The sequence below is a fragment of the Lacerta agilis genome, chromosome 18 (assembly GCF_009819535.1).
Source record: "Lacerta agilis isolate rLacAgi1 chromosome 18, rLacAgi1.pri, whole genome shotgun sequence".
NCBI classification, from domain to species: domain Eukaryota; kingdom Metazoa; phylum Chordata; class Lepidosauria; order Squamata; family Lacertidae; genus Lacerta; species Lacerta agilis.
The window spans coordinates 8,135,697-8,205,934 of NC_046329.1; the positions used below are offsets into that span (position 1 = coordinate 8,135,697).

At 50.3% G+C, this 70,238-nt stretch overlaps 2 protein-coding genes across 3 annotated transcripts in view; one reads left to right on the forward strand and one right to left on the reverse strand.

Annotated features, from left to right (window-relative positions):
- Positions 1-828: 828 nt before the first annotated feature.
- STK11 (serine/threonine kinase 11) lies at positions 829-48,039 on the forward strand. Of its 2 annotated transcripts, none has more exons than XM_033136569.1 (9): positions 829-2,634; positions 11,454-11,537; positions 12,890-12,979; positions 13,348-13,480; positions 15,075-15,211; positions 23,511-23,638; positions 29,538-29,595; positions 35,421-35,623; positions 41,377-41,618. In XM_033136569.1, exons 1-9 carry the CDS (start codon positions 2,351-2,353, stop codon positions 41,565-41,567), a joined length of 1,308 nt encoding a protein of 435 aa, XP_032992460.1. In that variant the 5' UTR covers positions 829-2,350; the 3' UTR covers positions 41,568-41,618. The 2 variants fall into 2 exon arrangements, with proteins under 2 accessions (XP_032992460.1, XP_032992459.1); XM_033136568.1 differs by lacking the exon at positions 41,377-41,618 and adding an exon at positions 47,793-48,039 and having other exon boundaries at positions 831-2,634.
- A 9,194-nt stretch (positions 48,040-57,233) lies between these two features.
- Positions 57,234-70,238, reverse strand: part of LOC117039621 (voltage-dependent calcium channel beta subunit-associated regulatory protein-like) — a 16,444-nt gene continuing 3,439 nt past the window's right edge. Inside the window, exons 3-10 of the mRNA XM_033136797.1 lie at positions 70,105-70,238; positions 68,998-69,059; positions 66,976-67,141; positions 64,902-65,073; positions 63,496-63,624; positions 62,198-62,399; positions 60,665-60,848; positions 57,234-58,760 (exon numbers count right to left, since the gene is read on the reverse strand). The exon at positions 70,105-70,238 is cut by the window's right edge and continues 12 nt beyond it. Coding sequence (XP_032992688.1) covers positions 57,638-58,760; positions 60,665-60,848; positions 62,198-62,399; positions 63,496-63,624; positions 64,902-65,073; positions 66,976-67,141; positions 68,998-69,059; positions 70,105-70,238 — 2,172 coding nt within the window. The 3' untranslated portion in view covers positions 57,234-57,637. The remainder of the gene's footprint in view (positions 58,761-60,664; positions 60,849-62,197; positions 62,400-63,495; positions 63,625-64,901; positions 65,074-66,975; positions 67,142-68,997; positions 69,060-70,104) is intronic.

Genomic DNA, 70,238 nt, shown 5'->3' on the forward strand with positions numbered 1-70,238 from the left:
TAGGGAGGGCAAATCTACTGATAGGAGTTCTGTTAATTGACTCCTCTGGCAATTCAGTGCCCTTCTTCCCCTCTCCCCCCCCTTAAGGAGGAAAGTTTATTCCCCAGCTTCTATTAGTGAAAGTCCATTAGTTAACCCCCATTCCCAACCCTTTCTTTTGGGGGGGGGGTGCCAATTAGTGACATTTATTTTCCCCTACCTCGTTCTTAAAAGGGGGAGATTGGGGAAGAAGTTGTAGGGAACTCTTGTTGACAGCAAGTGACCCTTCTTGAGGAAAGATCCTTCTCCCCCACACTAATTTTTAAGTTGAATCCCATGAGGAGTTGAACCCCCTTTTTCATTTGGGAGGAATGATGCTGAGTTAAAAGGATACTTGCCTCTTCCTTGTGGACGGGTTAGTGATTCCTCCAGTTAGAAACTGTGAAAGGGAATTAAGTCAAAGAGTATTACATTAAGCAGAGGTGTCTCCGTTAATCAACTTCCCTCTTCCCCCTCCCCTTTTTTCCAATTTAGAAACTTCTGAGAAGGGAAGACCCTTACCTCTTCTTCCCTTGTGGTGGTGTTATTTTTTCGCTTCTGTTGCCCCTTCTGTTAGGGTCAGATTTTCTCTTCCTCACCCTACTTCCCTTTGCAGAGAGCTATCGCCCTTTAAGTAGCCCTCATTAATTGCTACCATTTGGGGGAAGTGTTGTAGCTGCCTCCTGCCCCCAATCCCAATTGGCACTTGTTTTCCTTTTAGCTCTTAAGTTCTCTCTGGCTGAGAAGGGACCAGGTACTTTCTGTCCCTTAACATTCCCCCCCCCCCTCTGGGGTGAATGCATGGGAGATTAGGCATCTCCCATACTACAGATTTCCCTTCCGCCCCTCTTCCTGTAGAGGGAGGAAGCTCCACATAAGGACTCACTAATTTTGTGGGTGCCAATCTTGTCAAGAGGAAGATACTTGGGGATTATTGAAGCTTTTCAAAAGAAAGAAGATTCCCATTAGGGATTTGGGAGGAAAGGGCCAACTTTCTCTCCCCCCCTCCCAAAGTTAATATTCTCCCCACCTATTTGACAGGCATCTTGATCTCTTGTGGGAACGGTACAATTACCTGTCAAGGGGAAATCTCCCAATTCCTTTTTTTCCCTTTCTTTTCCCTACACATGTGCCAAGGATAACTTTCTCTTGACTCTCTGGGCTTGTGAACATCACATTGCATTTCCTTATTTAGATCTGAAGGCCACATAAACAGAACTGTGTGCATGTCCGTTCAGAAAGGGACTTAATTACTCTCAGCAAGATCGGTCAGGAGTCTGGCACTAATGGGATCCATCTGTTCTGAGTGATGCCTTCAAAAGCCCGGAGTTGCTGCAGTATAGCTTGAAGGTAGAGGGGGTTCCCCAAGAGCAGTATGATTAGAGGCTTCCCCCCTTTTTTCAAGACAGTTGCTTAAGCTGGAGGAATTGTGTAAGCTTAAACTTGCCTCAGGAGAGCTTGCACAAGCACCATCCCCTCCTCTCTCTTTTTTTGTGGGTGCTTAGTTCTGAGAGACTTGAATAGGGTTTGCGCTGCCTGCCTGCCTGCCTACCTTAATACCTGAAGCAGTGGGGTGACACATCATGTGTCAGGTAGACCCCAAGTGGTTGAAGGATGCCCTTGGTAGTACCTACTAGACACGGAAGGCCTCGAACCTTTGTCAAGGGTGGAAGAGAAGCAGTTGAAATCAGTATTGAAAATTCCTCCTTTAAAAAGACTTGGTTCCAGCTTCCGAACGGCTGAGAGGGCTCTCATCGGAGGTCGTATCTGGGTGGTGAGAGTGGTCAAAGCCGAGGGGTGTGTTTGGGCGCCTTGATTCTTCACCTCACGGTTTGGGAACAGGAGCTGCCATGCCTTGCTAGCAATGGAACACCCTCTGAGAGACTAGCTTTCTGTTTCCAAACGCAGGAAGTATTCTTGAAGATGACTTAAGTCCTCAAGGAAGGGGGGAAATACCTTGGACTTCCTCAGGAGAAAGTTGACTGTAAATCAACTTTGTTGCTTTCCCCCATCCTCCACACATTGTTTAAGAGAAGCTATATAAGTATTGGAACGAGGTGCTGGATCTCTGTAGGGCCCTCCTGGGCTCGAGAGAAAAGTTCTCATAGGCTTTCATTTTTCATTTGTAAATTAAAACGTTTGTACAATCTTTTTGGGAATTCGCTATTTACCTCCGCTGAACGTCCTTCTTCCCCACCCACCCTACCCCCAAAAAATTGGGAGTAAAAAGGGAGCATCCGATACACCAGGAAAGTGGATTTTTAAACTTTGGCACGCACACTTGTCGTCGTCGTCATAGAACGCAAAGAGGCTTGGGTCATTTTGATTCACGATGGAGGACTCCCAGCAGTTGGGGATGTTTGTCGAAAGCGAACTGATCTCGGTGGGCATGGATACTTTCATCCACCGCATAGACTCTACGGAAGTGATCTACCAGCCCCGCCGGAAAAGGGCAAAGCTCATAGGCAAGTACCTAATGGGGGACCTGCTTGGGGAAGGATCCTATGGCAAGGTCAAGGAGATGCTGGACTCCGAAACCCTCTGTAGGAGAGCAGTCAAGATCCTGAAGAAGAAGAAGCTGCGGAGGATCCCCAACGGGGAGGCCAATGTGAAAAAGTGAGTGTTGGGGGTTTGGGGGGGTGAGGGTGGGCCCATACCTACAAAAACTGAGTGTAGTTGTGTCTTCATAGCACGTTACTTCAGAATAAAGTAAAGGACCCCTGGATGGTTAAGTCCAGTCAAAGGCAACTGGGGTTGCAACGCTCATCTCGCTTCCAGGCTGAGGGAGCCGGCGTTTGTCTACAGACAGCTTTCCAGGTCATGTGACCAGCATGACTAAACTGCTTCTGGTGCAGTGGGACACCATGATGGAAACCAGAGCGCACGGGAATGCCAGGGATGCGGGTGGCACTGTGGTGCAAACCGCTGAGCCTCTTGGGCTTGCCGATCGGAAAGTCGGCAGTTCGAATCCCTGCAACAGAGTGAGCTCCCGGTGCTCTGTCCCAGCTCCTGCCAACCTAGCAGTTTGAAAGCACGCCAGTGCAAGTAGATAAATAGGTACCACTGTGGCGGGAAGGTAAAAGGCATTTCTGTGTGCTCTGGTTTCCGTCACGGTGTTCCATTGCGCCAGAAGCAGTTTAGTCCTGCTGGCCACGTGACCCGGAAAGCTGTCTGTTGAAAAACGCCAGCTCCCTTGGCTTGAAAAGTGAGATGGGCGCTGCAACCCCAGAATCCCTTTGGACTTTCCATGGGTCGTTTACCTTTTACCTTTACTGAAGAATTCCCACAAGACGTAGTGATGGCCGCCAACTTGGGTGTCTTTGAAAGAGTATTAGACCAGTGTTTTTCAACCTTTTTTGGGCAAAGGCACACTTGTTCCATGAAAAAAATCACGAGGCACACCACCATTAGAAAATGTTAAAAAATTTAACTCTGTGCCTATATTGACTATATATAAAGTAATTTCCCATGGCACACCAGGCAACATCTCGCGGCACACTAGTGTGCCGCGGAACAGTGGTTGAAAAACACTGTATTAGACAAATTGAAGGAGGAGGATGCTGTCAATGGGTTTTGTCCGCTGGCTGTGTTTTGCCTTCTCCATTGGGGGGAATTTTCCATTGCTGGAACTCTGAAGTGGGGAGAGTTGCTCTCGTGCTTGTGTCGGGCTTATGGGCTTATGCACCTTCACTGAGTAGCTTTCAGCAAAGACTGATGGGGCACCTCTTTACCCTGGCCTTTGACACCTCAGGTGTCCTTTTCCAGGATGCACCCTGTGCTTGTACCTGCAGTCTGTTCTGCCTGTATTTAATACTGGTTTTAAAATTGTTGTAACCTGCCCTGGGACCTGCTAGCGAACAAGCCCTGCCACGTCCTTGCCAGCCTAGGAAAACAGTGCAGTGCTGTTGAGGCTTGCCTGGGCCGAGCACTTTGCAGCCAGTAGAGACAACCCATGTTTCCTCAAGCCCCTGTGGCCCTTCAGACATTGCTAGCAATGCTAGAAACTCAGGTAAGGTAAACCCCTGACCATCAGGTCCAGTCGTGTCCGACTCTGGGGACACGGCGCTCATCTCACTCTATAGGCCGAGGGAGCCAGCGTTTGTCCGCAGATAGCTTCCGGGTCATGTGGCCAGCATGACAAACCTGCTTCTGGCGAACCAGAGCAGCGCACGGAAATGCCATTTACCTTCCCCCTGGAGCAGTCCCTATTTATCTACTTGCACTTTGACGTGCTTTTGAACTGCTAGGTGGGCAGGAGCTGGGACCGAGCAACGGGAGCTCACCCTGTGGCAGGGATTCGAACCGCCGACCTTCTGATCAGTAAGCCCTAGGCTCTGTGGTTTAACCCACAGCGCCACCTGGGTCCCAAGAAACTCAGGCATATAAGCTAATTGTCAAACGGGACCTTAAACCTGGGTTGCGGTCGCCACAATGGAATGTCTAGGCACCTTTTCTTTTCTTTTTGCTGTGGAATCTTATTTTTTATTATTCATTTCATTTCAGTAACGCTTTATATTTTAAAGAAAAACACCACAAACATGTTAAAACATGTTAAAAAAATCCAGACTAAAACAAATGCAAGCTTCAGGGGAAATATTTCAGATACTTCTGAAAGTGACATTTTTTCTCGGCTTATGTTCGGGTTCTGAAAGCGGCAAACCCGGAAGTATTTTTCCGGGTTTCACCGCTCACGCATGCGCAGAAGCACGCACCGCGCACATGCACAGAACAGGCACCTCCGGTTGCGGAAACCTTGGGATCCAACCGGAGCTCCGGAATGGATCCCGTCCGTAACCGGAGGTACCACTTTATTTATTTGCCTACTTAATTTTTAGATCTGCCCCATAGCAGAATGACTCGAGGAAGCCATTGGGGTGTAGTAGAGCAGGGGTAGGCAACCTAAGGCCCAGGGGCCGGATCTGGCCCAATTGCCTTCTCAATCCGGCTCCTGGATGGTCTGGGAATCAGCATGTTTTTACATGAGTAGAATGTGTCCTTTTATTTAAAATGCATCTCTGGGTTATTTGTGGGGCCTGCCTGGTATTTTTACATGAGTAGAATTTGTGCTTTTATTTAAAATGCATCTCTGGGTTATTTGTGGGGCATAGGAATTTGTTCAATTTTTTCCCCAAAATATAGTCTGGCCCACCACATGGTCTGAGGGACAGTGGACCGGCCCTCTGCTGAAAAAGTTTGCTGACCCCTGGTCTACATCCATCGAGGGGAGACGCCACCCCTAAAAGGCCTCTGCGCACCTTCTTGACAGACCAAGCCTTATGAGGAACAGTGGAGGGAGTTGGGGAGGTTTTTTGAGCTGTGACTCTTGCAGTGCAGGGGGTTGGACTAGATGACCCTCGGGGGTCCCTTCTATCTCTACAATTCTACAGTTCTAAAGTCCTATTGCTTGCCATCTTCACTTGTGGGGGAAAGCTCTTTGGAGGCCGGTGAGATGTGCTTACAGGCAGGTACACCGAGCAGGGAGATTTCAGCTGCTGTTCTAAATAGACCTGCCTTCCCCCAACTTCTAGATCAGGGGTTGGCAAAGTTTACCTTTCCTGAGCCGGTTCACTCCCGTGGAGATCACTCCGTGTGCCGGATCGCATCTGCGCATGCACAGACGCGATTTCCGGTGCCGCAGATGCGAGTCCCCGCTCCGCCCTGTGCCGGTTTAGCACAGCGCGCTGGGACTCACTGAGCAAGTAGCTTGGTTCGGGGGCGGCTCGTGGGCCGTTTAAACAACCCCCGCGTGCTGCTTGTGGCCCATGGGCCGCAGGTTGCCGACCCCTGTTCTACATCTTAAACTTCCATGGGTGCCAGCCAACATTTTGGACCACAACACCAGCCTGATTTAAAACGTCTAGAGGGGCTCAGGTTGTGGGAGGCTGCTATTTGTTGTTGCTTAGTCGTTTAGTTGTGTCCGACTCTTCGTGACCCCATGGACCAGAGCACGCCAGGCCCTCCTGTCTTCCGCTGCCTCCCACAGTTTGGTCAGACTCATGTTGGTAGCTTCGAGAACACTGTCCCACCATCTCATCCTCTGTCGTCCCCTTCTCCTTGTGCCCTCCATCTTTCCCAACAACATCAGGGTCTTTTCCAGGGAATCTTCCCTTCTCATGAGGTGGCCAAAGTATTGGAGCCTCAACTTCAGGATCTGCCCTTCCAGTGAGCACTCAGGGCTCATTTCTTTAAGCCTGCTGGCAGCTCCCTGAAGCCTCCCTAAAGGCAATGCTGCCTGTCTTCATTTTCCTTCCTTTATGTGCCCCTGCAGTTCTCCCAGGCCTTTTAAATGTGAGGGTACACCTTATCAATAGCCCCCCCCCAACAAAAACCCAGGTACAGTGGTACCTCAGGTTACAGACGCTTCAGGTTACAGACTCCGCTAACCCAGAAATAGGACCTCGGGTTCAGAACTTTGCTTCAGGATAAGAACAGAAATCGTGCGGCGGCAGCCGGAGGCTCCATTAGATAAAGCGGTACCTCTGGTTAAGAACAGTTTCAGGTTAAGAACGGACCTCCGGAACAAATTAAGTTCTTAACCCGAGGTACCACTGTATTGGTATCTGAAAATAGTGCCAACCCCTGCCCCCCAAAACAAGCTGGTCGCCTCTTTAAAAAGCCAGCATCTACCCAGCTTGTTCCGGCATCTGCTGATCATCAGCCCTGTGGGGTTTTTCTGCCTCTTTAGGCAATCTTGGAAGGCAGAGGACGAGACGGTTGGACAGTGTTCTCGAAGCTACTAACATGAGTTTGGCCAAACTGCGAGAGGCAGTGAAGGATAGGCGTGCCTGGCGTGCTCTCTGGTCCATGGGGTCACGAAGAGTCGGACACGACTGAACAACAACAACAATTCTGTGTCTTATCCTAGGCCCCCTTTTACAGGGTGCATTTAAAACTGTGCCTTGTCACTTTAAACAGTCCTGGGAGCTGTGGTTTGTTAAAGATGCTGAGTATTGTTTGCAGACCCCTATCCACCTCACCGAGCTACAATTTCCAGAGTGGTTTAGCAGTCAGTCCCTCTTCCCAGGGAGCTCTTGGGAATGTGCACTTATGACTTTACTGTGTGTGTGTGTGTTTGTGTGTGTGCGTGTGTTTTTGCAGTGGCCCAAACTTAATGGCTCTCCCATGGTGAACAAGATCTCCTCCAGGCCGCTGTTAAGGAAGCTTTTGCAATCTGGAAAGGGTTCCCACCCCCACCCCACCCCCCATCATTCCTGGGATAGCTCAGTCCAGTAGAGCGCAAGACTTAAATTCAAGGTTGTGGGTCCGAGCCCCACATGGGGCAAAGTTTCTTGCATTGCAGGAGGCTGAACTAGATTACGCTCGTGGTCCCTTCCAGCTCTACAATTCTGTGATTTTGCAGCATGGCTTAGCAGTAATGAGATAACATACATACGGGTGTGGAAATTCTCCCGGGGGTGTGGAAATTACTGTGGGCTCATTTGGATGGCCTACCATATTGGTTTTAGTCGGTTAATCAAGATGGATTGGGTTTAACAACAACAACAGATTTGTTGGGTTGTTTTTGTTGTTCAGTCATGTCCGGCTCTTCGTAACGCCATGGACCAGAGCACGCCCAGCACCCCTATCCTCCACTGCCTCCCGCAGTTTGGCCAAACTCATGTTAGTAGCTTCAAGAACACTGTCCAACCATCTCATCCTCTGTCGTCCCCTTCTCCTTGTGCCCTCCATCTTTCCCAACATCAGGGTCTTTTCCAGGGAGTCTTCTCTTCTCATGAGGTGGCCAAAGTACTGGAGCCTCAACTTCAGGATCTGCCCTTCCAGTGAGCACTCAGGGCTGATTTCTTTAAGGATTGATAAGTTTGATCTTCTTGCAGTCCATGGGACTCTCAAGAGTCTCCTCCAGCACCATAATTCAAAAGCATCAATTCTTGGGCGATCAGTCTTCTTTATAGTCCAGCTCTCACTTCCATACATCACTACTGGGAAAACCATAGCTTTAACTATACGGACCTTTGTCGGCAAGGTGATGTCTCTGCTTTTTAAGATGCTGGGTAGGTGCCCTTAACTGGCCCACAAGGGTTATGTTTTTAAAGTGATGTACCATAGTGGGAATGGCCGTACACTGATCATAGAATTGTAGAGCTGGAAGAGACACCAAGGGTCATCTAGTCCAACCCTCCGATGGTCCCGGATTCAAGCCCTGACATCTCATGCCCTGTTTCACCCCCTCCTAGGGTGGTTTTGCCTGGAAATGAGTCCTTGAACGTCAACCATGTCTCTTGCTTGCTTGGATGGATGGCATGTGTGTAGCAACTAGCCTATTGTACAAAGGTAAACATATTGCCCCGCCCACTTTTGTCCCTGGCCCCTCCCACTGCCACTCTGTGGCCTCTGGGAGGAAATGTGGCCCTCAGAGTGAAAAGTTATCTGCTTTGAGTTCCCGAGCAATAGAGCAGCCAGTCCCTCTCTGGTTCTCTGGAAGAAGTTTGTTGATCGTGCCAGGGGAGGTTTATTTTTCTCTTTTCCCCTCCTCTCTCTCCCACCGCCGCTGCTTTTCGCTTGCTGATTTGGCCATCTGGCTGCCTTTGGCTACCGGCCAGATTCCGACATCCTGCCTTGTCATGGTGACGGTAAACAGAGGGGGAGATCCTTGCGTGAACCTGTCGGCCATGCGCAAGGGACTTCTTGTCCTTTTAAAGAACTCAGTTGCTAGGGCGATGCTGGCCGGAGCTTTGAAGCTGGGCCCAGAGAGGAAGTCCTGAGGAAAGGGTCTGGGAGGCAGACAGTCCGTATGGAAGCCTCGGCCCAGCCTTAACCCACCTGGGGCTCTACAGATGTTTCAGCAGGGATCTGATTTTCGGTTGCAGTGGGTTCTTCCCCCTGGGCTACAAAGCCAGTGTTAGAAACGGAGATATATATATACATTAGGCAAATCACCAAATGGCCCCTCAAGCCTCGGTTATGGTCGCCACAACAGAATGTCTAGTCACCTTTCTTTAAATGAGATATTATTATTATTATTAATTTCATTTTTATACCACTTTTCAGTTTAAAGGAGAGGGGAATCTCAGAGTGGTTTACAACATATTCACTATCAAATAAAACAATCCAGGAAAAAAATGAATTCAAGCTTCAAGGAAAATATTTCAGACAATTGGCTTTCCCCCTATTTATTTACCTACTTAATTTATAGAGCTGCCCCATCAAAGAAGTACAGTCGTACGTTGAACGGAATCCATTCCGGAAGTCCATTTGACTTCCAAAACATTCAGGAACCAAGGCGTGGCTTCTGATTGGCTGCAGGGGCTAGCAGCTAGACCCAAGCTATCTGTCCAAGCTGCAGCCACACAGAGATGGCAGCAGTGAGCGGCTACAGCTTCCTTTATGTCAGAGGTGGGCAACTCCCAAGAGACTGCGATGTACTCAGAGTTAAAAACTGGCAGTGATCTACCCCCATTTTTTAGGGGTTCTGGTCAAAGTTGTTGAGTAGGGGTTGGCAAGGTTTACCGGCCATGGGTTGGATCACTTCCACTGAGATCGCATACCCAGACACCAAAATCGCGTCTGCGCAGAAGCAGTTTTCGGCATCTGGACATGCGCAGACACGATTTCCAGCATCGCTCAGTGAGTCCCCGCACCTTGCTGTGTCACTTTAGCGCAGCACGCAGGGGGCTCACCAAGCGGGTGGCTCAGTTCAGGGGCGGCTCGTGGTCCGGTGAAACGGTCTTCGCAGGCCGCATCCGGCCCATGGGCCGCACGTTGCCGACCCCTGTTCTTGAGCTTCTTTGGGGAGAGCCAGTGATCTACCACAGACGTCCAGTGATCTACCAGTAGATCACAATTTACCTGTTGCTTTATATGATGTCCTGCACTTTGGACTGTCAGAATACTGCAGCTGTCCACAACATCTACCCTGGGAGTGAGCCAGGAAGTGGACAGGGCCTTGCTCTAAGGGGTGGGGGGTGGGGTGGGCAGACATGGCCCAAAACCGCAGGAAGGAACAGTCTGTCCCCTTGCACGAGTGCAGTATCCTCTGCTTGGCAGCCAGAGCCTCCTTATGGGCTGCCTTTCTCTCTCTCTCCCTTCCTGCTGCCAATCAGCTGTTCCCTTTCCCCAACGCTTGACACAGAGCTGAGTCGCTCTTCCTGTTTTCGAGCTTTTGGGTGTGAGAATGAAGCAACAGAGGTTGCCAAGAACTGGTAGCCTGAACCGCAGAGGGAGGCCGGGCGCAGGGTGGGAGGGAGGGGACGGTTTCTCTAGAAATCAAATCGCCCATTTGCTTCGCGAGTTTAGCCTTGCAAGTGGTTTGCAAAACAATTTGCGCAACAAGACAGTGCTGGCCAGGATTCTCCCAACATGCCGTTCCTGCAAAGAAGGGGGAGCTTGAGGCCACGGTGAAGGACTTGCAAGCGGTAAAGCTCGCAGCATAGGGAGCTGCTTCATACCACGTTAGGTCAGCGGTCCCATCCGTCTAGCTCAGTATTGTCTGGGTGTCAGGCAGGGGATTATCTTTCCCAGCCCGATCTTACATTCCTGAGTTTCGAACACCACCCGCCCAAGTGAGCTAAACCTGTCGTCCTGCTCCTTGCCTTATACCAGGGGTCCTCAGACTTTTTCAGCAGGGGGCCGGTCCACTGTCCCTCAGACCTTGTGGGGGGCCGGACTATATTGGGGGGGGGGAATGAACAAGGGGCAATGAGCGGTTCGCGAAAGGGCTTTGGAGAGGGGCTTCTTTAAATGGTGGCCGCTCAGTCAACCACAGCTCCTGTGGGGCTGGCAGCAGCGGTGGCACATGAAAGGGCTCTGGAGAGGGGCTGGCACCAACAAAGCCCAGCCCCCTTCCTCCTCTAGGCAGGGCGGGGAGAAGCCAGGAGGAGGGAGGAAGGAGGAGGAGGCGCCGCCATGTGAGGGAGAGGGGAAGAATGTGCACGTGCTGGCGACCCACGCAGCGATTCCCGGACCGTCCGCGGTCCAGATTTAGAAGGCAGTTGGGCCTAGTTTGCCGACCCGCACCTTATACTCTCCCCCCCCCCCACTCTGCCGCTGAAGTGTCCATATTCCAAGATGCCTCTGCTTGTATCCTGTAGTCTCCGGAAGAAGTCAAATACGCCGCCAGCTCCCTCTGCCACCAACTGCTGCAGAGCTCTCTTCCCATCACTTAGCAATAGGGCACCATAACGAGGTTGCCGGTTCATTTCCGGGCCTGATTCAAGGTTCTCGCGTTAGTGTTTAACTAGGTTCGCCACTGTGAGAACAGAACGCTGGCTCTTCTGGTGTTCTTAGAGATGGGTGGGTACAGAGAGCAACCTGCGGCAGTGCCTCTGAGCCTCCATTCTCAGCCCACACAGCTAAAGGAACAGAATTCATTCCTAGAGCGAAGGGAGCATCCTCCCTTGACTCCCTCTGCAAAGAGGAGGTTGCTTTGGCCACCTGCATATATATATATATATATTTCTCTCTCTCTCTCCTTCCAGGGAAATCCAGCTCCTGCGGCGGCTGCGGCACAAGAACGTCATCCAGCTGGTTGACGTCTTGTACAACGAAGAGAAGCAGAAGATATATCCTTTCTCCCCTGTCTGGGGCGTGTACGGCTTCAGGCTTCGTCCGTTTCCCCCTCTCTCGCGAGCCTCATGGATTCTAAGCCTCTTTTGCCTTGGTACCCAAGGAGCAAATTCACCCATTTCATGGTGTGGGTTCATTCCTTGGCATCTTCAGTTAAAAGAATTGGGTGGCAGTTGACGGGAGACACCTTTCGCTACCTAAAACTCCTGCCCATCAGAGCAGGGTAGACCAGGAGCCCTGGTCTTACGCCCTGCTGCTCCCTCTGTTAAATCCTTGGCCTGGCTAGTGTTCGAAATTCACCAGGCGCATTTTGCGGCTGGCGTGGGTCCAATTGTGACCACGTGGAGATCTCTGGGTGCCAGGTTGGCAAGTGACATCTCCATCTGTCTGGCCCCACCAGCTTTCATAAGCAGGGAAGCAGAAGAGCTTAATTCCATGCATTTATCTCCCATCTTTTTCTCCAAGGTTCACCCTCCCTACAACGAACCTGCGAGGTAGGTTAAGAGCAGGCATGGCCAGACTTGGCCCTCCAGTTGCTTTGGGACAACAACTCCCATCATCCCTGACCACTGGTCCTGTTAGCTAGGGATGATGGGAGTTGTGGTCCCAAAACAGCCGGAGAGCCAAGTTTGGCCATCACTGTTTAAGAGGCTGCGACTTAACTCCAAGGTCACCCTGTGAGCTTCATGACGGAGTGGGGATTCGAACCCTGATCTCCCTGATCCTCATCCGACACTAACCACTGTACCCCACTGGCTTCCTAGAGCACTTCTGCTATGGGGCAGCTCTATGTAGGCAGATAAATAAGTGGGGGGGGGGGGAAGCAACATGTCCCTTAGAGAAGGATCTGAAATATTTTCTTGGACGCTTGAATTTCTATCGTTCTGGGGTTTTTTTACGTTTCAATGCGTCGTAAACCACTTTGAGATTCCCCCCCCCCCTTTTAAAATACGAAGTGGTATAGAAGTGAAATGAACAATAATAATAATAAACTTCATTTTGGGGAGTTGGAGGGAGAATGGCGACTGATCGTTCCGTTGTGGCGACCTAGGTTTCAGGCGCCATTAGACGATTAGCTTATACAGTGGTACCTTGGGTCACAGACGCTTCAGGTTACAGACTCCGCTAACCCGGAAACAGTACCTCAGGTTAAGAACTTTGCTTCAGCATGAGAACAGCGGCAGGGCGTCGCAGCGGCAGGGCATCAGCGGCAGGCCCCGTTAGCTAAAGTGGTACAGGTTAAGAACGGACCTCCAGAACGAATTAAGTTCTTAACCCAAGGTACCACTGTATTTCTGATTTTTTTCCAACCCTGCCCGGCTGCCGCTTCCTTAGCTCTTCCTCTCACGTATATGGTGATGGAATACTGCGTGTGTGGGATGCAGGAGATGTTGGACAGCGTCCCCGACAAAAAGTTCCCCGTCTTTCAAGCGCATGGGTAAGTTAAGCAAGGCAGGTGCCATTTCTTGTGCCTCCCCACCATAGCTGTCAAGTTCTCCCTTATTCTAAGGGAAATTCCATTATGCCGAATAGGCTTCCTCGTGAGAAAAGGTAAAACCTGACAGCTATGCTCCCCACCCACCCTGTCTGAGCAGTCCTGGCTTTGGTGCTAGTGGAAACTGGATAATAATAATAATAATAATAATAAATAAATTTATTATTTATACCCCGCACGTCTGGCTGGGTTTTCCCAGCCACTCTGGGCGGCTCCCAACAGAACAATTAAAAACACAATAAAACATCAAACATTAAAAACTTCCCCAAACAGGGCTGCCTTCAGGTGTCTTCTCCCCTCTCCACACGCAGGTACTTCTGCCAGCTTATTGATGGCTTAGAATACCTGCACAGCCAAGGGATTGTCCACAAGGATATCAAACCAGGAAACCTCCTGCTCACGACCAACGGGACGCTGAAGATTTCGGATCTGGGCGTGGCAGAGGTACGTTTTCGAGCTCCCGTGTTTAGGCATGCGTTTTGTTTGCCTACGAATCTCCCTCTGTATTGTTGAGTGTGGCTGCCCCTCTTCCGTGGGTCAACCGCTATCCACACTTCTGGAAAAGCTTCTTGAAACAACGACGTCTTAATTCAGTTAATGAAGACATTAAACAAAAAACAAAAGGTCCTGCTCCCTGGTTACTGTGGAGCAGGCCTCTGGTATTTTTGGTACCCAAAGGAGGAAATCTCCTACAGAGTATAGTGACTTATGGGGTATATAAGAGGTAAGGCCTATCTCTCAAGGGCCCCCATACATGTTTGTGGCTGTAGAGGTGAAATCCACTAAATTAATAGAATTTTAGAGTTGGAAGGGACCCCAAAGGTCGTCCAACCCAACCCCCTGCAATGCAGGAATCTTTTCGCCCAATGTGGGACTTGAACCCACAACCCTGAGATTAAGAGTCCTGTGCTCTACCGACTGAGCTGTCCCAGCTGTCCGACTGAGCTATCCAAGCCTTTGGAATGGGATTGGATAAAACTCATTCAATGGCTGCAAGTTACGGCAGTTTCATGCCACCTCCAGGTTCAGTGGCACCACAAATGCCACTGGTTGGGGCACAGCCGTGAGCGAAGCCTGTTTGTTTTACTTGGCATCTGTTTGAAAGCTTTTTTTAAAAAAACGAAAGCATTTGTTAAGAAAGACATGAAACAGTCCAAACAACAAATGATGGGAGCCGGTCGCTGGGTACAAAGCAAAATGCAGTCATGGCATGTGTAAGGCGGGGGGAAAATAGAAGATTGGAGTTGGAAGGAACCCTAAGGATCATCCAGTCCAACCCCCTGAAATGCAGGAATCTCAGCTAAAGCATCCATGACAGGTGGCCATCCAACCTCTGCCTAGAAACCTCCAAGGAAGGAGAGTCCACCACCTCCCGAGGGGAGTCTGTTCTACTGCCAAGCAGCTCATAAAAGAGGAGGTTTTTACTGGAAACCGCTAACATCACCCTAGCTTCTGCCCAGTTTCTCCGTGCCAGGCATAATTTTAAACACTTCTACCATGCCGCAACCCCCTTGCCTTTTCTCTAAACTGAGAAGTTCCAAACCCTGCAGCCTTTCCTAATAAGGGATTGCCCCCCCCTCGCTGTTTGGTTGCCCTTTTCTGAAACTTTTCCCAACTCCACATTATCCTGTAGGCAACACGGTGTTCCAGATGTGGTTGGCATCGTAGGTGCAGCCTTCAGAGATGCCTGCTCAAGACCGGCTCTCAAGTCGTCTGATGGGAGTCCATCTCTCATTTATTCCACGCTCTCTGTGAAGTGCAGCTCCCAGCCAATCGATGGGACTGTGCTAGGAGCTGCCGCGGCGTTACAATCTCCTGTAAAATAACACTGGAACAGCTGCTCACGTCCCCTGCTAATTGGAAGTGCCCTGCTTCCAAAACCCCAGGACCCACCTTGGGTTTGGTCCATGGGAGACTGGAGGGCGTTCCTCTGTTTCTTCAGAATGTGGGAGCAGATAAGGGGGGGGGGTTCTTTGTTTTCCATCTGAAGTCCTTTCGACCTGGGATTCACCCCCCCCCTCTCCTCTCCCTCCCGCAGGCATTGCACCCGTTCGCAGAGGACGACATGTGCCGAACGAGCCAGGGGTCGCCGGCTTTTCAGCCCCCGGAAATCGCCAACGGCCTGGACACCTTCTCCGGCTTCAAAGTGGACATCTGGTCGGCAGGCGTCACGCTGTAAGCACAAAACCGGCAAGCGACACTCGCAAATTCACGGCGGCCTCGGCCTCTGCAGGCGGCATCCCTGGGCGGGTGCCAAGCCCCCCGCCCCACTGCCTTGGACCCTCTTTCTCGGATGAGCTCTGGGCTTTTTAATTCCATACTGTGCCCCAGCACTCATTGGGAATGCACGGCTACAGCTTCCCCCTCCTTCTCCAGCCTCCTAAGCCGGCCTTCCCCACCCATGAATTCTGTATTCGAAGTGGGGGTGGCTACACCTTTCAGAGAAGGACGAGGGGTACCATCTCATTTATTTGTTCCATTCCTATACCACCCTTTATTCTCCTTCAAGGAGCTCACCTCCTTGTGTGCATGGGTTTCTCCCCGTCCTCTGTTAATCCCCACAATGCCCCTTTAAGGTGTGGGAATGTTGAGGGATGTGGGAGAGGATATATTGTTTTAGATATCCTATCCCAACTTGCGTTTACAAGCTCGATAATATCAGCAGAGCTAACATTCCCTTTTTACTTCATATGCGCAGCAGATAGTTTGCATAGACTCGCTAGAGTCTTAAAAATATTGTCCTGGTGTCTTCCCCTTTTTATCCCTCTTTCAATAAGACACTTCACAGTGTTTGGTAAAGTGTATAACGTTTACTTACAAGTAATCATCATCTAGTCACATAAGGATCCTAGAGGCAGGCTTAAAAGTTACTAAATAACATACATATGGTGACTTTCTCCTTTTGAGAGAAAGTCCCTCTTTATACTTTTGGCCTAGTGCCAACGGTGCATTTTAATAATGCTACTTTTAAACTGTCTTAGAGATTAACACAACTGACCAGCGACATGGAGACTCGGCATATACACTACAGTTGGAAGCTCCCAACTGTAGAGTTCACCCCCAACTGTAGAGTTCCATATAAGGAAGTTGGGTTTGACTGCCCCTGTCCTTTTACATCCCACATACCCCTTCTCAGGCAAATTCAACTTTATTCAACCACCCAGAGTCCCAGCTTGACTCGTAGATTCTGGAAACTCTCTCTAGGCAAGGGTTTTGTCAGGATGTCCGCAGCCATCTCATTGGTGCAGCAGTACGACAGTTCCACAAGTCCATCCTGAACTGCCTGACGTATATAATGGTACCTCACACCTATATGTTTTGTCCTGGCAAGGAACTTTTCACTTTGTGTCAGTTTTATGCAACTCTGATTGTCCTCCAGCAAACTGACAGCTTGCTTTCTCACCAAACCAAAGTCCTTGATGAGTTCATCGAGCCAGGCAATCTCTCGGCACGCTTCCGATGCAGAAATATATTCAGCTTCTGTGGAAGATAATGCTACACAGTTCTGTTTATAACTGCCCCATACAACAGGTCCATCCCCAAACATAAAAACATAACCACTTGTTGATTTATAGTCAGCATTATCCCCAGCCCAATCAGCATCAGTGTACCCAATTAACTTAGGATTTCTGACAGCTGGTAGCCTTAATTTACAGTTCACTGTACCCTTCAGATAACGCACCACCCTCTTCACACCAGCCCAATCATGCTCAGTGGGAGAACTCACTTTCCTGCTAAGAATCCCCACTGCATTGGCTATGTCAGGTCTACATGTGGTAACTAAATACAAAAGTTTACCAATTACCGACCTATATTCACTGTTATCTGGCAACAGCTTCGAATCCTGCTGATTCTTCAGAAAGTCTGTGGCCATGGGCGTTGCAACTGGGTTTGCGTCTTGCATCTGCATGCATTCAATCAGTTCATTTATTTTCTGTCGCTGGCTGAGAAGGAACGATCCGTCTTCCTCTCTTTCCACCTGGATTCCTAGGTAGTACTTGACATCTCCTAGTTCTTTGACTCCCACCTCTTTGCTGAGGTGTTTCACAATCTGCACATATTCTCTGTTATTTGATGTCGCGATAATCAAGTCATCAACAAAAGCCAAAATATATGAGAATTGTCCATTACCTGACTTACTGTACAAGCATTTGTCAGCGTTTCCTTGCTTGTAGCCAAGTTGCGTTAACATTTTGTGCAATTTCTGGTTCCAGGCTCTAGCAGCCTGTCTCAAACCATACAGTCCCTTCTGCAACTTGCACACTAAATGTTCCTCATGTGGTTTCACAAAACCTTTGGGTTGTCTCATATAAATTTCCTCGGAAATCTGTCCATGCAAAAATGCAGTGGCAATATCGATGTGCTTTACATTCAGCTGCTTGGATGCTGCAATGCTTAAAAGCATTCTCACACTACTGTATCTTACAGTTGGTGCAAACGTTTCATCATAATCTTCACCATATTTCTGTGAAAATCCTTGTGCCACAAGTCTAGCTTTGTAGCGTTGAACTTCCCCTTCTGACCCCTTCTTAATCTTGAAAACCCATTTACAGCCAATGGCTTTCTTACCCGGAGGTAGTTCCGTGAGGGTCCAAGTCTTGTTTTGATGCAATGCATCCATTTCGTCCTGCGTGGCTTTCCTCCAGAGATTAGCTTCCTTAGGTGGCATTTTCTGTATCTCTTCCCATGTGGAAGGTTCCTGTGGAGATGCCGACCCTGCAAAATAGGACAGCCGTGGTGCTGGAACACCCCTGTTGGTTCTGGATGAGCGTCTGATCTCTGGTTCTGGAACCGCATCAACATCCTCATCCTCCTCCAATGGTGGCATGTCTAAGTCGTCCTCTTCATCTCTGAAGCCAGTAGGAATTTGATCCTCTGCGTGTTCTGGTGCATTCCCTGTAGGAGGTGCTATGACATTAGAACGCAGATTAGCACTTCTTGGGGTTTCAGAAGGAAAATCAATAAGTTCTTGAGTCCATTCTGACTCCTTGGAACAGTCAATAACTGTATTCTTTGTGTTAACCATCGCATGCTCATCAAAATAAATTGCATGGTGCGCACTCGTTTTACCACTTTGTAAGTCCATTACTCTGTAGCCTTTCCCTCCAGATGCATATCCAACAAAGACACCTGCTTGTGCTCTGGAGTCTAGCTTCTGTCTGTGTTCTTTGGGCACGTGATAGTAGCACAGACTTCCAAACACACGTATGTGTGACAAATTAGGCACTTTGCCATGCCAAAGTTCAAATGGTGTGCGCTCTGCTCCTTTTGTTGGCAATCTATTCTGCAAATAAACTGCTGTGTCAGCTGCATTTCCCCACAGCTTCTGTGGCAAGGATGCTTCCTTTAGCATGCACCTTGTCATTTCCATAATGGATCTAAATTTTCTCTCTGCAATGGAGTTCTGCTGTGGCGTGAAAGCAATTGTGGTTACGTGTACAATTCCTTCCTTGGCCATGAGAGTCTGCATTTCACATGAGCAGTACTCACCTCCATTGTCAGTCATCAACACAGCTGGAGCGCGTTGGAACTTGTTTCTGACCATGGCAATGTATTCTTTGAACATTTCCACTGTTTCACTTTTCTCTCTGATGAAATATGCAACACAATATCTTGAAAAATCATCAATAAAAATTAGAATATACTTGTTGTTGCCAAGTGATGGAACATTAATTGGACCACATAGATCCGAATATATGATATCAAGCACTTTAGTGCTTCTTTGTTCTGCACAACGTGGAAAAGAAGGTTTCACAGCCTTCTCAGTAATGCAGCTTATGCATTTTGTCAGAGCCTCTTTGCTTTCTTTTACCTGTAAACCTCTTACAAGATCACCTTTTTGTAGGTTCATAATGGTGGTGGTGTCTCTGTGTCCTAGTCTCCTATGCCATAGTTGCATATCAGCTTCATCTTTCTGGCTAGAATGCGCGACGTTTGCAGACTGGGTCTCTGAAATATCAATCTCATAAACACCATTAATTAATTTTGCTTGAATATACAGTTCACCATCTTTAGTCACATTACACTCTCCATTTCCAAATGTGATTTGGAAACCTTTCTTGTCCAAACTGGACACACTGAGTAAATTGCAACTTAGTTCTGGAACGTACAAAACTTTAAGCACTTTGGTCTTAACAGGTTCATTGTTTATATTGAATTTCAAGTCCATGGAACCTGCACCTTTTGCTTTAATAACTCTGCCATCTGCTATCTCTATTTCAGATTCTTCATCTTCATTTATCTCATTAAAATTTTCTCTTTTAAATGAATAATGTGAACTGGCTCCTGAATCTAAAATCCACATATTACGTTTATTTTCACGGTTATGAACAGCTAAATTCCTTTCTTGAAGTAGCATGGTGCGTTCAAATTTCCCCTTCTTTTGCCATTTTGGCTGAGAGGTTTGGGAATTCTTTGCTTTAGGAGGAGCTTTACAGTTCCTAGAAATATGGCCTTCCTTGTTGCAATTGTAGCAAATTATTTTCTTGGGCATTTCTCTGGACTTTGTAAATTGCCTGGACGCATAATTACTGTCCTTGCTTCTGGCATTTCTTACTGGAGACTCTGCTCTCTCTCTACACTCTTCTCTTAAATGACTGGTCAAGTCTTTGAAAGTTAGACCTTCTCTATGGTCCATTAGACTGACAAATGGATCAAAACACGGTCCTAGGGATGCTAGCAAAAATGATACCTTTGTTTCTTCATCAAAAGGCTTAGGAGTGAGGTCAATCTTTTGAATAATCTCAGTAAATTTGCTGATGTGCGCTGTGAATTCTCCTTTAGAATTCATTCTCAATCTGGTTAATTTATACATCAAGCTTCTGTAGGAGTTCCTGGAAGATTCTCCATACATGCGTTCAATGTCTTTTAGGATCTGAGATGCATCATCTTTACTATTTATTAATGATAGATGCTCATTGCGAAGTGCACATAGAATTATATGCCTAGCTTCACTGTTCTTGCGCTTCCAAACTGCTATCTTGGCTAAATCCTCTCTACTTGTGCCAGTAGGCATGGGATCTTCAACAGCCTCCAAAACATGCTTTGCATCTAGATATGCTATTAAGCGCTGCTTCCAGTGCATAAAATTATTCTCACTCAGCACAATCATCCCTAGTTTTGTATCACTATCAAAATTTGCACTAGCCATCTTAAAATCCAAAATTTTTGAAAAATGTTCAAAAATCTCAAAATGCAAAAATCTCTAAACAAATCTTCACTGCCTTGGATTACTGTGAACACTGAGGGAGGGGAGGGGTAGTTAATTCCCCTTTTCAGCACAATGGATGCTTTAGGCCTTGTGCTCACCAGGAAAATCCACTCAACTCAAAATTGCAATCCGATGCAATCCTTTAAAAATACACATAAATATGCAATTCTGGGCCCGCTAACCCTTTGTGGGAATGTTGAGGGATGTGGGAGAGGATATATTGTTTTAGATATCCTATCCCAACTTGCGTTTACAAGCTCGATAATATCAGCAGAGCTAACATTCCCTTTTTACTTCATATGCGCAGCAGATAGTTTGCATAGACTCGCTAGAGTCTTAAAAATATTGTCCTGGTGTCTTCCCCTTTTTATCCCTCTTTCAATAAGACACTTCACAGTGTTTGGTAAAGTGTATAACGTTTACTTACAAGTAATCATCATCTAGTCACATAAGGATCCTAGAGGCAGGCTTAAAAGTTACTAAATAACATACATATGGTGACTTTCTCCTTTTGAGAGAAAGTCCCTCTTTATACTTTTGGCCTAGTGCCAACGGTGCATTTTAATAATGCTACTTTTAAACTGTCTTAGAGATTAACACAACTGACCAGCGACATGGAGACTCGGCATATACACTACAGTTGGAAGCTCCCAACTGTAGAGTTCACCCCCAACTGTAGAGTTCCATATAAGGAAGTTGGGTTTGACTGCCCCTGTCCTTTTACATCCCACATAAGGTAGGTTAGGCTGAGAGAGACCCTCCCCAAGGCCGCCTGATGAGCTTTGTAGTCGAAAGTGGGGATTTAGGTTAGATTACTGCCATGTGTTGTAAATGGCTCAGGACCGTAATACCTCCAGGACCGCCTCTTCCCCATATGAACTGACCTGGACCCTCAGATCATCACCGGAGGCCCTTCTTTGTGTCCTTCCTCTGCAAGAGGTCTAGAGGGAGGCAGCGCAGGAACGCGCCTTTTCTGCAGCGGTTCTGTTTGCAGAATGCTCTCCTCGGGGAAGTTTGCCTGGCGCCTTCATTTTCTTCCTTCCTTCCTTCTTTCCTTTTTGGATTTTACAAATTAATGTTTCCATTCACAATCATTGATAAAAAAAAATCAAACGAACAAGATTCTTCCGAATCTTTAGGGTTCCCTCCACCCCTCCATGGGTTCTTTGTTTAACCTTTTCTGCTTCACATCGTACTTCGCTCCAATTTTCCAGTTCTCCATTATATCCAAAGTCTCTGTTCCCTTACAAGAGTTGTTTTAAACCTGCTAAAGAGTTTTAAATGTTTACAGTGGTCTTCCAAATATAATATAAATTTATCCCAATCTTCATTAAAGTTTTGGTCTTCCTGATTTCTTACTTTTCCCGGTCTTTCTTGCCATCTCTGCATAGTGCAGCAATTTACTCTTGCCATTCCTTTAGGTGCCAGGCGAAGATGTTCCTTTTGAATGTGTCACGGGAGGGGAGCGGGTTATTGGTTTGCTGTTGTTCTTATTATGTATTATGTCCTTTTTAATATTGTAATTTTATGGTGTGAACTGCCCTGAGATCTACGGATGAGAGGGCAAGTAAACACAGTTTAATAATAATAATAATAATAATAGGGATGCGGGTGGCACTGTTGATTAAACCACAGAGCTTAGGGCTTGCTGATCAGAAGGTCATGATCAGAAGGTGAGCTCCCGTTGCTCGGTCCCTGCTCCTGCCAACCTAGCAGTTCGAAAGCACGTCAAAGTGCAAGTAGATAAATAGGTACCGCTCCGGCGGAAAGGTAAGCGGCGTTTCCGTGCGCTGCTCTGGTTCGCCAGAAGCGGCTTAGTCATGCTGGCCACATGACCCGGAAGCTGTACGCCGGCTCCCTCGGCCAGTAAAGCAAGATGAGATCCACAACCTCAGAGTCGTTCATGACTGGACCTAATGGTCAGGGGTCCCTTTACCTTTAATAATAATAATAATTAATAATAATAATAATTAATTTGAGCCCTGGTCTCTGCCAGGTCCTAGCCCAACACTCCTAACCACTATGCCACACTGCCACTCACCACAGCTTGCCCCCTCCAAAGACCTCAGGGTCCTGTTTGGAGACGCTGCTCTGACCATAACCACCAGGGCGGTTCTTGAATAGCTCGTGTAGGCTGGGCCTTTTTAAAATCTCTTTCTGCATTAAAGATTGGGATTGCGGGTGATGAGATAGCAGCTAGTGAACCCTGGTTCAAGAGTAGACTTTCCTTGCTTGCAGTCACGCAAACCCAACAAGCAAAGATTAAAGTTGCGCATTGTAGGAAATGCATAACTTGGCCAGAAAAGTTTCTCGTTCTACTCTAGCTAGTCTGGAGAAGAGCAAAGCAGCTGTGCTTGCTCCATCTTGAGATCCCAAGAGTGAGTTAGCAGAGGAGAAGGAAACTGTAAGAACAGGTTGGAATCTCGGACCTATCAGTGTTGGTAACAGGGAGGTAGAGAGGTACAGGAGTGGTCTGGGAATTTGTAGCTCCCTAACTATCTTAGGGATGCCAGTGGCGCTGTGGTTTAAACCACTGTGCCGCTTGGGCTTGCCAATTGGAAGGTCGGCGGTTCAAATCCCCATGACGGGGTGAGCTCCTGTTGCTCGGTCCAAGCTCCTGCCAACCTGGCAGTTTGAAAGCACATAGTGCAAGTAGATAAATAGGTACCGCTGTGGCGGGGAAGGTAAACGGCGTTTCCGTGTGCTGCTCTGGCTTCGCTAGAAGCGGCTTAGTCATGCGGAAAAACTGTCTGCGGAAGCAGACAAACGCCGGCTCCCTCGGCCTGTAAAGCGAGATGAGCGCTGCAACCCCAGAGTCGTTCGCAACTGAACCTAACAGTCAGGGTTCCCTTTACTTTTACCTTTAACTATCTTAACCCCTATGCAAACTCTTCTGCAGACTGAGTTGCACCCCAACACGGAGGAGTTTGGCCGTGTGCATTTGTACTTTATTTCAAATTCTCCCCCCCGCCCAAAAAAAATAAAATCCCTCTTTCATCGTTAAGCCACCTAGGGAACTTCTCGCATTACGGGGTTGATGTATAAATACCGCCAACAAACGGATAAGCGAAATGAAGGGGGCTGGTGGGGTTGGCAAGCTGGGAGTTGGGGCAGAAAGGGTCCCGCTTCCCCCTCTCCTCAACCCCCCCCCCCCAGCCACTTCAAGGAAGGTTGTGATGTGCGAGGGAGCCACAGCGGGAAACTGAGCCACCTCTCTGCAAATCCACCCCGCTGCTCACACCTGTGCCCTTCGTCTGTTTGCAGATACAACATTACGACCGGCCTTTATCCCTTCGAGGGCGATAATATTTATAAGTTATTTGAAAACATTGGGAAAGGGGAGTACACGATTCCCGAGGACTGCGGCCCTTTGCTTTCAGATCTGCTTAGAGGTGAGTGTCTGTTATTATTATTACAGTGGTACCTTGGTTCTCAAACTTAATCCGTTCCAGGAGGTCCGTTCCAAAACCAAGGCGCGCGTTCCCATAGAAAGTAATGCAAAACGGATCAATCCGTTCCAGACTTTTAAAAGCAACCCCTTAAATAGCAATCTAACAGGAATTTTACTATCTAACGAGAACATTGCTCCATAAAATGAAAACAGTAATCATTGTACTGTACTATAAAATAAATAAAACAGTATCCACAGCCAAGTGGAGATTTCAACGCTGGCCTCTCCCGGGACCTTGTAGTCTGACGCTCTCTAGGCCAGGGGTCAGCAACCTTTTTCAGCCGTGGGCCGGTCCACCGTCCCTCAGACCATGTGGTGGGCCGGACTATATTTTGGGGGAGTAAATGAACAAATTCCTTTGCCCCACAAATAACCCAGAGGTGCATTTTAAATAAAAGCACACATTCTGCTCATGTAAAAACACCAGGCAGGCCCCACAAATAACCCAGAGGTGCATTTTAACTAAAAGGACACGTTCTATTCATGTAAAAACATGCTGATTCCCGGACCGTCCGTGGGCCGGATTGAGAAGGCGATTGGGCCGCATCCGGCCCCCGGGCCTTAGTTTGGGGACCCCTGCTCTAGGCTTTGGACCTCGACTTGCGGTCCACCGATTTCCCCTCCGCCCTTCCCTCGCAACCTAATAGGACAACCGTAGAAATGGAAAACTGAGACATCAGTTGCAGGTACAAGCAAAACAAATGTCAACCAGCCCAGCTCTTGCAGACCCAGGCATCCAATGAAACATTTTCTGCCCCACATCCACGGGCAAGGTTAGCAAGGAGACTGAGGGGGGACCTCCTCCTTTTTATTGTCCCCCCCAAAAAAACAAACAAGCCAGGACGCTCTACTGCCTTTTGTTGGTGGCGATAAAGCGTTCTAAGAGCACTCGGAAACACTCCATTCCTTATCTAACAGCCATTATGGTACAGCTCAGTAAATATTTAACGGTGGGGGCCTTTTAAGTGAATTCATTCCCAGCAGCTTTCGAAAGAGACTCTCTCTAACAAGGCAAATGTATTTCAATGCTTCTTGGGAAACGGACCTGCTGAATCGTTGCAAGGGGTCTCCCTGGAAACAGCAGGGGAGCAGATCTTGGGCTGAGCTTCCTAACGGCTCGGCGGTGGAGCAAGCTGGCCCATGAAGGAGATGCCCCCCTCTTACTGGAGGCCTTTCCTGCAGGTGCTGCTGGCCGACCAGTGGCTGGGGACGCTGCCTTTGCAAGACTCTTGCGGGGTCAGCCTGGATGACCTCCAGGATCCTTTTCCAGCTCTAAAATTCTACAGAAGAGCGGGGGGTGGGGCGCAGGGGGAAGGCAGCAGGGCAGAGGGACAGCTTCTGGCAGAAGCAAAGCAGGCCTCCTGGGCCTCCCTCACAGCCTTGATGAGCACTAGAAACTTGGCAGCTTTAAATAGAGAGAGAGGAGGAAAGCAGCTCGGTTCATTGGAGAATTCAGAGCGCAAGTGAGAGATAGGCATGCATCCTGATTGGTAGGGAGGAACTAGTAGGGAATCTCTTATTTAGCTGCCACAGCTCAGCCGGTAGAGCTCAAGACTCTTGATCTCAGGGTCGTGGGTTCGAGCCCCACTTTGGGCAAAAGATTCTTGCATTGCAGGCCAGCCAACTTTTTCAGCAGGGTGCCGGTCCACTGTTCCTCAGACCTTGTGGGGGGCCAGACTATATTTTGAGGGGGGGGGAGCACGAATTCCTATGCCCCACAAATAACCCAGAGATGCATTTTAAATAAAGGGACACATTCTGCTCATGTAAAAATACACTGATTCCCGGGCCGCCCGCGGGCCAGATTTAGAAGGCGATTGGGCCGGATCTGGCCCCCGGGGGCCTTAGTTTGCCTCCCCATGGGCTAGAGGACCCTCGTGATCCCTTCCAACTCTACAATTCTATGAATACAGTGGTACCTCGGGGTTAAGAACTTAATTCGTTCCGGAGGTCCGTTCTTAACCTGAAACTGTTCTTAACCTGAAGCACCACTTTAGCTAATGGGGCCTCCCGCTGCCGCTGCGCTGCCAGAGCACGATTTCTGTTCTTACCCTGAAGCAAAGTTCTTAACCTGAAGCGTTAATTTCTGGGTTAGCGGAGTCTGTAACCTGAAGCATCTGTAACCCGAGGTACCACTGTACACTGTTGGGTTTCCCCCCTGCTGCTTCAGAAGGCTGCAGTTCCTGAGAGGCTCCTGCAGGCAGCACTGCATGCACAGGTTATTTTTCTGTGTTTCGGAAATCTCCGTGCTTCAAACGAGACTTGCAGTCATTTGCTTCATTCCTGCCTCTCCCCCTCCCCGTGTGCCTGATTAACCTCCTTTCCCCTTGCAGCCAATGCCATCTGCACGGCTATTTTGATTTTGCTTCTTCTTTTTTGCGACTGTTATCACTCTGGTACAAGGCTCCCGTGCCTCTTCTGAGTGCTGTTACATAAGGCCCGGCTCGGAACTGTTCTCCAAGCAGCTGGTCCTGTTTCTCCCGCGACGGACTTTGCTTTTATTCTCGGATTTGCACCCCTCCTCGTCTGAAGGGCCGCAGCGGCATGTTGAAACACACACACGCAGCGCATTTGCAAGGGCCTGCGTCTCTGCCCCCCCCACCTCACCCCCAACACTCCTGACGGGATGAAATGCGTGCCAAAATAGATTTAAAAGAGGCCCGTAAACCGAGCTGGCTTTCTCTCCATTAAAAGCCAGCCCAGACAAGAACGGCTTTGCTCCCCGAGCGTTGGGTGTGTCTCCAGAGCAAGTTCCCACCAATTTGGGGGGTGGGCCAGCTTGCAAATCCTCCGCGTTGGGTGGTACCATCAACCACACGATTCCTCCACAAGAACGCCTTCCGTGGCTTGGTTTAATCCTCATCATCACCACCATTCCTAAATGGAGCATTGTGGAAAAAACAGCTTTTTACGGTTCCAGTAAAAAGGAGCTAAAGACCATGTTCACTGTTCCCTCCCTCCCTTTATGCTCACAACAATCCTACGAGGTGGGTCAGATTGAGAGATATTGACTGGCCCAAGATCGCCCAGCGAGCTTTGTAGCTGTGGGGGGGTTTCAACCTGGCAGACTCCGTTCCCCCCTCCCCCTTTGGACTCTTTAAGCTCCCAGGACTGTACGATGTGGCAGTTTTTAAAAAAAAAAAAACTCAAGAGGCGAGACTCTGTGCGAGACCCTGCTCTGACTTTGCAGCAGGAGCGAGCAAGCAGGAAACCCCGCCAGGCAAGTTGGTGTTAACTCTATGAGCAGAAGCAGGAGTGTGCCTAGCGAACACAACAGTTCGTTTCCCGCAGGAGTTGCCCCCCACCCCACCCCCAAGCAGTTGTGGAGATTTCCCACGGAGACCCGAGAACGGGCAGCGAAGCTGATTCTTAATTCGAGGAAACAGAATGCAAACAGGGTATCTGAAGAAGTGTGCGTGCACACGAAAGCTCATACCAAATGCAAACTTAGTTGGTCACTAAGGTGCTACTGGAAGGAATTTTTTTATTTCGTTTCAACTATGGCAGACCAACACGGCTACCTACCTGTAAAGGGAAACCTACGGCAAGAGAGGACCTCCCCCCGCCCCGCCGCCGTAAAAGCAGTTGATAAAACTGACGATCTGGGCCTCCCACTTCCCCCTAAGTCTCTTCCCCATCCTTTCCCTGCAGTCTTAAACTCTGTTGGGGCTGCGCTGTCTGTGCTCTTTGTTTTGCTACTTGCAAAAGTCTCTGAGCCGTTGGAGACAAGCAGCCTGTCCCACATCTGCAGCGCTTTCTGTCTCTCCTTCCTCTCTCTCACTCATAACCTGTTGCTTGTTCGACATCTGACCATTCTGCCCTCCCTTCTTCCTCTGACCCTGTAGCGTGTGGTCAGTGAATTAGGGGACTAGGCTAGTCGCCTAAATGTTCCCTGTAAATTAGGGTAAAGATGCAGGTGGTGCTGTGGGTTAAACCACAGAGCCTAGGGCTTGTTGATCAGAAGGTCAGCTGTTCGAATCCCCGCAATGACGGGGTGAGCTCCCGTCGCTCGGTCCCTGCTCCTGCCAACCTAGCAGTTTGAAAGCACGTCAAAGTGCAAGTAGATAAATAGGTACTGCTCCGGTGGGAAGGTAAATGGTGTTTCCGTGTGCTGCTCCAGTTTCACCAGAAGCGGCTCAGTCCTGCTTGCCACATGACCCAGAAGCTGTACGGCGGCTCCCTCTGCCAGTAAAGCGAGATGAGCGCCTCAACCCCAGAGTCGTCCACGACTGGACCTAATGGTCAGGGGTCCCTTTACCTTTACCTAAATTAGGGTATTAAAGTATTAAAGCCTGGTGCCTCATTCCCAAAGCCCGCGGAGCTTCTGCCCAGCTTAGGGAGGGAGCCACGGGGCTCTGACGGTTCCAGGAGCTCTCCTGCCACTTTCCCAAAGCATCCTTCCAGAGGCCTGGTCCGCGCATCTCGAAAGTCTGGGGAGGTTCTGCTCACATGCGTGATGCTGACCACCTCTGGCCCTGACGGTTCCTCTGCAAAGAAATTTCACCACATGCTACTGCTTTGGCCTGTCTTCTGTGTCCCTACCATCACTCCCGTGGCTCGGAGCCTTCCTTTTCTAAAGCTTCTCGTGGGGGGGGGGGTTCTGGCTGGAGGGCCCCACCACCACCATTTCTTCTCGTCCAGCCAGTCCCTGACACCTGGCCGCAGTGAGAACAGGGTTGGCCTGATCCTGCAGGCTATTCCGCTGTCATTACCAGTGAGACAGCAGGGCTCCCCGTCGGAGCAGGGAGGATGTCGAAAGAGAGAGCGTTACGGCATTGCGTTTCGATTTGCTTCAGGCACCCCGACGCGCTTTTAGGTTTCTAAGTTTGCAGCCGGCAGGGTCTCGGGAGCTTGCTTTGTACAACTGGAGGGCATCACCGCATGGCACCGCATTTCATGCCGGGGCGGCTCCTTGCCGGCTTCTCCCAGTCCGGACCAGGGCCCTCCCCTCGCTTGGGCCTGGAGCCAGAGGGAGGAAGCCGCAGAGAGCGTTTCTCTCTCTCTCTCTCTCTTCTCTCTCTCTCTCTCCCAAGGCCCTCGGGCAGTGCAAACAGCAGCGCAGCGTTACAAGGTGTGTTGAGCGGAGGCCGAGAAAGATCAAAAGCGCTCCTCCCCGGCCAAATTGGCCCGTGGGAAGGTGCCGACGCCACATTGGCAAGACCTGTCCGCGTTGTGATTCTCTCACCCCCCACCCAACATTATGTTTTCGAAAAACAAAAATGGGCCTGTTTTGTGTGCCGGTTTATTAGGAGATGGAGGTGCATACGCGTTAGAAAAACAGCGAAGCAAGACCCCGCTGTCTCCTAGAAAACCCTTCCGAGTTTTACAGAGCACTTCAGACTGAGCAAAGAGCCAGCGTGGGGCCCTCCAGTTCTTTCTGGACTACTGATCCCTCTGTCCCTAGCCGTAGGCTGGGGCAGATGGGAGTTGGAGTCAGAGCTGTCAACCTTCATTTTTTTTTTTTTTTTTGCATTGGGAAACAGCACTGGAATAAGGGAATTTCCTGCAAAAAAAGGGGAAGTTGACAGCTATGGTTGGAGTCCAGCAGCACCCCAGAGGGTGTCCGGTTGGCTGCCTCCGGAGGGGCCCTTCCTCTCTCTTGCCCCCGCAGAGAGCATGAAAATTGCTCCCTAAATTAATGTGTTTTGTGTTTTCGTACCATGATTTTATGTTGTGAACCGCCCTGGGATCTACAGGTGTTGGGTAATAATAATAATAATAATAATAATAATAATAATAATAATGGACGACGACCACAACTCTGAACCCCTTTTTCACCAGCTGCCTGGTACTTGACACCTAACTTAAATGTTTCTCTCTGCCTCCCCTTTCTTTTCCAGGAATGCTTGAATACGAACCAGCCAAGAGATTTTCAATACAACAGATAAGACACCACAAGTGAGTGCTTGAGGTTTCTTCTTCTTCTTCTTCTTCTTCTTCTTCTTCTTCTTCTGCTTCTTCTTCTTCTGCTTCCTTCTATCTGACTGTGATGGGGTTTTTTTGTGGCGGTGGTGGTTGGGCACGAACCACTTCTTCGCTGCTTTGCTCAGAGGCAGCAGGAAGAAAGGATAAAAGGAGAGTCGAGAGGGGAGCAGCGCTGGGTAATTTACAACCCTTTTTAAAAAAAAGTAAGAAAAGCATCCCATTTGGTTCTTTAAAAAGCCTTCGGGGAAGCTTTCAAAGCTCGCTCGCGGATCGATAAAAAGTATGCAGTTGCTTCGGAGGAAAGGCTGTGTTGCCCTAGTAAAAGCCACAGCAGGTATGGAATTCCCCAATAAAACTGTCGGTGGGTGGTATCCTGTGTACTAATAGAGAACTCGATGTCCTGAGTGTGGATCCTCACCCGAAAAAAATGGAAGAATGGGCAAGCATGGGAGGCTCTCTGCCCCCCCAAAGGTTTGCAGAAGGGCTATATATATAGAGAGAGAGGGGGGGGGGAGGGGATTCCAAAAGGCGAAGTTCCCTTTTTGTTCCATCCTTCCCCTCCAGAAGCGAAGTCCGCATTCTGTGCCCACGGAGCATGCCCAGTACAACTGTCAGAACAGAGCATGCTCTGGAGGTGTGGAATGCTGGCTCAGCTGCTGGAGCGGGGAGCATGCAGAGCCAAGAGGAAGGGGTGGAATGGAACGTGGGATCCCTTAGAGGAGGCCACACGAGCTCCCAGCCCGGCAACACCGTCGTCGCGGCTGTGCTGCATTTGTAAAGTTTGGAGACCCTCCGGGACTGAACGCTACAGCGTAATCATATGCTGGGTGGGGGTGTCTGCTCGCCTCAGAATTTTGGAGCTATCCCAATACATCATGTCCCTCTATACCTATCCTCCCTCTCCACTGCTGGGCACCGATTCGCTTTCACCAAAGCGAGGTTTAATGCTTTTCCTTCTTAATGTCCTGAGACATAGATTTTCCAAGGGCTTAGTTTCCACCTTCTGTGATTGTGATAAAAAAAGTCGACGGAATCTCTCCATCATATAGTCTTTATCTGTCCCCTGCATAGTGAGGCTCGGGCAAAATTACTAAGACCAATAACTCAGAAACTTAGAGGTGCACCAGCTGAGTCACACCTTGCCTCACTCCTGCAAGACAATGATTCCTATACAACATTGCAGGTGGCAAGGTTTTTAAACTCTGTCATATCTCAAAAAAGGCGCTGTGGCCAACTACACGGCCACTAATACTTTTGTTTTCTGCTCCTTGGTTGCAATTTTAAAACTTGTATTTGTGCTGTGGTTTGATTCCTCATGACTCTAGGGTCTATGGTTTGCTGTAATTTTATGTCATATATTTCATATTTTATGTTTTTATGGGCTTATAGCCGCAAAAAAAATTGAAATCTGAACCTGGGACCTTGCGAAGCAGGGGCCTCTGCCCTCTGAGCTCTAACCCCTTCCCCTGAGAATAAGTAAGGTTCTAGTCCTCATGGTTAAATAGAAAGGCACTAGCTGGCAGAGGTTCTTCAGGGTCTCAGGCAAGGCACATTCCCAGCCCAACCTAGATTGAACCTGTGTTAGGAAAGATTCCCTGCCTGGGAGCTGCTGCCGGTCGGTGTAGGCAGATGCACCTCATGGTCAGACTTCGACTCAGGCAGCTCCTCGTCTTCCTATAGGCCTCTGCCAAGCCCACAAGGAAACTGCCTCATGCCAGGTGGATTGCTTGTCCAGCCAGCCTCAGATTCTGCACTGCCACCGCCTCCTCCCTCCTTGATCCCTTTTTCTTCTTCCTCCCTCTGATCCGGAGGTGCCCTGGGGGTGGGGGTCGAACCTGTTGTAGCCTTTGTCCGCACGCATGCATCTTGCAAGGTAGAACCATACATAGAGTTGGAAGAGACCAAGAGGGTCACCACTACATTGGCTCCCCGTGCGTTTCCGAGCACAATTCAAAAGTGTTGATGCTGACCTTTAAAGCCCTAAACGGCCTCGGCCCTGTATGCCTGAAGGAGCGTCTCCACCCCCATCGTTCTGCCCAGACACTGAGGTCCAGCGCCAAGGGTTCCCTCCCTGCGAGAAGCAAAGCTACAGGGAACCAGGCAGAGGGCCTTCTCGGTGGTGGCGCCCGCCCTGTGGAACGCCCTCCCACCAGATGTCAAAGAGATAAACAACTACCTGACATTTAGAAGACATCTGAAGGCTGCCCTATTTAGGGAAGTTTTTAATGTGTGACATTTTAATGTTTTTTTAAATCTTTGTTGGAAGCCGCCCAGAGTGGCTGGGGAAACCCAGCCAGATGGGCGGGGTACAAATGAATTATTGTTATTGTTATTATTACATGCAATTCAGGAACCTTTGCCCAACATGGGGCTCGAACCCCCACTGCCCTAAGATTTGAGAGTCTCTGCTGACTGAGCTCAAGAGCCAGTGTGGTGTAGTGGTTAAGAGCGGTAGACTCGTAATCTGGTGAACCGGGTTCGTGTCTCCGCTCCTCCACATGCAGCTGCTGGGTGACCTTGGGCTAGTCACACTTCTCTGAAGTCTCTCAGCCCCACTCACCTCACAGAGGGTTTGTTGTGGGGGAGGAAGGGAAAAGGAGAATGTGAGCCACTTTGAGACTCCTTCGGGTAGTGATAAAGCGGGATACCAAATCCTAACTCCTCTTCTTCTCCTATGCAGAGAGGTTGCCCTGACCAGACCCCTTTGCAGGTTTCCAAGGTGCCTGTTTGCACCCACGCCCACAGTCTCTGCTGGTTTTGGCTGCTTCCACCCCCCCCCCTTCCCTCCACCCTCGTGGTGCTTTGTCAGCTCTTTCATGTCAAGCTAACCCAGCTGAAAGCGAAGGGCCGTCCCCAGAGACCCAGCTGCAAAGAGGCCGTTGGCTGCCTGGTGCAGAGATCAAGCGCTGGCATGCTGAAGCTGCGCGTTCCCTCCTTACTGGGCCCTTCCAACCTTCTCCCGGGGCTTTCACCGTTACTATTTTAGACTCTCTCCTGTCACGGAGAGATGGGGCTCAGCCCTTCCGTTCCTAGGGGCTCATCTTGCCCCCAAAACGAGGGCTGCAGAGATTCCACCGCAACAGCCCGAGCTTTCCCACCCACTGTTCGCCCCTGTTTACAGCTCTGTTCTTTATTCATAGAATCGCAGGTGTAGATTTCGGAAAGGGGCCACAAACACACAGACACCCCTCTGGCAAAACCAGCCAAGGTGGGTGCAAAACAGGGCAGGCAGTGGCTCAGGGAGGGTTCTCCCCCAGCCTTACCTGGAGAGATCAGGGATTGAACCCGAGTCCATCAGGGGTTTGGACCCTCGTTGTCCCTTACAATCCTACGATTTTGTGATCTGTGTGCAAAGCAACAGCCATTGCCACTATAGCACATCCCTTTTTTAAAAAAAGGGAAAAAAACTTCATAGACTAATTAAGCGCACTGTTTTAGCAGGGACGCGGGTGGCGCCGTGGTCTAAACCACCGAGCCTCTTGGGCTTGCTGATCAGAAGGTCGGCGGTTCGAATCCCCGCAATGACGGGGTGAGCTCCCTTTCTTAGTCCCTGCTCCTGCCAACCTAGCAGTTCGGAAGCATGTCAAAGTGCAAGTAGATAAATAGGTACCGCTCTGGCGGGAAGGTAAACGGCGTTTCCGTGCGCTGCTCTGGTTCGCCAGAAGCGGCTTTGTCATGCTGGCCACATGACCCGGAAGCTGTACACCGGCTCCCTCGGCCAGTAAAGCGAGATGAGCGCCGCAACCCCAGAGTCGTTCGCGACTGGACCTAACGGTCAGGGGTCCCTTTATCTTTAACTACCCAGGTTACACGGGGCAAGACCCAGGGGGTAGTTTTTGCCACCCATTCCTCCCTTTTTTATTAATACAGAACTGGGGGGGGGTCTGATATTAACCCCCCCAACATACACACAAAATAAATAAATCCCATAAGGAGGGACATCCTGCTTTCAGTTTAGCTTGCACATGCAAACAACATGGAACCACCCCCCTCCCAAATAAATTGTTTCTGTGGTTCCATTCCCCCCCTCCATTCCCCAGAAAATGCAGGAGAGAACCTTCCTTTGTTTCCCCTTCACTTCCTCACTCTGAATTTCAATCGCAATCCTTCTCCCCCCCCCCTTTCCCTTCTCATCCTCACCATAGATGCATATGCTAATGTTTGAATATAATCTCCCAGAGGGGGCTGCAATCAATATCCCTCTGCAGGGTTCGAACCTATTTTATTTTTTTTACTCCTGTGTTAAGTAGGGCACGCGCAGGTGGGGGAAAGAGAAGGGAATTAAAATAGAGCAAAGCACGTCTAATGTTTGCCGTTCTGTTGCATTCCCAGTCTGCTTTGTGGGAAGCTGCGGTCTGGCTTGAGTCAGACCATTGGCCCAACTGCTGTAGGATTATCCGAGCCAGCTGCCTGGATAACTGTCCAGGTCTTCAGATTGGAGACCTTTTCTTGGGCAAAATGTGTGTGCCACCACCGATCTGTGCTCTCTCCCCTAAACGTAAAGGAAGGCTCTAGTCCTCATGGTCTGGGATACTGCCATGGACCAGTTGCATATTGGTGGCGGGATGACGAAGAAGGAGCAGACTGGAAGGAGGAAGGCTTGGAAGCAGGCGAGGAAGGTGGCAGGGTTTCCCAGCTCAGGTTCTCGATCTGGGAAAATTGTCCTCTCATTAGCTTGGACGGAGAGCTCTTTGTGTGCCTAGGGACGACCTCACACGGCTTTTAATTTAGCCGCAAAGGCTAGAGTAGCAAATATGGCTCCACCTGTTTTTAAAGAATTGCCTCTGTCCCCCCACGCCACTGCCAGGTTGGCCCTTGGAAGATTGCCCGTAAGGAAATGTGCCCCCAACACGCTGGGATGGAAAAGCTTCCCTGCCCAGCATCTCAGGGTCGTGGGTTCGAGCCCGACGTTGGGCAAAAGGTTCCTCGATTGTAGGGGGTTGGGCTAGATGACCCCCCGGGGTCCCTTCCAGCTCTACAATTCTAAGATTCACCCAGAGACCAGCCACTAAATCCAGATGAGAGCCATCTTCCAAGGCTGTCTAATGAAAAAGGGAACAAACTTGTTTCCTCCAGCTCCGGAGGGCAGGACTTGGGTCAGATCACTGGTCCATTTAGTTCAGCACTGAGTTTGTAAGACTGATGTTGACAGACTGGAACGTGTGCAGAGGAGGGCAACCCAGAAGATCAAGGGTCTGGGATCCAAGCCTGATGAGCAACAGTTGAAGGAGCTGGGTAGGTTTAGCCTGGAAAAGAGGAGATAGGATATCTCAGGGGTGCCCAAACTTTTTTCAAAAAGGGCCAGATTTGATGATGTGAACATGCGTGAGGGCTGACCAAAGTTGTTGAGCTTTTTTGGGGATTGAAGTTGTTGAGCTTTTTGGGGGATTTTACTGCCACAGGGGCCGGATTAAAATGACCGGCGGGCCGGATTAGGCCCCCGAAATGGACTTTGGACATGCCTGCAATATCTGAAGGGTTGTCCCATGGAAGAGGGAACAAGCTTGTTTTCTCCTCTTGCTCCGGAGGGTAGGACTCGAAACCATGGCTTCGAGTTACAAGGAAGGAGATTCTGACTCTGTCAGAAAGTTCTTCCCGATGTTGACCGTGGAAGGTGGTGGACTCTCCTTCCTTGGAGGTTTCTAAGCAGAGGTCGGGTGGCCATCTTTGGTTTGAGGTTCCTGCATTGCAGGGGGGTTGGACTGGATGACCCCTGGGGGTCCCTCTGTGGGTCCGAGGGTTCCTGTCCCCGAGGACCCACCGTCTCCACTTGCTTTCCCCCCCACCTTTCCCTGTAGCTGGTTTCGGAAAAAGCACGCGCAGGCCGACCCTCTGGTCCCCATCCCGCCCAGCCCGGAGACGAAGGACCAATGGAGGAGTATGACAGTGGTGCCTTACCTGGAGGACCTGCACGGCTACAACGAAGACGAGGATGACGACGACTTGAAAGATGACTACTTGGAGGACGAGATCATCTACACTCAGGACTTCACCGTGCCAGGTAAGGGAGCCGGAGGCGGCAGGGGATGGTTACCGTTGGTCTTGGGGGGGGCTAGCCAAGTTTACAGCTTCCGGCAGGGCCGGATTTAGGTTTGATGAGGCCCTAAGCTACTGGAGGTAATGGGGCCCTTTCTATGTCCAGCTGTCCTTTGTCAACAACAAATTGTCACTGGGGTTTTTTTGTGTTGAATGTATGCCATATGGTAATTTATGGACCCCATAGGTATCTAAAGCCATTTGCACATGCAGAATGTAAGCACCCTATACAGTGGTACCTCTGGTTGCGAACACGATCCGTTCCAGGGTGCCGTTCGCACCCCGAAAAGTCTGCAACCAGAGCGGCGCTTCTGCGCATGTGCGAAGCGCACAGAATGCTTCTATGCATTCTTAACCCAAAAAAACGCAACATGAAGCGTTCGCAAGAAGAGGTATGACTGTATATAGAAAGGAGCAAAGCAGTGATATTTTAGGGAGCAGGCGGGGCCCATGACTTAGATCAGGCATGTCCAACAGGTAGATTGTTATCTACCAGTAGGTCACTGGATGTCTGTGGTAGATCACCGGTAGATCAGTGGCTGCCCCCAAAGAAGCTAAAAAAACTTTGGCTCCCCTAAAAAAGCTCAACATCTTTGCCCTGCACCCCTAAAATGACCTGAATCACAAAAAAATAGGGCTTTCCTTCCTAAAAAGAAAAGCTCAATGTCGCTTTCCTCTTCCCCAAAGAGGCTCAACGACTTTTACATGAACCCCCCCCCCAAAAAAAGGAGGTAGATCACTGCCAGTTTTTAACTCTGTGAGTAGATCACAGTCTTTTGGAAGTTGGCCACCCCTGACTTAGATCATAGGAGCCTACACAACATAAAACACTGTTGCTGTATGTAGGTTTTATTTTATTTGTTTCCCCCCCCTTATATCAGGCACCCCCAAACTGCCGCCCTCCAGATGTTTTGGCCTACAACTCCCATGATCCCAGTGGTCAGGGATGATGGGAATTGTAGTCCCAAAACATCTGGAGGGCCAAAGTTCGGGGGTGCCTGCCTTATACCTTGGAAATGTACATCCAGGTTCCCACCCCCCCTTTACATTTGCCCCCCACCCCACCCCCAAGGTATAGCTTGTTTAGCTTACACATAAATCCAGCACTGGCTTCGGGGAGGGGTGCCCTACAAGCTAAGAAAGAAGAGCTCATTTTGAATGCTTGGCTATGTTGTTAAGATGGATTGCTTCGTTCTTTACTATGCATTTTGCGTTTTTTACATTGCGATTTTGTATTGCGGACCACCCCCAGGATGTACGGGTGTTGGGCGGTATACGAATTGAAATAATAGCAATCGTAATATTGTGCAGATCGCGGTGGAGTTCATAACCAGGGGAACGGCTTCCCTGCGGGTGTGCTGGGGGGGGGGCGGCAGGGGAGGAGAAATTACTCGCCTTCGTTGCGTCCCTGAAATCAGCTGGAAAGGGGGTGGCTTGCGTCTCCAAAGTTTTCAGTGATCGTGCAACTAGCAGCTACAGTCGCAGTCGGAATTATTCAGCCGCCCGTTGCAAATCAGGTTTGTTATCAGAATTTGCAATGAGCAAATGAAAGTTGCCTTTTCAGCTGAATTTGGGGGAAACGATTTGAAGCATCCGTTGCGTTGAGCTGTTTCGATTGCTTTTGTTTGATTTGCTCCTTGCAAGCGGCTGAAATCCGCCCAAATCTACACTTCCGACTTGGGTTGCCATACGCCCGGATTTTCCCAGACATACGCGCGATTTCTGCCCTGTTTACGAGGGCCGAATACCAGCTATGTCTGGGAAATTTTGGACATCTGTCAGCCCTAGGTTCAGGAGCCTAATTAAACGTAGGGCCAGGAAGGGTCGACTGAAAATGGTCAAAATGTGTTGCGTTCGCAAGAGCAGGGTGGGTCGTGAAAACACCTCTCTGGCGTCTAAGGATGGAGAGGAGCATCTTACAAGAAGCCTCCGCCAGGTCTGTCAGTGTTTCTCAAGCTTGGGTCTCAGCTGTCATTGGACTACAACTCCCATCGCCCCTGACCACTGGCTCTGCTAGCTAGGGATGATGGGGTTTGTAGTCGGATGTGAGGAGTCCTGGGATAGCTCTGAATGTGGAGAAATGACTGGATCTATATGATATAAATATGGTAAAGGGACTTACAGATCTTTATATATATATGTATTGGGGTTTTTTTCAATGTTCTGTAGGCCGGTTTGACTCCTGCAGTATTTTATCTCAAAAAGGGTCAACAAAAATAATTTTAAAAAATAATAATGGGGTGAATTGAACAAGATTTTGGTTAAACATTGCATGAAACCTCTCTCATATATATATATATATATATATATATATATATATATATATATATACACACACACACACACACACACATACATACACACACACACACACACACACAAACACATATATACATACATACACTACACACACATATGCGTGTGTGTGTGTGTGTGTGTGTGTGTATATATATATAATATTTGTTTTTACACATATTTTTAAACATAACATCCAACTTATATATAACATAGCAAACATTTGGCTGCAACAGCCTAAGACTTCCATCCTCCTTGACTGATGGTTTTCCAGGTATTGCATTTAAACATTGCAAGAAACCTCTTGACAGGCAAGAGCAGTCAGGCAATGTTTGCCTAGTTTCCCAGAGGGGGAGGTGGACTCTCCGGGGGTCTTCGAGTAGAGGCTGGGACTGTTGAATGCGGGGCTTGGTGGAGATGCTTCAGCTCCGAACTCCCCGCCTCGGGCTGGATGACCTCTGAAGGACCCGTCCGTCCGTCCGTCCCCAACCCAAACCTGTGTTTTTTTTGTTCCCTCTCCCCCAAGCTCCTTCGCCTCGGTTTACATTTAAGACCGTCTTTTTAAAAAATAGCCGTGTGTTTCACAGCAGGCTAAGCACCCGTCAACGCGAAATCAGCGAGACGTGTTGTGTTTCTCCCCAAGAGCCTTCTTTTCTGCCCCATTGAACATTCTGCTTCTCCTGCCCCAATTGCCAGGATCCTTTGCGAACGCTGTGGGAATGTTGTGGATATTAGGAGAGGATATATTGATTTATTAGTATCCTTCCTAATTCACGCTTGTGAGTCAGCAGCAGAGCGCACCATCATAATCATAATCATTATTATTATTTATACCCTGTCCATCTGGCTGGGTTTCCCCAATATCCCCCAATATATAGCAGGAAGCTAGTTGGTAGATTCGTTTGAATCTTTTTACTTAAGCAATCCAATCTGGCTTAGTCCAGATTGGAGTATATTCCTGGCAAGACCCCTTTTATCCCTCCTAAAAAGAATAAAGACGCAACAGGCCTCTTTTTAAAAGCCATAAGAAGTTTACTCACATTCAGTTCACAGCCGGATCCCTGAAGGCAGGCTTTGGCTCATAGTTACAGAAGAGGGTTTGAGTTGGTCCCATATGGGAATGAGCCTGTGTCCTGGTGGCTGAGAGCCAGCAGGCAGCAAAATGTATCAGGAGAGCGTGGCATCAAGAGGAGGAAGATGGCTGCGGAGTCTCCCAGGGTCACGCCCCCCCCCCACATGGTCACACGCAGGGGGAGGAAATTCCAGACCAGGTGTGACAGGAAGTCCTCCTGGCTGGAGTAACAACCCCCTGCGTGTCCACTCTGGGCAAACAGGAAGTGTTGGACTTGACCGCCACAAAGGCTGTTGAGCTGAACCCTGCAAGACGGCCGGTGGCTTCAGTAGTTCGCTGCTGGCTTGACCTGTGTTGCAGGCCCCAACCCCCTCTTCCCCCCCTCACAAAGCTGGACCATCGGAGCCTATGTTTGCTCTTGGAAGACATATCTGTGCCAGGGAGAGTGGGCAGTTGTTTAAGGGACCTTCCCCAGCCATGGGAGCTGGGAGTCCCCATTGTGGAAGGCTCATTTCTAAGGCTATGCCGGCCTCATCCTATCCAGCCGTGTTTTACCCTGAAAAGAAGACTGCATCCACGCAATCGGAATATCAAGAAAAGTTAAAATTGGGCGGGCTTTCACGTTCCTCCACTCCCTGGCATTTTTCATCCCTCCCCCAACATCTTGGTTCAGGTGTCAGGTGGCTTGAGTTTTTGGACGGCCTGGCCCCACGTATTTTGCCTCCATGAGGACTAGGAACGTGCTCTTAATTTAAACACACCCCGGTGGTTTTTCAGGGACCAGGGTTCTTGTTAGTCAGGATTTCTGCGCTCCTGCATTACCCTCCCAAGTGTCCTGATTTTCCAGGGACAGTCCTGGGATGGCGGAAGCCAGCCCAGTTTCTGATTTGATCCAGGAATGGCCCGCTTTCCCTTTCCCCCCCTCCCTTCCACATCTCAGAGAACATTTAAAAGCGGGGTGTGTGTTTATACTGGAAATAAAATACCTGCACCGAACGAAGGAAACAGTGAAGCTGGCCTACCAAGCCCTTCCTATAATTTTTAAAGGAAAAATGTAACTCGTCCAGTTTAAATCCTTTCATTGCAGTACTCCAGCAGCCAGCAATTATTTTTTAGGAAAGGCAGAGAGTGTTTATTCCTTTATTGTACAGCAAGTCTTTACATGTCTACTCACAAGGAAGTCCCGCTGTATTCAGTGGAGCTTACTCCCAGGTAACTAGGTAAAGACTGCCATCCGAAGCCTTTTTCTCAGAACTTAAGTCTCCCTGAGTTCAATAGGATTTACTGTCTGTTATGTTCCTGATCATTCTCTCGGTTTCCATTACAGTGGTACCTCGGTTTACGAACTTAATCTGTTCCGGAAGTCCGTTCTTAAACTGAAACCATTCTTAAACCAAGGCGCGCTTTCCCTAATGAGGCCTGCCGCCGGTGGCCTTCCACTGTTCGGCTTCCGTTCTTAGACCGAGGTAAAGTTCGCAAACCGGGACACTACTTCCAGTTTTGCAGAGTTTGTAAACCAAATAGTTCATAAACAGGGCTGTTCTTAAACCAAGGTAAAGGTAAAGGGACCCCTCACCGTCAGGTCCAGTCGCAGACGACTCTGGGGTTGCACATTCATCTCGCTCCTTAGGCCAAGGGAGCAAGCGTTTGTCCACAGACAGCTTCCAGGTCATGTGGCCAGCATGACTAAGCCGCTTCTGGCGAACCAGAGCAGCGCACGGAAACACCGTTTACCTTCCCGCCGGAGTGGTACCTATTTATCTACTTGCACTTTGACGTGCTTTTGAACTGCTAGGTGGGCAGGAGCTGGGACCGAGCAACGGGAGCTCACCCCGTCATTGCGGGGATTCGAACCGCCGACCTTCTGATCGGCAAGCCCTAGGCTCTGTGGTTTAACCCACAGCGCCACCCGCGTCCCTTTAAAAACTGTCCCTTTAAAAACCGAGGTACCACTGTATTATTTCTATTTTTATCATTGCTACTACTACTACTGCTACCCACCATTTTTTCCTGACAGGGGTTCATGGCAGCTGGCCGCTAACATTTAATTTCATCCCCTTTATCTGCGGAAGGTGTTGTACACAATCCCTTCCCTCGCACATTTTTTTTTCTTTACAACACTCCTGCGAGGTAGGCGGGTCGCTGTTTGCTCATGGTGAACCCGATGCAGAGCAGGATGTCCCTATTGGAGAAATGTTGAGAGGGGGCGCTCCCGCGGGATCGCAGCCTGCCCTCTGTTTCCCCCCTCCGGGGGGGGGGTTCCACATAGGGGCAGCGCCTCGCACAGGTTTGGGGGCCCTGGTATTTCTGCCCCACCCTCCCTGACGGCTCCCGTGTTGCGTTTTCCTCAGGTGACGACAGCGAGGCAGGGCTTAGAGAGGACGAGAGCACAGATCAGGAAGGATATCTCGCGCTCCTCTTCGGGGAAGGAGACTCCGCCGGCGCGGCCAGCTCAGAGGAAGGATGGAGGCTTAGCTTAGATGGCAAGAGAGCTCAGGAGAAAGAGGAAGACAACAAGGCGGCTTGCTTTTCCACCAGCTAGGACAGTCCCTGGCCTCGAACCGCGAATGGGTGGGCGGGAGGCTGTTGGGGGGAAAGAGCCCCCTTTTTAAACAATAGGGTTTTAGCCTCCCCGCTAAAAAAATGCCCAGATCGCGGCTGGTAACCTTGCAAGTTCCTTGCCTTCTTGGAAAGTTAATGTACGTTCTTGGCGGCACTTCCCAGTGCTGCAGTTGCACGCCAGGGCCTCTTCCTGGTGTTCCCCGGTCCCAGTTTCCACGTTCTCCACCCACCCAGAGCCCCAGCTCTCCCCTCCTGTGCCATGCCCTCCTGAAGTTGCAGGCCTCTATGGCTCCCTTTGGCCGTGCTGGCAGCCCTAGCCCGGAACCCCTCGCCCGCCTTGGCACAAAACGCCAACCCCCGCCCTCCCAACCGTGCCTGCCTCTCTGCACTGTGTCAGCCCGCTCTGTGGGCACCGGCGGACCATCATTGCTGCGGCGGTCATCGCTGCCATTATCTGCCACCCGCCGAATCCCGAAGAGCTGTCAGTTGGCGTTCTTGATGGGATGGGTAACCATTGGCACCTCCCTTCTCAGCCGCCTCACCTGGGGAACACCGGCTCTTAAAAAGTTCCGCCGCCCCCACCCCCTTTTATCCAGATTTATTGTTATTGTTGCTTTTAAAAGGTTTTCTTTTTTCTGGAGAAAAGCTGTTCTTTTCCGCCTTCCGTGACCTTCGGTTTGAAGAGCGAAATAAAAAAGCTTTGTTGCGTTTTAAAATTCTCCCTTTTAAAAAAAAAATAATGTTTTAAATCCGACTCTCGCTTTAGAAGCTTTGCAGTACAGCTTACGCCAGGGTCGGTTATCTAAGTATATCCCCCGAGTTTTATATGAGCCGGCTCCTCCCGAGTGCTCACACACCACTGTTTAAAAATCCAGCTCAGAACGGGTGCGGAATAATCCCAAATTCCCAAACGTTTTTGTGGCCCAGCGAAAAGAACCTTTGCGAGCGGAGCAAAAACCTCTGGCTGGGTCTGTGGAGAGTTTCTGACAGAGAAGGCAGCACAAGGGTTGTAGACTGACTTCCCGACAGGTTAGAGGAAAAGGTAAGATTGTTCCTGGGGTGGAGGAAGTCGACAGGGACGCGGGTTTTTCTCTCGTAATACTGGAACTCTGGGGTCATTCAGGGCAGACCAAAGAAAATGCCATTCGCGCAGTGCAGAGTTTATAGAAAAAGAGAGTTGGAAAGGGAGCCGAGGGTCATCTAGCCCAACCCTCTTGCAGTGCAGGAATCTCGGCTAAAGCATCCATGACAGATGGCCACCCGACCTTGTCACTCTGAAGCCATGGATTCGAGTCCTACCTACCAGAGCAGGAGAAAGCAAGCATGCTCCCTCTTCCGTGTGTGACAGCCCTTAAGATACCGGAAGCGTTAAACTGTGGAACTGCCGCCCACAGGAGGCAAGCCATGGGCCACAGCCTTGGACGGCTCTAAAAGAAGACCGCACAGATTCGAGGAGCATAGAATCATAGAGTTGGAAGAGACCACAAGGGCCATCCAGTCCAACCCCCTGCCAAGCAGGAAACAAAGGGCCTTTCGTAGCCAGGGCAGCTGCTCTCTGCCCCCGCGGTCAGAAGCACAATATACACCCAGGAGGCTAAGTTTGGTCAGAATTGTGTATACACTCCCAGCGCTAATGCTAAATATATTTCTTCTACCCCACTACAAAGAAAAGCTTGGAGGGGCAGCCCCAAGATTTCAACCGCTTGGGCAGAAATCCTTAAATTAGATCTAAAGCACATGGCCAGGGTTCCAGGGGGGTGGTTGAGGAGGAGAATAATACAAAACTCCTTGATCTTAGGTAGCCCCGCTCCCCTGGACTAACATGGAATCGGCGGAGGTTTCAATCCAGGGGTCGGCAAGGTTTACCAGCCATGGGCTGGATCAATCCCATGGAGATCGTCCGTGGGCTGGACTGGCGCAGCGCGATGCCGGAAATTGCATCTGCACATGTCTGCGGTGCCGGGAATCGCTTCTGCGCATGCCCAGACGCATTTTCTGGTATCGGCACCACTTGGTGAGTCCCTGCACCGTGCAGGCGGCTCGTGGGCCGGTAAAACGGTCTTCGTGGGCCTCATCCGGCCCATGGACCGGAGGTTGCCGACCTCTGTTTTAATCTCACGTGCCCTCAGCTTTTCCCACCTGAGATACCTACTTGAGCTTAATAGCCATCAAGCAAAACAGGTGCCAGGGACACCGGCTCGCTCGCCTTCGCCATCTCTGCAGCTGCGTGAGCTACGGGGATTGATTGGCCCCCTTCTGGCCCCCTTCTGCTTTCCAAAGTCATGAGGTCTAGCAACTTGGGAGTTAGGGACTCTGCAGCTGGTGGGGGGGGGTCTGGAGGCAGCATGGCCGAACGGCGCTGCACGGTTGCAGATTCGGGACGCGCCCCAATGGACGGGGGACCCCTGTGGGTGAAAGCGGCGGGGGGGAGAGACCTGGCATCGCAGAGAGGGTCCCCTTTTTGCATAGGGTTCGGGGTGCCGTATTAAGAGAGCGTCAGAAAAAACACATGAGCCCTGTTTTGGGATGGTGACTCCCGCAGTGTTTGTGAGCGCCAGTTAAGCCGCAGGCAGAGGTGGCAGCAGAGGGAGAAGAGTGAACCAGGAAAGTGAGTCACTTGCGGAGGCAGAAGCTGGCTTATATTGCGGGGAGGGAAACTCATTAAGCTTCCCATTGATCAGAAGAAGGAGGTGCTTTGGAGAGGTGGCCGCTTTGCATTCCCCCCCCCCCCCCTCTTTCCTCTGCTCCCTCCTTCCCTACCGAAACACTTAAAGATTGATGTTGCTTGGCTAAGTGTACTTTCATATACAGGTGAAACTCGAAAAATTAGAATATTGTGGAAAAGTCCATTTGTTTTCATTAGCTACTGGAGTTTAATATATGAGATAAGACTCATGACATGCAAAGCGAGATACGTCAAGCCTTTGCTTGTTATAATTGTGGTGATTATGGCGTGCAGCTGATGAAAACCCCAAAGCTGAGATTGTTAATTTGGGGTTCTCATCAGCTGTACGCCATAATCATCACAATTATAACAAATAAAGGCTTGGCACATATCTCGCTTTGCATGTCATGAGTCTATCTCATATATTAGTTTCACCTTTTATAAGTTGAATTACTGAAAGAAATGAACCATTCCACAATATTCTAATTTTTCGAGTTTCACCTGTATATATAAAATCCTCAACACACTGTTCTTTACTTGGCTTGGAAAGTAGAAGTCTCCCCCCTCTCTCTTCTGCTCCCCTCCAAAAAAAACCCACCCTCTCCTCCCATTTCTGGGAACCCCATGAATTCTTTAAGAACCCGAAGGGGTTTTCCACACTCTCCAGAAACCCTTTTGTGGATATCTAACTATATGAATAGAAACTCAAGGTGTTGTCAGGATCTGCATCTGCAGCAATGGAAGGGGGGGCCTTTGTTTTTGTTTCCTTTCTTTGTTGCCTTTTGTACCCCCTGCCAAAAATGGCTTCTGGAGCAGCTTGCAAACAAAGCAAGGCAGTTGCTATCTCCGCAGGACTACTGTCTTAGAAGAAGGAGAGAAAAAAAACCAAAAACCCAAACGCTCCATGACACGCAAGGGAAAGGGGACAGGGAGGGAAGAGGAAAACCAAAAACCCCGGCACTGATTTCTGAAAGAGGTGCTCTTATAATAATGATCCGCTGACCCAGTTCAGGGGCTGGCGGAGGCGGGCTTTTTGTTTGTTTGTTTGTTACATTTGCATGCCCCCTCTACCTCCCAAGGAGCTCAAGGTGGTTCTCCTCCTCCTCCTCCTCCCTGTTCCATCCTCACAGCAACCCTGCGGGGTAGGTTAGGCTAAGAGACGGCAACCGGCCCACAATCGCCCACCCAGCGAGCTTCAGGGTGGATTGGGGTTTTGAACCCTGGTCGGCCAGCTCATGGTCCAGAGCTCTAACCATTAGGCCACACTTCTGCTCTCCCCCCCCGCTGTCCTGCAAAGGCCAGGACACATGCAAAAAAATAAATAAAGAGATACACACAAATATAGCTACCCTTTGCAGCTCCTGCGCCTCTCAGTCTAGCCTACCTCACAAGGTCGTTGTGCAGATGAAAAAGATGGGGGGGGGAACCTGCACGCTTCGCCTTGAGCTATTTGGGAGGGGGGGAAGGTGGAATAGCAGCGCATCAAATCAAAAATAAATAAATGGGGATGAACGGGGTGCTACTCGTGAGCAGAGCTGAGCAGAGGGCCACCTCTGGGGATCCACACAGTGGGTCTTTGAAGCAGCTCCTTTTGCAAAGGTCTTAGGAAACGGCGTCTTGTTGTTTTTTTGGGGGGGGGCGACCTGGATCTCCCCAGGGAGTGAGGACGACACGCTTTGGGTCGTGCGTAAGTTCCTTTACAGCTTGCGTCTCCCCGGCGGCACCCAGGGCAGGTGCCGTGACGGGAATCCACCTGCGTCCTTGGGGCGAAAACGATCGGCGGCCGCCCCTTCTCCCGGCTCTCGCTGAGTCATCCGGCTTGAAAAAAGCCACCTCTGCTCTGCGTGAAAATTACCTTGGCAGGATCTGCCGGGAGGCACCGGCGAGGAGCGAGTGCGAGAGCAGCTGACGTGATCACAGAGGGCATTGTTAGCCGAAAGCACGACTGACGTCCTCCCACCCTCCCACCCGCCCCCATTGCTGAGCTAAGCAATTGCCGCTCGGCCTTTTTTAATATTTTTTTTACCCTTGCTTGCGGGAAAGCAAATCCCTTGCAACTCCCGTGGTTTGTTTCCCCGCCCCCCCGGCATGGCGCTGTCGGGCATCAGTTGGGAAGACCCAGCTGTGGCGCTAGCGCTTACTGCGTCCTGAGGTTTGCCCGGGGCCGCTTGGGAGAAGACCCGAGTTCGAATCCTCCCGCCCTGGGCCACCGGCACTCGCTGTTGCCTCTTTGCAGCCGAAACCTACCTCGTAGTTCTTGGGGACCGGAAAGGTGGCAGAGGCGATGCGCACGCTACCTGAAAACCCATTTGGGAGAGGAACAAGGCAGGATATAAAAAAACCTCCGGAGATAAATGATAATAATTTAGAAATGGCAACGCTTCCTGTAAGAGGCAGGGTTTGAAAGAGAATTAGTGGGGGGGGGGTGGCGGAAACGGCGACAACAGCCACAGTTCTCCTATAGCAGGCAGCAAATGCCTCTGAACGATGCCCGTTGCCGGGAATCTCGAGTGGGGGAGATTCGCACTCGGGTCCTGCCGGGGGGGGTGGAGCATCGCTTTAGGGCATCCAGTTGACTGCAGCAAGGACAGGGGGGCCGGACTAGGTAGCTAGCTCCTCTTTGGCCTGATCCGGCAGGGAGGGCTAACGCCAGCCCCAACTCCACGGGGGGCATCTGGCCGGCCGCTGAGAAGACAGGATGGTGAACTTTAGCCATCGAGCGTTTTCTCAAACCCTTAGCCGTCGTCGGACTACAACTCCCATCATCCCTCGCTAGCAGGACCAGGGATGATGGGGGCCGTAACCCAGCCGGAAACCCAAGTTTTTGAGAATGAAACTTCGGAAATATTTTGACAGAAATACAATCCAACAAATAGGTATATTTTGACAACTCTGTTTACGGTTTCTTATACACACACACATATATAGATATTAACATTAACATTAACATTTCAGACAATCCACAATTCCCCCCCAGTCTTTGATAAAAGTTCCCCCACCTCTTGGGGTTCCCTATTGTTCCCGTACATTTTGCCATTTTGGCATGGTCCATTCATTTAGTCTGCCATTCCTCCTTGGCTGGTACTGAATCTTCTTTCCACTTCTGAGGATCCTGCGGTTGTGGCGTACATAAAAAACACTTTTTTTCTTTCTTTCAATCTTTCGGTAACTCTGTACCAGGCATAGGCAAACTCCGGCCCTCCGGATGTTTTGGGACTACAACTCCCATCATCCGTAGCTAACAGGACCATGGATGATGGGAGTTGTAGTCCCAAAACATCTGGAGGGCCGAGTTTGCCTATGCCTGCTCTATACCAATTCTCCCTAAAAAAAGAAATGCTTCTGGGTTGTTGTTTTTTAAAAAATAAAAGATAATTTGAGCATTTTCTCCAATTCATTTATAAACCATTTCCCAGGAAGTTCCCACGTTTTGAGATTTAGATGCTCTGTCTGCCCTCTGCGCATGCCCCGTGGCACAGACCTCCCCTGTACCTCCTTTTCTTTTTTTCTCCCCCGTGTTCCCGTGCGTTTGCCTTCCAGGACAGGTGCCTGAAGAGGAAGCGAGGCAGAACGGGCAGAGCCGCTGCAGCCGGGGGCTCCCCAAGCCGGTCTGCATGAATGGGACGGAGCCGGCGCAGCTTGGCGGCAAGACGAAGGCCGAGCGGCGGGCCAGCGCCTCCTCCAACCCTTCACGCAAAGCCTCGTCTTCCACCAGCAGCAAGATTCGGAAGCTCTCCACCTGCAAGCAGCAGTGACGACCCGGGGCCTGAGCATCACCCACCCGCAGGTCTGTGCCTTCCTCTCTTCCTTTGATGGCTTCTTCTCTCTTTATGGGGGGCGGGAGGGGAAGTGTCCAGAAAGGTGGTTCCGCTCAGTGGTTAGAGCGCTTCCTTTGCATGCAGAAGGGCCCCAGCTTCAGTCTCCAGGTAGGAATGAGGAGAGCCCTTGGCAGTAACTTTAGGCAGCGCTGAACAATGTGGGTCAGTGATTTGACTCATAGTATCATGTAAAGTGGGAAAGGGACCCCAAGGGTCATCCATTCCAACCCACTGCAATGCAGGAATCCCAACTGAAGCAACCATGACAGGTGGCCACCCAACCTCTCCTTGAAAACCTCCAAGGAAGGAGAGCCCACTGCCTCCCGAGGGAGACTTTACTGTCAGAAAGTTCTTCCTGATGTTGAGTCGCAATCTCCTTTCTTGGAACTTGAAGCCCTTGGTTCGAGTCCTGCCCTCATTGGACAGCCCATGGAATAACGGGTATCCTATCTCCTCTCAGGGACACGGGTGGCGCTGTGGGTTAAACCACAGAGCCTAGGATCGGAAGGTCGGCAGTTCGAATCCCCACAACGGGATGAGCTCCCGTTGCTCGGTCCCTGCTCCTGCCCACTTAGCAGTTCGAAAGCACCATCAAAGTGCAAGTAGGTAAATAGGTACCGCTCTGGCGGGAAAGTAAACGGCGTTTTTGTGCGCTGCTCTGGTTTGCCAGAACCCAGAAGCTGTATGCCGGCTCCCTCAGCCAGTAAAGCGAGATGAGCGCCGCAACCCCAGAGTCGTCCGCGACTGGACCTAACGGTCAGGGGTCCCTTTACTTTTATCTCTTCTCAAGGCTCCTCTTTTACAGGCTAAACATACCCAACTCCTTCATCAGGCTTGGTTTCCGGACCCTTGACCTTCCAGGCTGCCCTGCTCTGCACACGTTCCAGCCTGTCAACTTCCGTCTTACATAGACAGCGCCGAACTAAATGGACCAGTCAATAGGCTACAGCACCCCTTTCTCTGCGCTCGGCTTCCTCCTCGCGCTTTCTGGTGGAGGATCCGTTCCTCCTCCTCCTCCCTTTCGGCAAAGTCAGGGCAGGAGGAAGGAGGCCCTTACCAAGTTAACCAAAGGAACTCACTGCCACAAGAGAGTCTCGCACGCATTCGGGGCCATCTAGACTCGCGAGAATCCTTTTGGGGATTTTTTTAATTCCCCCCCCCCCCAAAAAAAAAAATTAGAGGGAGCTTCCAACTCTTACATACTAACCAAGGCGGGTTTTTTTGTAAATTTTTTGAAATGTGTGTATTGCGCCTCTGAGCTTAAACGAGCGGGGATCACGGAGGCGGAGGGGGTCGCGATCGGCTCGTGCGTCCAGCTTTCATCTGACTTGACGCACATCCCTCCCTTTCCCAGCTCTGCAGAAAACCCCGAATCCTTCCTTCTGTCTCTCTCTCCACCCCGAACAAAAAAATAATAATAGAGAAAAAACCCCTCCCCGGCTGTTTTCCACGCAGCCGGTTTCAGCTCTCCTGATTCATAAGCTCAGCGCAGGAAGAAAGAAGAGAAAATTATTCATCTGTGATCTGCCCACCCCTGCCTGGCCTCGCCAAAGTAATGCACTTATCTGGTGGCGCCCTCTCTTCCTTGCACCCCCCAAAAGCTTTTATCTCCTTGGCTTGCAACCAGATTTCTCCACTCTCTCTCTTCCCCCCCCCCATTTCTTCTTCTTCCGCCTCCTTCCTAAGTCTCTCCAAATAGCTTCTGTAAATAAGATGGAAGGAGCATCTCATGCAAGGGAGACTGAATCTGTAGCAGGAGGGGCGTGTCCTACCCCCTCCCCAAAAAAAGCCCCCACAACTCCACTCCAAGATCTGAGAACAGCGGGTCCAGAAATTCATCAAAAGACCGGACTAAATTTACAAATTATTTAAAAGACAGTGGTATTCAATCAAATACGTTGATAGGACTGCAAGAAGCTTTGTAGATTATCGAAGAAATGGCGTTGTAAATATGAAACTGCAGTGATTTAAGTTGGATATGATGATTTAAAGCAATGATTAAGAAGTATAGTTTAAGATAATAGATATTAGAAAATCACACGGAGGGTTCGACGGAAGTCACGGCCCTAAAATGCCAAAATGTTAAATGAATGGAAAGATAAATGTGGAAGTTTTTCTCAATGTATTTATATAAAAACAATAAAAATGATTTTTTTAAAAAAAAAGATTTGCAGGCGAGCATCGCCCCCCCCCCCCGAAAAAGGTGGTTGTCGAGTTTTTGCCAAGGCAAGCCCCCAAATAATTAAGCCGAAATCTACCCTCCGGACTCTTTATTAAATCAAGTCCTTTGCAGCAGCAAAAGGGGAAAAAAATCTCTGTGCTTTTTGCAAGCAGGCGGTCATTTTTCCAACTCTTCTTCCCCTCCAGGCTAAACCCTTTCTCCATCTTGACCCCCGCCCCTTCTCTGAACAGTCTCTCTCCCCTGCCCCCCCCTTTCCAGTTTGCCTTCGGCCTCTTTTAAAAGTGCTTCGCCCCAGAACTGGACGCCAAGTTTCCTGCCTTAATTCGGGAGCCGGAACCGGGACTTTGGAAGCGGCGGTTCCCTTCAGTGCAGCTGAAGATTGCGTTTGGCTTCTTCGCAGCCGCATCGCGCAGCTGGCTCACAGTTTTTATTTTAATTTCTTGCCAGGGGAGCAGGCTCTCTCTTTTCTTGCTTTGAACTTACTCCCGGTAGGCCTGCTTGCTGCAGGATGTGTTTTCCGGGGTTGGGGGGGTGTCCTCCTCTGCTGGGTTCAGCTGCAGCCCCAGATGGCCATGAGAAACGCTAGAAAGACTCCTCTCTGTCCCGGCCAGCTGCCCTTGCTAAGCCTCGCTAAGGCTTTTTGCCTTCTGCCTCGAAAGACCCTGGACATCGGACCGTGTGCTGTTTTCGCTGCACAACGGTACATCGGGTTACAAACCCCTCCATGTTACGCGTTTTCAGGTTGCGGACCGCGGGAAACCCTGGAAGCACCGGGAAAGGGTTACTTCCGGGTTTCGCCGCTCGCGCAGAAGTGCCAAATCGCAGCAGACGCGGCGCTGCAGGTTGCGGACGCGCCTCCGTCACAGATTATGCCCACAACCCAAGGTTTCTGCTGCACTGTTTTTCAGCGCTCGCTTTAAAAAAAAAAAAAAAATCTGCTCGGGCGAGCCAACCCAGACATTTTTTAAAAGCTTGTGCAAGCTCCGGTCTGCTTTTAGCCTGTTGTTAAATGTCTTAAATTAAGTGTTGCTGGTTCTTCTTAGAATCAGGGAACTGTGGGATTGGAAGGGGACCTTAGCAGTCATTTAGTCCAAGCCTGTGCAATTCAGGGATCTTCCCCCCCCCCAAGCGTGGGGCTTTCTCTCTATTGTTTAAAAAAATTACGTCACCTGTTGTTGAATGAAGGGCGGTATGCAGATGATGATGATGATGATGATGATTGCAGTGGGTTTTTTAAAGTTTTAGATTATGCACTCTTTTTTGCACATGGGCGTGTGTAACTGTGACGCAACAAATCGCAGAACTTTTTCTGACGTCCGATTTCTCTCTTTCTTTTCTCTCTCCCTCCCTTTTTTTTTTTAACTCTTCCGCAGCCAGAGCCCCCGAATTGCTGTGCTTGGCGGCCGCCGTGTCCCCTCCTCGGCTCTCTGTGCATCTATCTCCCCTTGCCCACCCGCCAACCCATATTCCCCCCCCACACACACCAGCATCCCTGGTAGTCGACCTCCATAGGACACCCCCACCCCACCCCGCTTGCGATCCAAAAAGAGAGAGCCCAAAAAAAAACCAGGAAGAGAAACACCTTTTTGCAAAGGGAAAAAAAACAACAAGACACAATCCTCTTGCTTGGGGGGGGGGGGGAGAAGAAGAAGACGACGCCCAACGTTGGTTCAGCAAATCCTGCTTTTTTTAGACTGAGAAGAAAAAAACCCTGGCTGCGCTTCGCCTCCCGAAATCCTGTCTGTGGCCGTCCGGATTCCCACGACGTGTTGTGGGTGGGGGTTTGAAGTGGGGGGTGGGGGCTTTTGAGATGGGGGGGCGAGTTTCCTCCAGGACTTGGCACATCTTGCCTCCCCTCCCGCCATTCCTCCTTGTGTTAGAATTTTTGAAAGCCATCGATACGCACTTTATGTAGTAGACTACTGTTATATAATATGTATATTATATATTATATTTTTTTCCCCCAACCCTCCTTTCTTTCTTTTCGGCCCCCTCCTCCCTCCCTCCCTTCCCCCCCACCTCTTTTTTTGAGGGGGGGGGAGGAGGGCGGTTTATATTTGCAAGTTATCTTTAGAGAACTTCCTTGCACATTTGTGACCGTATCTGAAATAAATAATAATTAAAAAAAAGAAGTGCTGGGGGGAGGGGGCGTCGCGGCCTGCAAAAATTGAGGGGGGGGCCAGAGGTTCAGAAAGTGGGGAGAGGGGGCGTTATTGGGGGGGGATGGTATTTAAAACGTCAACAAAAATCACCACACTATTAAAGCGAAAAAAAAATAAAAAAAAATCTGCATGCTGTTTATAAGGGCTGGAGCAAAGGGAAGTGAGTGCTTTTTCCCCCTTTCTTTTTTTTTTTTAAAGAAAATAAAAGTCAAAATGGAAGCATGGGTTTCTGAGCCTGTTTTTTGGGGAAGGGGGGGGCCTTTTGGGGGTGCAGATTTAGCCCAGCCTGGGAGGGGGAAAAAAACAGGTGCAGTTCTGACGCTTTGGACATGGTGTTTAATTCCAGATATGTTGGTTATTTCCGAACATTGCAATCTTTTTTGCTTAGATTGTCCAAGAGTGACAAATAATCATCATCAGTTGCTGCAGTCACAGGATTGCAGAATTGGAAGGCACCACAAGGATCATCTAGCGCAGGCACCCCCCCAAACCCGGCCCTCCAGATGTTTTAAAGGGACTACAACTCCCATTATCCCTAGCTAACAGGACCCAGTGGTCAGGGATGATGGGAATTGTAGTCCCATAATAATAATAATTTATTATTTATGCCCCGCCCATCTGGCTGGCCTTCTCCAGCCCCTCTGGGCGGCTTCCAACAAAATATTCGAATACAGTAATCCATCAAACACTAAAAACTTCAGATGTCTTCTAAAAGTCTGGTAGTTGTTGTTCTCTTTGACATCTGGTGGGAGGGCGTTCCACAGGGTGGGTGCCACTACCGAGAAGGCCCTCTGCCTGGTTCCCTGTAACTTTGCTTCTCGCAGGGAGGGAACCGCCAGAAGGCCCTCGGAGCTGGACCTCAGTGTCTGGGCTGGATAATGGGGGTGGAGACACTCCTTCAGGTATACTGGGCCATTTAGGGCTTTAAAGGTCAGCACCAACACTTTGAATTGTGCTCAGAAATGTCCTGGGAGCCAATAGAGGTCTTTTAGGACCGGTGTTAATATGTCTTGGCGGCCACTCCCAGTCCCCAGTCTAGCTGCCGCATTCTGGATTAGTTGTAGTTTCTGGGTCACTTTCAAAGATAGCCCCACATAGAGCGCATGGCAGTAGTCCAAGCGGGAGATAACCAGAGCATGCACCACTCTGGCAAGGCAGTCTGCGGGCAGGGAGGGTCTCATCCTGCGTATCAGATGGAGCTGGGAGACAGCTCCCCTTCATACAGAATTGACCTGCGCCTTCATGGACAGCTGAGAGTCCAAAATGACTCCCAGGCTGCGCACCTGGTCCTTCAGGGGCGCGGTTACCCCATTCAGGACCAGGGAGTCCTGCACCCCCGCCCACCCCGTCCCCCAAAAACAGTACTTGTCAGGATTCAGCCTCAATCTGCTAGCCGCCATCCATCCTCCAACCGCCCCCAGACACTCACACAGGTCCTTCACCACCTTCACTGGTTCTGATTTGAAAGAGGGGTACACTCCTGCCGCCTTCATGTTTGTCACAGTTTCTTCCACGCATAGCCCATATTTTCCCCTCCCAGGAGTATGTGCTTCTCCTCCTTTAAACCCTGCAAGGTAGGCTTGAGGCACAGCGAGGTCACCCGGCGAGTTACGTGACCGAGCGGGGATTCGAACCCTGGTCTCGGGGGGGGGGGGTCTGACGCAGAAGGCCGCAGCACACCGCCTGCTGGGAAAGAGCCGTTTTCCATCGCGGCTGCAGTTTGGAGCTGTCTGGGCTTCTGGATCGTCCCCTAATTCCTGTGGTCGCCCATGCGGTGTTCTCAACGTAGCTGGACTCCAAACTCCCGTCAGCCAGCGGTGAGAAATTACGGGGTTTCTATTTCATTGCTGCGTTTCTATCCCGCTGGCATCTCTTTCCCTCTTTCTCATTCTCACAACAACCCTGTGAGGTAGGCTAGACTGACTGGAGAAGGGCCCCAGCTTGGCGATGGGAGCACCTGCCTTGCATGCAGACATTGCCAGGATCAGTCCCAGGGTGACATCTACCCAGTAGGGCTGCAGACCCTTTCGGAAGCGCCGGAGAGCTGCCAGCCGGTGTAGGAGCTACTGAGCTCGACGTGGGTTGGGCTAACACTGCAAAGTCATTTCCTGTCTTTGCTTTTGCCCTTCCTTGCAGGAGAGATGGGAGCTTGCGAGAAGGGGGGGGGGCGGCAAAACAATTAAAAACTCGAGCACTTGCAGCAGGGGGCCGGTCCACTGTCCCTTTTGGGGGGGGAAATAAACGAATTCCTATGCCCCACAAATAACCCAGAGATGCATTTTAAACAAAAGGACACACGCTGATTCCTGGACCGTCCGTGTGCCGGATTGAGAAGGCGATTGGGCCGCATCCAGCCCCTGGGCCTTAGTTTGCCTACCCATTATCTAGAGCAGGCACGTCCAACTCCCAAGAGACTGGGATCTACTCCCAGTATAAAAAAAAAACTGGCATTGATCTACCCATTGTCATTGGAGAGAGGAGGAGCAAGCGTGGGGTGGGTGGATTGCCCAGAGTTGTTGAGCTTTTTTTGGGGTAGGATTGCCCGGAGTTCTTCAGCTTTTATTTGTTAACTTTTGGTAAACTTTATTTAATCCCACAATTGATAAGGGTCCCGTGATCTACCAGGATCAGCCAGGGATCTACCTGATCTAGAGGACACCTGCTTGGCAAAAGCCACATCAGGGAGTTATAACACCAGGCCCTATATACAACCTCTTGGGCTGACAACATTCACGACTTAAGGGAGAAAGAAGACCACACACACCCACTGGAAAATGTTGGCACATCGTTTTTAATAAAGTCTTGTATTTTTATTTTTTTTATTTTTTTGCTCTCCCCCTCCCTTGAAAAGGAAAAAAAAATAGGAGGTTCGTGGTTTGGTCTGCTGCTTTTACGAAGCAGGGAGGAAAGACGGGCTTTTGCATTGCTGACAGGGAAAAAAAAGACAATTATGATCATAGAGACCCCCCACACAGAGAGAGACACACAAGGATCTTTAGTCCAACCCCCTCGCAGGGCAGGACTCGCGAGCTAGATGGCGATGATTGCGATTTTGACCATGACGAGAGCAAGGTGGCAAAACAAGCCAAAACTTTGGAATAAATAAATAAATATACATATATGCATATATAGTTTTCACATCTCCAAAAGAGAAGGGGGGGGGAGAGATCAGCCCGCTGCTCCTCTGGCAGCAGACATTTTTCACTTTTACAAAAAAAAATAAGTTTCTCTTCTTTTCCGAGCCCCCACCCCTTCAAGTAGTGGTTTTGAAAGCTGATTTTTTGAAAGGAAAATGAAAACGGGAGGGCGGGACCCACACATAAAAACAGGTGCGCACGCACACACACCACTCCTCCCCGAACCCACCCTCTGTTGACATGCAAAATAATTGAAGCACGGGGTGGGTGGGTGGGAGTTAGGAAACGTAAAAAGATTTGGCACACAAACCCCTGCATGGCGGTGTTGGGAGGTGGAGATGGAGGAGTCCGTTCGCCCCCCTCCCCAAACGATGTGCTTGTAGCCGCATAGCAGCAACGATACGTTAAAAGGAAAAGCTTGCTGCCGCCACCTTATAATCTGCAAAAAATTAAAGGCGCAATAAAACCGTCTGCTTGTACGTTATTATTATTATTCAACCACAAATGTGAATAATTAAAAAAAATATTAAAAAGAGAATTGCGCCCTTTGCATCGATTTGGAGAACAGGGCAGAATAACGTGTCGGAAGAGGTGCATTTTGTGGCTGATCTCCCTCTTCTTGTTTCTTCCGCTGGGCCTTACCCCAAACTCACTGCTCTCCTATCTCAGCGCGGGGAGGAAAAATGGGCAGATTTCCGATGGCTCTGGACTTCCTGGCTTCTGAGACTAGCAGTCCAACGACACTGGGGAGCAAGGGGGGGCGGGCGCACACGGATGTCAGTAACCCCCGCGTCATCCGTGAACAGCTGACGCCAAGACCAGGGTATTTCATTCTGCAGCCCAGTTCGCATGAGGACTAGAAACTTGGAGCGTTCAAGTAGCGGCTCCGACACACACCCCTTTTTCCGATCAAGCTGTTTGGTATCCCTAAGCAAGGGGCGCTTGAAAGCCGGAGCGAGGGCGGAACGGCGTACAATTTTGTCGAACGGGGAAAGCTGAAGATAACGGAGAATGGGCGGAGGAGGAGTAACACAGGGACGCGAGGAGACACGGAGGCCTGAGCTATCGGAGGAAAAGAAGTCAGGTGTGCTGCTTCTGCCGCATGCCTCGCTTTGCCAAGGAAATACCCGAAAACGGCACAATTCCGCTCCAGACCTGTGCAGTAACCCATGCCTATTTCATCCACCCCAGAGGCAGGCAGGCAGCTCACCGGCTTAATAAAATAGCCGGCTCTTCTGGAGCCGGTTCCATGCCAACAAAACTTCCTTGGAAAGAAACTTGGGTGAGAGATCAAGGCCAAGCAGGCAGGCTTTTTCTGTCCCATCTGGAAGGCGAGGTTGTTGCCGCCTCCTGCCGAGAGGACGCCCAGCGACGGACGGAGGGAGAAGGAGGAAAGGATAAGGTTATTGCTTGCAAAAAAACAAAAAAACCAGAGAGAGAGAGTGTGTGTGAGTCTGTGTGCAAAGGTGAAGGAGTCCTTAACAGTTATCTGCTACAACCAGCTCTTGTTTTTAATGTCGTGAGGTAAACGTCGGGCCTCTGCTAGGTTTCGGGGTCTTCTGCTATTATTAGCGAGAAAAAGCCCCTCGGAAACGTAACGTCCGGGCTGTGCAACAGAGGCGCCTGCCTTTGGCAAACCCGCCTCGGAGGGGGAAGGGAGAACTGGTTCGTCTCAGGACCCCAACCCCTCTCGGGCACCTGCGAGAAAGGAGCAGAGGCTGCCGGGAGCAAGATCCCACCCTCCGCGGCCCCTCGCAAGCAGAAGGCCAAGCCTAAGGGCCTGCTGCTGCCCGTCGGACAGATGCAGCCTTGACCAGAGTTTCCCTCGACCCTCCGCGGACTCCCTAGAGACAGGGATGTCTGCGGGATGGCGACTCCCCTAGGATGCAGCGACGTCCCTTGCGTGGTACCCGCCCGAGCAGGACCGCAGTGCTCCGAGATAGTGCAACCTCTTTGGCAGCCCTGGCGTGTGCCCCGTTGCCCCGGTCGGCTGGCAAATCCCATGCCGGCACCGGGGGAGAAGGGGGTGACTGGGGAGAGCGCGACGGCTACCTCGCCCTGAAGTCAACGGCATCCCCCTGCTCCTCTACTCCGGGCTGTGGTCAGGGGAGGCGTCTGCCACAGCCACGACGCACTCTGGACTCTCTCTCGGTTTTTTCAAGCGCCCGTACATCCTTTCCTCCAACCCCCCGGTTATCTTGTCCATCAGTTCATTGCCGAAGACACCCAGGCCCGGGCAATGCCCGTCATCGGGGCAGCCGCTGCCATAAGGGTCGGGCGGCAGCTTGGCTTCCTCCGGCGGCTCCTCTTCTATCACCTGGATTTTGTTGCCGGCTTCTGCCTCCGCCGGTGCCGCCTCCTCGTCCCCGGCGCTGACGATGCGGGGCAAAGTGCTCTGGTAGCGGCCCTCGAGCGGGTAGTTGACGCTGTCGCCCCTCCGCAACGGCGTGCGGTGCCTCTCCAGGGCGGGCGGGTACCGGACGCCGGGGTCGCTGTACTGTTTGGCACGCTGCCACTGCTTCCGGAGGTGCGTCCGGGAACGGTGCTTGGCCCGCAGCGGCGACTCGTCGAACTGAGGGTCGTGGCGGACGAAGGCGTTGAAGAGGGCGTCCGTCTTCTCGTCGATGCTGTAGTCCCGGCGGGGCAGAGCGTCCCGGGTGGGGAAGAGCTGCCCGTACGGGGCCCAAACCAGCGGGCTCTGCGGGGCCGGCGGCCCACCGGACGCCCCTTCCGCGGACTCGTCTTCCTCCTCCGGTTCTTGGCCCTCGAAACTCTCGAAGATGGTGGCTCGGCGGCCCGCGCTGGTGAAGCAGTAGCGCTTCTCCGAGGCCGTCTGGTCCTCGCCGACGCGCCCTCCGGGAGCCTCAATAGAGGCGTAGCCACTGTCCATCTGCAGGAGCTTCCGGGTGCCGGCCTCTGACTCCACGCTGTCCTGCTTAGTTTTCCCCGACAACCTGTCCTCTCCTCCTTCGGCCTCGTCCGCCAAGGAAGAAGGGAAGCTGGGCAAGCCGCCGCTCGAAGAGATGCTCTCCCCGCCGTCGCTGCGCACCGAGTCCCGGTCGTTGCCCTGCTCCGACGAAGCGTACATCTCCAACGAGGCCCGCAGGCTCCAGATGTCATGGTAAAGGGGGGTGGGTGGCGGCGGCAGCGGCGTCTCCAAAGCGGGGGGCTCAGCGGAGGGGGGGCTGGGTTGCTCCGACGACTCTACCCTGCATCCAGAACACAACAGGTACATTTTCCCTTTAAAAACACCTTTTGGGTCTTAGCAGCGCATGGAACAAAGACAGCAAATGATAATCGAGACCTGACCCAGGGCTTTTTTTTCCAGCTAGGATTTGCCAGAACTGGCACCTCTCAGGTGCACACCATTGCCACACACACACACACACACACACACACACACACATATATATATATATATATATATATATATATATATATATATATATATAATATTTATTATTTGTACCCCGCCCATCTGGCTGGATTTCCCCAGCCACTCTGGGCGGCTTCCAACAGAAATCAAATACAAAAATATCACACATTAAAAACTTCCCTAAAGTTATACGTGTGTGTGTGTGTGTGTGTGTATACACACACACACACACTTTCCACGTTTATACATTTCACTGATTTTACAACCATCTTGACATTTGAAAATTTTACTTTCTTCCCCCTCTCTCTGCGGTTCCTTAAATTTGCTTTTAATATCTTCCGCATATCCAAATTAACTTAATTTGCTCATTCATTCATCTTCTTTAAACACACGCTCTTACAAAACTGCAGGTTATTGCCATAATCCTGCCAATATCTTTATCCGTTAACAAATTACCTGTAAATATTCAATAAACCATTTCCATTCCCCCCCTAAAAAAAAGGTTTGACAACTCTGGGCAACCTGGGTGTTCGTGTGCTAGGTGGATCTTTGTACCCCGGCACCACAAATCCTTAAGACAGCCCTGGAAATGGCCCATCCTTCCCGCAAAAGAACCGCAGCGACGCCAGCTGCTGGAAAACCGCAGAAGGGGAGAATACTGCTCTTGTGCTCAGATCCTGCTTACAAGTTTCCCTTTGGGGTATCTGGTTGGCTCCTGCGAGACAGGGTGCTGGGGGGGACAGATGGGTTGGACTAAATAATCCCCCAGTTCTATGATAGAGTTCCACATAGCCAGGATTCCGCCGTTGGAAAAGGAACCCAGGCAGAAACTGCTTTAATGTCTGGGGAAACCCGGAAGTATGGCAGTGTAGATTTTGGCAAATCATTTTTTTTTTAAGCAGCTAATCTTTGGACCAGGGGTCAGCAAACTTTTTCAGCAGGGGGCCGGTCCACTGTCCCTCAGACCTTGTGAGGGGGCCGGACTATATTTTGTAGGGGGGGAAATGAACTAATTCCTCTGCCCCACAAATAACCCAGAGATGCATTTTAAATCAAAGCACACATTCTACTCCTGTAAGAACACCAGGCAGGCCCTACAAATAACCCAGAGATGCATTTTAAATAAAAGGACACATTCTATTCATGTAAAAACACGCTGGCAGTCCACGGGCCGGATTTAGAAGGCGATTGGGCCACATCCGGTCCACGGGCCTTAGGTTGCCTACCCATGCTTTGGGCCAAAAAAAAGGGGGGGGGATAAAGAAAAACCCAACAACTTTTTCGAGGAATAAAAGCTCAACAGGTTTAGTGTCCGGATTTTCACTTTCTGAAAAATGCCAACCCTACCCTATGACTCTTAAGAAGAAGAGTTTGGATTTGATACCTCGCTTTATGACTACCTGAAGGAGCCTCAAAGCGGCTCACATTCTCCTTTTCCCTTCCTCCCTGACAGCAAACACTCTGTGAGATGAGTGGGGCTTAGAGACTTCAGAGAAGTGTGACTAGCCCAAGGTCACCCAGCAGCTGCATGTGGAGGAGAGGAGACACGAACCCGGTTCCCCAGATTACGAGTCTACCGCTCTTAACCATTACACCACACTGGCTCTCAAGCCTACCCAATCCGTGAATCCTGCAGTGCTGCTGAAGGTCTCCCCCAGTCTTTCCTCATGTTATCGCACCTGCGTCTTCTCTGCCCCTCCCTCCCCACTCCATTCCCACTTATCTACTGAAAAATACCTGCCGAGGGATAAGGTGGAGCTGGCTGGAGCGGGCAGGAATGGCCCGCCGACGGGCCTGAACGCCACGTCATCCGTCCGGGCGATGTATTGGATGATGTCCGTCTGGTGGGGGTCGCGGTCTTCCTGGTCCATGCTCTCGCTGGCGGCCCTCTGCCGCTGGAACTGGTGCCGTTTCGGAGAGCCTGGGTAAATGAGCAGGTGGCGAGGACCAAGAGTTAAGGGGGGGGTGACATTGGTGGGATGGGGGGGGGAGAGAGAGAAGAGATGGCAATGGAAATATGATTATTTCGGACAAGGGCAAGCCCTCGGCCACGAGTTTCTCGAGTCCCGCCCTGCCGGCAAACAGAGATGTGCACATAACCAGCAATTATAAAAATGGCGCCGTGGTCAGAAATGAAGCCTCTATATGCATAGAGTCCATAGATTTCTATATGCATAGGTCCAGGATTTCAAAGGTGGAACCGATGTCCGAAAAGTGGCACTTTGTCCTGGATCTTAGAAAAGTCAATAAAAATTCGTGGGTTTTTTGCAGTTTTTGTTTTCTAAAAAATAAAACAAAAAGCTCAACAACAACATTTGGGTTTTCCTAAATAGAAGCTGGGACACTGGTGGCGCTGTGGGTTAAACCACAGAGCCTAGGGCTTGCTAGGTTGGCGGTTCGAATCCCTGCGATGACGGGGTGAGCTCCCGTTGCTCGGTCCCTGCTCCTGCCAACCTAGCAGTTCGGAAGCACGTCAAAGTGCAAGTAGATAAATAGGTACCGCTCCGGCGGGAAGGTAAACGGCGTTTCCGTGTGCTGCTCTGGTTCGCCAGAAGCGGCTTAGTCCTGCTGGCCACATGACCCGGAAGCTGTACGCCGGCTCCCTCGGCCAGTAAAGCGAGATGAGCGCCGCAACCCCAGAGTCGTCCGCAACTGGACCTAACAGTCAGGGGTACCTGTACCTTTATCTTTACCTTGTGCACCAGACTCTTAAGATTTCTGCATGGTCAGCGTAGACATTGGTGAGCCACGTAGGTAAAAAAGGTAAAAGGTAAAGGGCCCCTGGACACTTAAGTCCAGTCAAAGGCGACTCTGCCGTTGCGGCGCTCATCTCGCTTTCAGGCCAAGGGATCCGGCGTTTGTCCACAGACAGCTTTCTGGGTCACGTGTCCCTTTACCTTTACCTTTAAATATAAGCTAAATAATTTCGGGGGTGGGGGATTTCCTGATAAAAACGCTCAGCATCTTTTGGGGTGCCCTGGTTCTTACTTTTTGAAATATGGCAACTCTATGTGTGCAGCAAAGCTCAATGGAAATGCTAACGAGGATAATCGTTTCTCACGAGTTAAATACCACATAAAAGAGGCTACAAGGCTTTCTTTGGCCCCCAGGGACCACCAGATCAAGAGGAGTTGCATTGATGCCCCCAGTTCACTGGTGCAACGCTCGAATCATGTCAGTGAGAGCTGCATGCCAGGTGGGCACCAATGGTGGGCAACTACCCAAGGAGGAGCACAGCGTACCCCCCCCCCAGGCCAGAGTATTACCCACCTCGCGTGTCCAGGCTAGAAGCTCTCTGGCTCGTCTCCAGCTTCCACTTCTTGATCCGAAAGTAGGGCCCGGCGCCTTCCAGGCTGGCATGGCGGCGCAGACGGGTGAAGAAGTGAAGGACGGTGCCCTGGGCAGGGGCCGGTGGGGGCTCCCCGGCACCGCCCCCTCCAGCACCCTTGGGACTCTGGCCGGCGCTGTCGGACTGAGAGGAGAGAAGGAGGAGGAGGGATCTGTCAGGAGCGGCCGGCGGGTTTGCCACTGGGATGGAAACACTCCTCTAACCATCAAACACACAAAGCAGCTGTCTTATTACGGAAGAATTTCAGAAATAGACTGGAAGGAGAAGTTCGCTGAATCGCAACTTATTACTGAACTTAAAACCATGGAGGGACCTGGTCTGAATAGAGACATTGGGTTCTTATCTCATTATCTCAAACTTATTTATTATTATCTTATCTCAAACTGTTCTCTGTAATTCTATAACAGCTTGGTACGGTACAGCCTCCAAGAGAGACAAGAAAAGGCACCAACGAGCTGTAAGAATTGCAGAAAGGGTAATTGGTGTTAGCTTGCCTTCAATAGAGACAATTTATGCTACCCGAGTTAGGAAGAGAGCAGAGAGAATTGTAGCAGATCCTTTACATCCCGGTCATCATCTGCTTGATTCACTTCCATCTGGACGTCGCTACAGGACTTCATATACAAAATCGGCCAGGCACAAGAATAGTTTTTTCCCCTTGTGCCATTAAATTGTTAAATTCGTAGTTGTATAGCTGAAGGGGAGGTAAAATATGGGTGGGGTTTCTTTGCTTCTTTGTATTGTGAGAGGAACAGTGTCTGTATGTTTACATTGCAATGTAGCCGAAACAAATTCCAAGTATGTTGGAAAATGTATTTGGCCAATAATAAATTATTCCTATTCCTATTATACATGACAAAGCTATTTTCAGCCATCTCACCCCTTGCTTTTTCCTGTAAGACCAATTGCAGTTGTTAACAGTCGTCAACAGGTTTTCCGCACCCGTCAGCCGATCCCCCATTCCCACCACCCTTCTGAGTCATACCCCTCCCCACCCTCCCACTATATATAAGGGCCCAACCAAGGAAGAATAGATCACTTCCCTCGAACGGGACGCACGGGACTAGAATCGCATTAGGCTTTTTTGCCGCTGCATCACACGGTTGTGTCTCTGGCTAAGCTTTCAGTCTACCGTGACCCCAGGATCCGTTTCCCCCCATGTCCTGCTCTCAAGCCAGGTGCCCCCCCCCCAAATCCTAACCGCATTACGTTGACGTACCGAGGTGCCTTCGCCGGAGTCCGATGAAGCGGAGGAACCAGCCTCGACGGTGGAATTATAGGTGTCTCCCGGCAAGGCAGAACTGGAGCAGGTTCCATGGCTGGTCAGTGCCGTCTCCGGCAAGGGATGCTACCAAGAAGGGATGAAGGTGAGAAAGGGTTAGGGATAGCTTCAGCTAGGGTTGCCAGGTCTGCTTCCAAAAAATAGTGGGCAAGCGGGGGGGGGGGTGTGTGTGTTTAAATTAAATTAAATTAAATTATATATTTTCTTACAAAGATTGATAGATAGATAATACTTTATTCGGCTATAAGCCCACAAGGTAAAACAAATCAATAAATAAAAACAGCATTTTACATTCTAAAATATCAACTAAAACATTTCAACGCATAATCTCCTTCGCATTACTTACAATCTCTAGATGTACCGTATTATGGCCTTAAAGATAAAGATGGAGCATAGAGTTTACTAGATTTTTAATAGTCATGAAGCATTCCATGAAGTCTTTTATATGAAAGAACTGAAATCAGGAATCTGGCAACCTGTAATGTTCTATAAGAGTCAACTTACAAACATTTTAACACGTATTAAAATACCATTTCATCATAAAGCTTTCGAATAAAAAAATGTCCACTATTTTGTGTGTGTGTGGGGGGGGGGGGGAAATAGTGAACATAATGTGAAAAAAGTGGACTGCCCACTCAAATAGTGGACACCTGGCAACCCTAGCTTCACCGACCCATTCGCACACCTCCCAGAGGTTTTTCGGGCATAAAAATAGAAGATGCATTTCCAAAAAACGCATCCGAATCGCCCCACCCCACCCCTGGCTCTGTTTCTGTAAAAAAAAAAGTTTGCCTCTGGGACTAGCTATGGGAAGCTCCGAACTGGAGGGCTGAATGTGGCCTCTGCAGGTAAGAAGACAGGTCTCTGCCCCAGAGAGCTTACAAATAAATGTGAATTAAGTAAGGAACTGGGAGAGGCCTCGGCTAAATTCTTCCTTCTGCGCATCCATGGGCTCCCTCAGAGACGCCCAATAATAATAATAATAAATTTCTTATACCATACCCATCTGGCTGGATGGCGGTAAATTATTATTAAGTAATAAGACGGGTCTCTGCCCCAGAGAGCTTACAAATGTGAATTAAAGAACTGGGAAGAGGCCTCAGCGAAATTCTCTCTTGTGAGCATTTATGGACACCCTCAGAGAGGTGAAGCAATAATAATAATAATAATAATAATAATAATAATAATAATAATAATAATATTCTTCTTATACCCTGCCCATCTGACTGGGCCACTCTAGGTGATGGTAAAAATAGAAGTAAAAAGTCAGGTCTCTGCCCCAGAGAGCTTACAAGCATGAATTAAAGAACTGGGGTCCTGTCCCTGTCTCCTCTGGGCCTCACCTGGAAGATGGCCAGGCTGGGCTTGGCTGGGGGCCGCCGGGGCGTCATGGCGATGCTGTTCTCGTTGGACTCGTGGATAGTGATGATCTTGAGGGCGGCGGACGGGGGCAAGGGCAGGTGGCTGAGGCGGGCGTTCTTCAGGTGGTGGAAGTCTCCCTCGGTCAGGGTGTACCTGGCAGGGAGGGCGTTCCAGGGTAAGGAAGGAAGGGGCGAGATCCCTCAGTGAGAGAGAACGGTCTCAAAAACAGGGGGCCAGGGAACATGCCCACCTAGCCCAGTTTTGCCTCCATTGGCCCTGGCCAGACAGATGGCCGCCAGAGGTTTTGGCCTACAAGGCCCAGCACGGCCATTTTGGATGGCAACTTCCCATCAGCCCCTGCCAGCGTGGCCATTTTGGACCACGATTTCCCATCAGCCCCTGCCAGCGTGGCCATTTTGAACCATGATTTCCCATCAGCCCCTGCCAGCGTGGCCATGTTGGACCATGATTTCCCATCAGCCCCTGCCAGCGCGGCCATTTTGGACCATGATTCCCCATCAGCCCCTGCCAGCACGGCCATTTTGGACCATGATTCCCCATCAGCCCCTGCCAGCGCGGCCATTTTGAACCATGATTTCCCATCAGCCCCTGCCAGCGTGGCCATGTTGGACCATGATTTCCCATCAGCCCCTGCCAGCGCGGCCATTTTGGACCATGATTTCCCATCAGCCCCTGCCAGCACGGCCATTTTGGACCATGATTTCCCTCAATCCTAGTCAGAACAGCCATTTTGGATGCTGATTTCCTATCAGCCCCTGCCAGCACAGCCATTTTGGATGCTGATTTCCCATCAGCCCCTGCCAGCGCGGCCATTTTGGACCATGATTTCCCATCAGCCCCTGCCAGCACGGCCATTTTGGACCATGATTTCCCTCAATCCTAGTCAGAACAGCCATTTTGGATGCTGATTTCCTATCAGCCCCTGCCAGCACAGCCATTTTGGATGCTGATTTCCCATCAGCCCCTGCCAGCGCGGCCTTTTTCAACCAAGATTTCCCATCAGCCCCTGCCAGCGCGGCCATTTTGGATGCTGATTTCCCATCAGCCCCTGCCAGCGCGGCCATTTTGGACCATGATTTCCCATCAGCCCCTTCCAGCGCGGCCATTTTGGACCATGATTTCCCATCAGCCCCTGCCAGCGCGGCCATTTTGGACCATGATTTCCCTCAATCCTAGTCAGAACAGCCATTTTGGATGCTGATTTCCTATCAGCCCCTGCCAGCACAGCCATTTTGGATGCTGATTTCCCATCAGCCCCTGCCAGCGCGGCCTTTTTCAACCAAGATTTCCCATCAGCCCCTGCCAGCGCGGCCATTTTGGATGCTGATTTCCCATCAGCCCCTGCCAGCGCGGCCATTTTGGACCATGATTTCCCATCAGCCCCTGCCAGCTCTGGCACACTGTCTTTCCAACCCCACAAAAAACCACAACCTTCATTATTTTTTCTCCAAGGCCCATCGCTGAAAGGTAGAAACCTTCCTTTGCCTCCAAAAGGTACCCCCACCCGCAGCACCCACCCACCCACCAAGATCCTGCTAGTCAATGTAGGCAATCCTGGGAAAGAAATACTGACCCCGAGCCACAAAACAGGCTTATCACAAGCCTTGGGGGGCACCTCAGAGCTCATCTAGTCTGACCCCCATGCATTGTACAGGGTTCAAGTCCTCCCAACCCAGCCCTCAAACCCATCAAGGGACTACAGTCTCTCGGCTGGTCCTTACCTCACAGGGCTGCAGCAAGGTTTTAAAAAGAAAAAAGCCGATCCCTTATGTAAAGGATTATCATATCTGAACGGAATGGAAATTTATTGGAATTTTGGAAGAAAAAAGGTAGAAGAATGAACTCATCCACTGCGGGGGGGGGGGCAGCTTGATTAAATTGTAGAATTTGGCGTCAACTGGATAAAATTGGTATTGCTATAGCGAGGCCGCTGTTGGAAAATCAATGAAAAATATGTATATATATTTTTTAAAAAATGTTGAGACGTATACATACTAACCGCACTCCTCTCTCGAACCCAGGACCCCTGCCTACCTCCTCCCTTTCTCCTGGGTCTTCTTGCTCTGCTCGAAGAGGGCAGCCTCGTTGAAGGACACCCGTCGCCCCGTGGCGCTTCCCGAAGAGAGGAACCTCTCGCTCTCCGCGTCTCGGTAACTGGAGCTCGACATGCAATCGGGGTCATCCACCTTAATGGTGATATCTAGGGGAGGCAACGGTGGGTGGGTGGGTTTAGAAGCCCACCCATTAGAGCTAGTAACATCCCAGTGTTTGAAGCTGCTGGTGGTGGGGAGATATTTACAAGAAAAGAGGGTGCTCCCACCTCGAATCCAAACTGGGCACACACAAATTTCAGGACCCAAATATTATTATTATTTAAATACAAACAGGAGGAAGGGACATGCCCCCCACCCTTACCCACAGTGGCCCCCCTCCACCCCAAAGAGGAAGTTAGGCTCAATAACGACGTTTTTGGGGATGAGGGAGAACGAAACGGAATAGTCTCCAAAAGGTCACCCCCCACTGAATTCGACATTTTTATCCACCGGGTGCCATTGTTTCTTTTCAGCTGTTGGAGCAGGGAAGAGGGCTTGATGTTTTGTGCAAGGAACTTGAAAGAGAGAGATAACCCCCCCCAAAAAAAAAATCTTGCACTTTAACGCCACCTGCCACTGGATACCCTTACAAATGCCCGTTATAGAAATCCACAATTGCGGCTGCATTTGGGTAACTCTGCGCAGTTCTGGTCGCCTCTCCTCGAAAGGGATATTTTGCGGAAGCTGAGAAAAGGAGGCTGCGAATATTATGGCCACTGAGACATGGAGGGCTTCAAAAGGTAAAGGTAAAGGGACCCCTAACTGTTAGGTCCAGTCACGGACGACTCTGGGGTTGCGGCGCTCATCTCACTTTATTGGCCGAGGGAGCCGGTGTACAGCTTCCGGGTCATGTGGCCAACATGACTAAGTCACTTCTGGCGAACCAGAGCAGCGCACGGAAACGCAGTTGACCTTCCCGCCGGAGCGGTACCTATTTATCTACTTGCACTTGACGTGCTTTCGAACTGCTAGGTGGGCGGGAGCTGGGACCGAGCAACGGGAGCTCACCCCGTCATTGCGGGGATTCGAACCGCCGACCTTCTGATCGACAAGCCCTAGGCTCTGTGGTTTAACCCACAGCGCCACCTGTGTCCCGTGACTTTAAAAGAGGACCGGGCAAATTCATGGAGGAGAATAATAATAATAATAATAAATAATAATAATAATAATAATTTATTACTGATACCCTGCCCATCTGGCCGGGCCTCTCCAACCACTCTGGGCGGCTTCCAACAGGATATTAAAAACACAAGCCTATAGACAGCTACTAACCAAGATCGCTCACTAGAAGGACAGATCCTGAAGTTGAGGCTCCAGTACTTTAGCCACCTCATGAGAAGAGAAGACTCCCTAGAAAAGACCCTGATGTTGGGAAAGATGGAGGGCAAAAGGAGGAGGGGACGACAGAGGATGAGGTGGTTGGACAGTGTTCTCGAAGCGACTGGCATGGGTTTGGCCAAACCGCGAGAGGCAGTGAAGGATAGGGGTGCTTGGCGTGCTCTGGTCCATGGGGTCACGAAGAGTCGGACACGACTGAACGACTGAACAACAACAAAAAACCAAGATCGCTATGCTCTGCCTCAAAACTGTTTCCTAGAAACCGCAGGAGGGGAGAGTTGATCTGGTCCCGCTTTTGGGTTTCTCGCAGTTCGCCGAGGATGCAATGGGCCTGATCTGAACCCCTCCTCAAAATCCCCCCCTCCCCGCACCTCCCCACTGTTCGGCTTTTTGGGGAGGGGGGAGAATTAAACCAGAGAAGCAGCATCCCTGGAGAGGTGCTGGGTTCGGAACAAGGAGATGCAACAGGAGGAAGAAAAGAGGAGAGAGAGGGAAAGCAACCGTTTCCAGGGCAACGGGCCCTAGCAACCAGAGCGGGTACCACCATACCTTCCTATAGAAAAGGATGCAGCGTGGGGAAAAAAAGTGCTGCCTGCTTTTGAAAGTAAGCAAGCAAGCAGCTCACCTTGAGCCGGCTGGGAGTCATCCAGATAGGTAGTGTTTGTTTTTTCGGGGTCATCGCTGGCTCTGAAAAAGAAGAAAGAGAAAAAGGAAGGTGGGCGGGCGGGAAACCTTGAAAAAGGCGTACGCAGCAGAGAGATGAAAAAGGTCTAAGAAAATAGTATGTGAAATAGCTCCAGGTTTGCATAAGCCATGACTTGCATACTAAGGGAATATGCTATGTATATATATGGATCTATCTATCTATCTATCTATCTATCTATCTATCTAACATTTATTTAGAGATGCAGGTGGTGCTGTGGGTTAAACCACAGAGCCTAGGGCTTGCCGGTCAGAAGGTCAACGGTTTGAATCTCCGCAATGACGGGGTGAGCTCCCGTCGCTCGGTCCCTGCTCCTGCCAACCTAGCAGTTCGAAAGCACGTCAAAGTGCAAGTAGATAAATAGGTACCGCTCCAGTGGGAAGGTAAACGGTGTTTCCGTGCGCTGCTCTGGTTCGCCAGAAGAGGCTTAGTCCTGCTGGCCACATGACCTGGAAGCTGGACGCCAGCTCCCTCGGCCAGTAACGCGAGATGAGCGCCTCAACCCCAGAGTCGTCCGCAAATGGACCTAATGGTCAGGGTTCCCTTTACCCTTTACCTTTATCATTTATTTACCAACTTCGCCCAAATGGCTTCATTTTCACGCACACCTTCAACCCTTTTCACACACTCCTTCAACCCTGCGAGGCAGGCCAGGAGGTAACAAACGGCCCAATAATATTATTTTTAAAAATAACAACAACAATGCACAGTGAGTTTCGTGGCACAGGTCTCTCTGCGAGCTAGACTGATGTCGAGGAGACGAATAACTACAGAACTTTCTTTCAGAAGACACCTGGAGGCAGTCCTGTTTAGGGTCCCTTCCAACTCTTGTGGCGCTATGAAAGTCCTGTGGTTAAAGCAGTCGCCTTTTAAATCAACGCTCTTGAGGACTAGAATCTTAACTTTGCGGTTAGGGGAAAAGCGCTAGGTGGGCCAACAGATCCTTCCTGTTTTGGTTGCAGAACCGGCCTTTCGCACTGCGACCGCCCCACCTTAGGGTCCCAGTTCTGCTCCCCCCCCCCCCGTTACCTGGAGTGCCGCCGGTCTGGCTCGCAACAGCGCCGGCAGACGATCAGGATGCCGAACAGAAGCACCAGGGTCCCCCCGATAAAGATGGAGAGAAGTACCAGCAGCAGGACATACCCATCGTGGGTCTTCACCTC

Excerpts from the sequence above, each read along its gene's own strand:
- STK11 (XM_033136568.1), top strand. The coding sequence starts at position 2,351 with ATGGAGGACTCCCAGCAGTTGGGGATGTTTGTCGAAAGCGAACTGATC. Across the intron at positions 15,212-23,510 it reads TGGTCGGCAGGCGTCACGCT|ATACAACATTACGACCGGCC; the intron begins GTAAGCACAAAA and ends GTCTGTTTGCAG. Across the intron at positions 29,596-35,420 it reads CAACAGATAAGACACCACAA|CTGGTTTCGGAAAAAGCACG; the intron begins GTGAGTGCTTGA and ends CTTTCCCTGTAG.